The sequence below is a fragment of the Melospiza georgiana genome, chromosome 2, assembly GCF_028018845.1.
Source record: "Melospiza georgiana isolate bMelGeo1 chromosome 2, bMelGeo1.pri, whole genome shotgun sequence".
Taxonomy (NCBI): domain Eukaryota; kingdom Metazoa; phylum Chordata; class Aves; order Passeriformes; family Passerellidae; genus Melospiza; species Melospiza georgiana.
In genome coordinates this window covers 120,492,817-120,553,764 of record NC_080431.1, presented here as the reverse complement: position 1 = coordinate 120,553,764, position 60,948 = coordinate 120,492,817, and the positions used below count along the sequence as shown (strand labels likewise).

The following is a 60,948-nucleotide window of genomic DNA, read 5'->3' as shown; positions in this document are numbered from 1 at the left end:
TCAGTGCCCCCTCAGTATCCCCTCAGTGTCCCCCTCAGTGTCCCCTCAATCTCCCTTCAGTGTCCCCCTCAGTGTCCCCTCAATCTCCCCTCAGTGACCCTCCCTGAGTGTTCCCTCAATCTGCCCTCAGTGTCCCCCTCAATGTCCCCTCAGTGCCCCCTCAGTATCCCCTCAGTACCCCCTCAGTGTCCCCTCAATCTCCCCTCAGTGTCCCCTCAGTGTCCCCTCAATCTCTCCTCAGTGTCCCCCTCAGTGTCCACTTAATCTCCCCTCAGTGTCCCTCCCTCAGTGTCCCCTCAGTGTCCCCCTCAGTGTCCCCTCAATCTCCCCTCAGTGTCCCCTCAGTGTCCCCCTCAATGTTCCCCTCAGTGTCCCCTCAGTGTCTCTCCCTCAGTGTCCCCTCCAGCCCAGGTCCCTTCTGTGCTGGGATGGAGCCCAGCCAGGGCTGGGGCAGAGCAAATCCTCCAGGAAAGCTCTGCCCTCAGCGAGCCATCCTGCAGGAGCCTGTCTGTAATGAAAATCCGGCTTTTGCCCCTTTCTGGGTGGTTTTGCCGAGTTCTTGTGCTGAGGGATAACTGGGAAGCAGATTCACTAAAATTTAGCTTTTCCTCAGCCATCCTGGCCCTTAGGCCTCACCCTGTGCCTCTCACCCTGTCACCACCCTCTGGAGCAGCTCTGGACCCTCCAGCCCGTGGCACTGGGTGGCTGCAGTGCCACATCCTGGTGGGTCCCTTTGCAGGGACACAGGGACAGGGACAGACAAACAAACAGGATTGGGACAGGTGTCTTGCTATGCCCAGAGGTTCCTGGGCATTTCTGCTGCATCCAGCCTCAGCAGTGCCACCCAGGACCCACATTCCAGACCCACGAGATCTCCTATAAAATTAAAGCAATACCATGAAAAGCTCCAAGCCAATTAAAGCATGTTTATATGAGAAGTGAGGCATGTGTTGGGATTCCTGGGGTGGTCCTGTGCAGGGCCCGAAGCTGGACACAATGATCTATGCAGGTCCTTTTTCAGGAGGAATTTGCCCATGGAAAGGGAGCTCAGGCCTTGGCAGGGGCTGCCCAGGGAGCTTTGCAGTGCCCATCCCTGCAGGTGTGCCCTGGAGGTGGCACTGAGTGCTCTGGGCTGGGGACAAGGTGCCCATGGGGCACAGCTGGCACTCCATGGGATTTTCCTGGGATTCTGTCCCTTTCAGCTCAGGATATTCCATGTTTCTATGATTACATGGCATGAAGGTCAAACTGGAGCAGTCAGAGCAAGGGCTGCTCCACACCTCTTGGAGTCAGGCCTAAAAGGGTTAAATCTGGATTCTGAAATGAGAGGACTTTGTTAGGGGCAGAGAGGATATCATTTAACCTCCGCTGCATTTTCCCTAGTTGTTACAGCAGAGAAACAAACAGGAATGTCCTTGTGCTGAGAGCAGAGTCCCTTGGTGGGGATGGCACTACAGTTCCAGCCTGCTCTACAATTCCAGCCTGCCTGGGGTCCCCACACCTGTGCTGCCTCTGGTGTTTCCCAGTGTCTCTCTCCCTTCTACGGAAAAAACTGCATTTCCAGAAAGTCTTTCCCACCATGTTCAGGCAACAACCAGTCCCAGCCAGGGGAAGTTGTTCAAATTGTGCTGATTCAGATGCACTAATTCTGCATTTCCCTGCATTTATCACTGACCCCATCCTGAATGGGCTTAGGGCACCTTCTCTGCCCCTTTCCATAAAATCTGGGAGCAGCTGGCTTTGCTCCGCTTCTCTGTGCCAGGGCCTGCCCACCCTGCCAGGGAACAATTCCTCATTGCCAAGATCCCATCCAGCCCTGCCCTCTGGCACTGGCAGCCATTCCCTGGGTGCTGTCCCTGCAGGCCTTGTCCCCAGTCCCTCTGCAGTTTTCCAGGGGTTCCTGACACCCCCTGCTGCCCTGAGCTCCCTTCCTGGGTGCCTGCAGCAGAGTGTGGTGGGAAATCACCTCTGCCCTCCACGCCAGCCCAGACTGTCCACAGCCAAATGGACCAGTGGGGCCTGTGGGGCAGGAGGGGCTGGAGCTGAGGTGTAAATTTACAGAGTGGCTGCAAAAGGCCACTGCCACAACAGACAGTCCCCAGGCACAGGGACAAGACCCTAATCCGATTAAGAGGCTGATTCACCTGCTGTTATTCCTTTGCTGTTGTGCCCACCTGAAGGATTTAGAGGTTAAGGAGCTGCTGTGAGGATAAAACCGACCATTAGAGGGATCAGTACAGGACAGCAGCATGGAGTGGGCCTGTCTGAATGCAAATTACTTCTGCCTCTCTTCCTCCTATTTCCTCTGCCTTACTCCTTCCTCCTCAGCTCTTTGTGGCATCATTACCCATCCATGAAAAGTCATCTTGCTCCCACACCAGTAAAACACCAGTAAACAGTAAAAGCACCAGTAAAACCAGGCCCTGATGGGTCACAGTGTGGGTCCAGGACTGCAGGCTTCTCACCACGAGCCATGTCACTGCCTGTTTCAACAGGCTTCAGAAACCCAGCATTTGTTAACCATTTATTAATCACACTTTAAACATATTATTAATGCTGCAGTCACCACTCCCCTCCAGCCTCTGTGCTCGATGTTGTGCTGCCTGTCCCAGGCTCACCCTCCTGCTGCCCCTCCCTGAGCGTTTCCCTGCTGCTGGTTCAGATGCAGCAGAAAAGCATCATTATCTTTTCCCTTTTCAAGCTTGGCCTTGCAGAGTCGAAAATGAATCTCCTATCAGAGGGGAGTGCATTGCTAAGAACAGCCCCAGATGCAGGCTGGGTTTTAATTTCAATGCCAGGCAATTCAGGCTGCAGAGAGGTAATAAATGCAGAGGCCACTGAGGCCGTTTATTGTCATCCCCAGCTGGGCAAGCAGCTGCTGCCTCGATGGGAATGCCTGCCTGGGAATTCAGGGCTGCTCTATTCCATCACACTCCTTGTAGCTCTGCAGGGTGAATTTGTCACCTTCTGGAGCGCCCAGATGTGCTGAGAAGCAGGGGTGTGCCGTGTGTCTGCTGTGCAGGTGAGGAGCCCAGGCAGCACCAGGCCCTGCTGATACCTTTATCTGCCCCACACAGCCCCACTGCCCGGGCTATCAGAGCCTGCCTGGGGCTGCTGGAAGTGCCTCTCCCACGGCCCAGAAATGGAAAAAATTAATAATGTCTCATAGAACCCTATGGTGAGAAGTTAAATGTGCCTGCAGATGTGAATGGCCCAAGGGGATCACGGAGATGGGCTCGTGCCACTGTGTCTGCAGTGAGATCATACAATGCCAGACTGGTGCAGCTGGGGAGGGACCTCAAACCTCACCAGTGCCACCCCTGCCATGGCAGGGACACCTCCCACTGTGCCAGGCTGCTCCCTGGGCACTGCCAGGGATGCAGGGGCAGCCCCAGCTGCTCTGGGCACCCTGTGCCAGGGCCTGCCCACCCTGCCAGGGAACAATTCCTCATTGCCAATCTCCCATCTCTGCCTACAGGCAGTGGAAGCCATTCCCCCTCGTCCTGTTTCTGCCTCCCCATGTAAGAAGTCCCTCTCCAGCCTTCCCAGATCAACGGACCAGTATCAGTGTGTAACTGGAAGAATTCAGAGGTCTGGATGAGACTTGAACATCCCACAGACAGACTCAAAGCCACAGATTCAAGGAATCCAGGAATGGTTTGGGCTGGATAATCCCCCAGTTCCAGCTGCCTGCACTGGCAGGGACACATTCTCCCAGAGCAGCTGCTCCAAGCCCCATCCAGCCTGGCCTGGAACAATTCCATGTCCGGGTTGTGTCTGGATGCCTGACTGCTGCAGCATCCTGCCTGTGCCTTGCTGAGCACAGGGCACAGCCTCACTGGAGGCCTGGAGACCAGGAAAACACCTGTGCAGGTGTCAGCCAGAGTCAGCCAAAAGCCTGCAGGCAGAGCTGGACCTGGTGGAAATGGATGCTGCAGCTGGGGCTGTGGCAGGGCAGGGTCCTGCTGTCCTTGTGCAAGGCCTTTCACTCCCAGCAGGGAGAGACCCCCGAAGGGCTCACACTGGGCACAGCAGAGGAGCCTGTTCACAGTGCAGCCCAGCCTGGCATCCCACACAGCTATTGCTGGAAACCTGGAGCTGGGAGGGCTTTTCCACCCCCAGGGATCCTGGGGTTCTGTCCCTTCCAGCTCAGGATAGTCCAATGTTTCTATGATTCCATGGCATGAAGGTGAAGCTGGAGCAGTCAGAGCATGGTGACCTCTGGTTTACCAGCACCATCCCTGCAAGTGTGCAAGGCCAGACAGGGCTTGGATCATCCTGGGATAGTGGAAGGTGTTCTTGCCATGGGAAGGGGCAGAACAAGACCTTTAAATTGCTTTAAAGAGCTGTAAAGTGGTTTCTAAGGCAGAGAATTCTGTGATTCTAAAGCATCTCTCAGAGGGGTCTGTGCCTGCTCAGGGATGGGTGCAATGTCCCTGCCTGTGGTCAACAGCAGCCAGGGCTCTCAGAGAGAGATAAGCAGCTCCTGTGTCCTGGCCTGGCCTGTTAAGGGGCTCACAGGCTCTCCTCAATGACCACACCTCAGTGCAGAGTGACCACTGCACGGGACCCCGTTGGGGACCCGCGGCCGTCCCAGCCAATGGCCCCGCTGCAGGGGCCGGCCCGGGGCTGGCCCAGGCCATAAAACCGGGCCCAGGCTGGGCTCGGCTCAGCCCAGCGTGCCCCTGCAGCCACCATGGTGCACTGGTCAGCCGAGGAGAAGCAGCTCATCAGCGGCGTGTGGGCCAAGGTCAATGTGGAGGAATGCGGCGCCGAGGCCCTGGCCAGGTGGGTGCAGCCGCTCGGGGCCCTGCGCCGCGGGGCAGCCCTGGCTCCGGCGGCCTCACCTGCCCGCGTCTCTCCCCAGGCTGCTGATCGTCTACCCCTGGACCCAGAGGTTCTTCTCTGACTTTGGGAACCTGTCCAGCCCCACGGCCATCGTCGGCAACCCCAAGGTGCGTGCCCACGGCAAGAAGGTGCTCACCTCCTTCGGGGAGGCCATCAAGAACCTGGACAACCTCAAGGGCACCTACTCCAAGCTGTCCGAGCTGCACTGTGACAAGCTGCACGTGGACCCCGAGAACTTCAGGGTGAGCTGTGCTTGGAGCTTTGCTCTCTGTCCCTCCTTCCTCAGAGCCCCTCAGTGCCTGGGGGTATCCAACAGGCATCGCTCACTTGTGTTTTAGTTACCAACCAGGACCTGGCTGCCTGGAGTGGGAGCTGGGGACAGGGCAAGGCTGGGAATTCCATAGTGCAGGGTAATACTGGGCTCTGGGCTGCAAGGACAAATGTGGTGACACACACAGGGGGATTCTCTGAAAGCCTGGGGGCTTGGGCAGGCATGGCTGGAGGAATGGAGCACGATGTTGGCCTCTGCTCCAGCCCCTGTTTAAGCCTGGCTCTGGGGATGTAGAAGGTGGGCCCGGCACTGACCCTCAGCTGAAGTGGGTGTGGGGTTTCACAGCAGAAGGAGGAAAGGCAGAACAATGTCTAGTGGCTGGAGAATGTGTGAGGAGGCAGAGCTGGAGCAGGCGGGCACTCATGCCCACGGCCAGCACTGGGCTCTTGTGCTGCAGCTGGCAGAGCCTCCCTGGGCCCCGGCCCCAGCACCCACGGGGCAGCTGAGCTCCCTGGTCCCGGTGCTGTGCAGGGCCAGGGCTGCCCAGCACTCTGCTGACCTCATTTCCCTCTTGCCTTCCCCTGCAGCTGCTGGGTGACATCCTGGTCATCGTCCTGGCCGCCCACTTCACCAAGGACTTCACCCCTGCCTGCCAGGCCACGTGGCAGAAGCTGGTGGGGCTGGTGGCCCACGCCCTGGCCCGCAAGTACCACTGAGGCCTCGGGAGGCACCTGTGTCTGTAACGGGCAATAAAAACCTCATTTTCTGGAGTTCTTTGTGTCCTGTGTCTCTGTGGCTGCCCGTGGGCCCTGGGCCTCTCCTCCTGGGATACCTGCAAGCATATAAATTCATAGAGGTTCACTGATTAGGCAGGAATTTACCCCTCCACAGTTTGCTACTGATGTGTTAGGTTGATCAAAAGCATTTCTGCATCAGTGATGGTGCAGGACTGGTGCATCTTGGTCAGAGTTTGGTATCTGAAATGTGTAAGATCCCAAGAGCAGGGGATGAGGGCAGCTCTCACACAGATGGGTTAGAGCCTTTTTTTACTCATTTTGACTTAATGAAGCACATATTTTCACTGGAATAAAAAGATTCTATGTAAGCGTCTCAGTTTCAACAATGTTTTTCCAGGAACAGTGTACAAAGTAACAAGGAGAGACATCCTGGTGTTTTAGGAGGATGAAAGATGTGTTTTGCATGATTTAGGAATAAATATTCAGCCTTTCTCCTGGTAGAGAAGGGCTGTGCATTCACCCCTCTACCCTGCACAGCCAGGCAGGCAAGGTCCACCCCTGCCATGGCAGGGACAGCTCCCACTGTCCCCAGTGTCCAGCCTGGGCACTGCCAGGGATGCAGGGGCAGCCCCAGCTGCTCTGGGCACCCTGTGCCAGGGCCTGCCCACCCTGCCAGGGAACAATTCCTCATGGCCAATCTCCCATCTCTGCCTACAGGCAGTGGAAGCCATTCCCCCTCGTCCTGTTTCTGCCTCCCCATGTAAGAAGTCCCTCTCCAGCCTTCCCAGATCAATGGACCAGTATCAGTGTGTAACTGGAAGAATTCAGAGGTCTGGATGAGACTTCTTGAACATCCCACAGACAGACCGAAAGCCATGGATTCAAGGAATCCAGGAATGGTTTGGGTTGGATAATCCCCCAGTTCCAGCTGCCTGCACTGGCAGGGACACATTCTCCCAGAGCAGCTGCTCCAAGCCCCATCCAGCCTGGCCTGGAACAATCCTGGGATTTTAAAATAGGAACAAAGACACCCTCGGGACCTGCTGGATAAGACACAAGGCCCTGCACTCTCTGAAGGAGCGTGGAGGCTGGCCTGGCTCCAGAGCAGAGCCTGGGCACGGATGCTGCTGTGCTGATAAGGTCTCTGTAAAGCTTGGCAGGGACACTGCTGCAATCAGGGACCAAGGAACTCTGCTTGGGGCAGGAGGGCCCTCACTGGAGCTGCCTGTGGCCCTCGTTGGGGTGGTTTGTCTCCAAAGGGAAGGTCCTTGTCCATGGAAGGGGGCAAGTGTGTGGCCAGGACCTGGTCCAGTAGAAGGGGGTGGAATGATATCCTGAAGATCCCTTCCAACCTTAACCATTCCATGATCCTGTGATTCCAGGAGTTTAGAGATCTTCCATCCACACCAAAGGGAACAGCCCTGGAAGGATGCAGGAGGGAAGGGTCCTGAGCATAGTGAAATCATCCCCGGGCTGAGGGCAGGGGGAAGGAGATCTTGCACAGGGGGAAGGAGATCTCCTCCCTTTGACTCTGCAGACTCAAACAGAGCTACAGAAATTGCCCCTGCTCAGAACATTGAGATGAACATTTCCCCTCCCAGCCTGTGTCCCAGAGAGCTCCGTGAGCTCCCAAATCTCTCTGCCAGGCTGCTGCCCCTAAGGCAGAGAGCAGGGGATTTTCAAGCATACTGAGAATTAACTCTTTCTAATAAAATTGAACGCAGCACCAGGGCGAGCCCAAGGCTGGCACTGTCCGGGCTGTGCTTGCCTTTGGTCCTTGCCAGGTCTCTGCAGGTCTGCTGAGAGCTGGTGCAGTCCTGACCAGGCTCACCCACCCTGCCATCCCGGCAGGTCCCTGGGGCTGTGTGTGCCTCACTGGGACGGGTGATTCAGCCCCTCAGTGCCTCATGGTGCACGGTGCTGGGACCAGTGGCCATTGCTGCACACAGGCCCAGGGCCAGCCCAGCACAGCACACTTCCTTCAGATTTCTCCATGCTCCACAATCCTCAAATTAAAAAGCCCTTGGAATTCTTTCTCAGGGAGTTTAAACTCATGTTTTTAGCTGGTGAGTGCCCTGAGGCTCTGGGTGCCCGGGGAAGCTGTGGCTGCCCTGGCAGTGCCCAGGGCTGGGCTGGAGCAGCCTGGGACAGTGGAAGGTGTCCCTGCCATGGCAAGGGTGGCACTCCATGGGCTTTAAGGAGGCCCCCAGCCCAGACTGGTGTGGGATTCCATGATTCCATGTGCAAAGCACCGTGAAGAATCTCTGGGCAGAGGGGATGATGCTCCCCAGCGGGCCGGCAGCTCCCCCTGCGCTCGGGGCTGAGGTGATGCTTGTCCCCGCACAGACAAAGGGGGGACAGGGCCTCTCTCCCCCCTGGACAGCTGCCAAAGCCACTATCTCCCCTCGTGCAGCCCCGCTCCCTCCCCAGCCCCAAGCAGTGCCTCCAGGGACTGAGATTAGCCTGAGCCGTGTATAAAAATCCCCGGGGCAGCCTCGGCAGCCACGTCCTCGGCATTGTTCAGGGAAGCTCGGACAACCTTCTGCCAGCACCATGGTGAACTGGACAGCTGAGGAGAAGCAGCTCATCACCTGCCTCTGGGGCAAGGTCAACGTGGCCGAGTGCGGCGCCGAGGCCCTGGCCAGGTAAGTGCAGCTCCAGACTGCCCCTGCAGGGAAACACTCCTGGAGTCACTCCTGGAGTCACTCCTGCCCCTGCTCCTGCAGGGAATCATTCCTGTCACTGGAATATCAACGCTTCTGTGTCTGTCTGTGTCCCTCCACCTCTCCCCAGGCTGCTGATCGTCTACCCCTGGACCCAGAGGTTCTTTGCCTCCTTCGGGAACCTGTCCAGCGCCACTGCTGTCACTGGCAACCCCATGGTCCGTGCCCATGGCAAGAAGGTGCTGACCTCCTTCGGGGACGCCATCAAGAACCTGGATGGCATCAAGAAGTGCTTTGCTCCCCTGAGCAAACTGCACTGCGACAAGCTGCACGTGGACCCCGAGAACTTCAGGGTGAGCCATCTCAGCTCCAGCCTCGGCTGGACAGAGGGCTGGGCTCAGAGGGGTCTGACAGTCCCTGAGACCTCGAGAGAAACCCTGGGGCTGCCTGAGGAGGGTAGGGCAGAGGAGGGGAAAGAAGAGTCATATCTGGGGGGAGCAGAGAGGAGCTCTGGGGCTGGGGTCTGCGAGGGGAGGCAGAAATGCACAGAGCAGTGTGCCCTGCTCAGAAGAAACACCCTGGAGCAGCCACAGGGAAGGAGCTGAGGTGGGGTTCAGAGGGAAGAGCTGGGCTTGGCTGTGAGGCAGTGGGTAAACCAGAAGGGAAAAAAAGCACAGCCGCTCTGGCAGGAGGGTTCTGAGCCCCGGGGACAGCCAGGGTGGGAGGGATGGGAAAGGAAAGCGTGAAGCCAGGGAGGGAGGACCCTGCAAAGCCGGCACAGGAAGGTGCTGGGGGAGGCTCCAGCACAGTGACGGGTCCCTCTTGGCTAGAGCCTGAGCTGTGCTGAGAGCCTGGTGCGTGGATGGGGCCAGGACAATCTGCTCCTTGCTGTGCTGTGAGCTGCCCAGAGAGCAGAGGGAGCACTGGGGAGGGCTCTGGGGGCAGCAGCACTGACAGCTCTGCTCCTGCTGGGGAGGGTCTGGGGGCAGCATCAGTGATAGATCCTGCTCCTGCTGGGGAGGGTCTGGGGGCAGCACCACTGACAGCTCTGCTCCTGCTGGGGAGGGTCTGGGGGAGCACCACTGACAGCTCCTGCTGGGGAGGGTCTGGGGGCAGCACCAGTGATAGATCCTGCTCCTGCTGGGGAGGGCTCTGGGGGAGCACCACTGACAGCTCTGCTCCCTCCCTGCAGCTCCTGGGTGACATCCTCATCGTGGTGCTGGCCGGACACTTTGGCAAGGACTTCACCCCCGAGTGCCAGGCTGCCTGGCAGAAGCTGGTGCGTGTGGTGGCCCACGCCCTGGCCCACGAGTACCACTGAGGAGCCTCCCTGCCTGGAGATGCTCCTGGGGAATCTCCTCGGGTTCTGCTGGGCTCTAAGCACCCAATAAACACCAGCTGCTCCAGCCAACAGCAGATGTCTGCTTCTTTGTGGGAACGGGGAGGGAAGGACAGGGGCCGGGGGAGCCAATGCTCACAAATGGGATAACTGAGCCATGACTTCTTCATGCAAGTGTAACTTGTCTCAGAAGGAGATCCCAGGGGGGTGTTCAGGACAAAACCCAAAAAACCCAACAGAAAATACAAACAGGAACACTCTGGCACTTTTTGGAGACATCAAGTGACATTGCTTGGTTTAATGTTTGAAAACTTTCACAGAGCGAGTGGAGTAGAACTGTACAGAAATGTGCAGCGGGAGAAGTGTCAGGGAGACTGGGGCCATGGCTTGTAACTTCCTGCATGTGGGGTTTTGTTGGCTTGGGGTATTTTAAAACCCCAAGATTCTTAGATTAACAAAGGCAGAAGGTAACAGACACAACTCTCAACACTTGGTTGGATGGGACTTGGAAAAAACCTGGGAGAGTGGAAGGTGTCCCTGCCTGTGGCAGGGGATGGGACTGGATGAGATTTTGGGTCCTTTCCAGCCCAGCCCAGTGTGGGCTCTGTGATTCCATGAAACACCAGCGCTGCCTGCAGAGGGAACAGTGTCACCCCCAGCCTGGCCAGGTCCTTGGCCCAGCCCCTGCTGCCTGCAGTGAGCAGGAACAAACACAAATGCTGTGCTCCAAGGTCATGCAGAGCCCAGCAGGGCATTCCCGTGCCCCATGAGCTCCATGCCTGCCTCCTGCACCCCCTCAGCTGGGCACAGGAGCAGAAGAGCAGAGAGCCAGCTGCCTCTCCCAGCTCTCAGGGCACCACTGATCCTCGGACTGCTGAACCCCTGGGCCAGGCACTGTCAGCTCACATCTGTGCACATGCTTTTTCTTCCTGGAAAGGAAGATGTTTATCTGTGCAGATGTTTTTTCTTCATGGAAAGGGAGCTCAGGCCTTGGCAGGGGCTGTCCAGGGAGCTTTGCAGTGCCCATCCCTGCAGGTGTGCCCTGGAGGTGGCACTGAGTGCTCTGGGCTGGGCACAAGGTGGGCACAGCTGGCACTGCATGGGCTGGCAGGGCTGTGCCAGCCCCGGGGATTTGGGGGTTGTGTGGGATCCCAGTAATCCCAGTGTTCCCACCTCTCCTCATGCCCTGTGAGCCCACAGGGAGCTGGTTTGCCCTGGGTTATAACATCTCCTTCCAGCCCTGCCTGACCTTTGCCAAGAGGCTCTTGGAGACAGGAGCTCCCCTTGGCTGTGAGGCCTTGCCGTGGTTTTGCAGTGTCATCCTGAAGTCAATCAAACTCCTAAAGAGCTGAAGGGAAAGCAAAGGGAGGCCAAAGCCTGACAGGTCCTGCAGGAAGGGGAGAGGGAGAACCCGGTGCATTCAGAGGGAGAACCCAGGAGCCCCAGGTTGGCATCTGCTGCCGCAGGGGCTGGCACACCCACGGGGCACCAGGGCTGGCACCTTCCCCGGAGGGCAGCTGCAGCAGAAGGTGCCCGGGCCGTGCCGGGCTCTGTGGGAGATAACGGCCCCTGAGCAGGGCTGGGAACCAGGGGCGGCGAGGGCGGCGGGCCAGGCGGGCAGGCCGGGGCTGGGCCGGGCACCTTGCCCTGGGCCCCACCCTGCCCTGGGCGATGCGGGGCCCCCTCCCCGTGCCAGGGCCCCCGGGCGCAGCCAATGGCGGGGTGCAGGGGGCAGAGGAGGGGCCCCGCGCGCCCATAAAAGCGGGGCCGGGCAGCGGCTCCCCAGCGTGCAGTCCCCGGGAGCCCGAGCCTGAGTTCCTCCGTGCGACACGCAGCCCTCCTGCCGACACCATGGTGCAGTGGACAGCTGAGGAGAAGCAGCTCATCACCGGCCTCTGGGGCAAGGTCAACGTGGCCGAGTGCGGCGGCGAGGCCCTGGCCAGGTAGGTGCAGCTCCAGACTGCCCCTGCCCTGCAGAGGAAAACTCCAGCCGTGGGAGCGCTGATGTGACCCTGTCTGTCTGTCCGTCTCTCCCCAGGCTGCTGATCGTCTACCCCTGGACCCAGAGGTTCTTTGCCTCCTTCGGGAACCTGTCCGGTGCCACCGCCATCGTCGGCAACCCCAAGGTGCAGGCCCATGGCAAGAAGGTGCTGACCTCCTTCGGGGAGGCCGTCAAGAACCTGGATGGCATCAAGAACACCTTCTCCGCGCTGTCCGAGCTGCACTGCGACAAGCTGCACGTGGACCCCGAGAACTTCAGGGTGAGTCCTGCCCTGCCTGCCCTCCCCAGCGCAGGGGGTGCCCCCAGCCTGATCCCCACCACGAGAGGGGTTTGCCCAGCAGGGCAGTGCCAGAGGGAGAGCGGCTGGGCTGGCATGGGGTGAGGTGCAGAGGGACAGGCAGGGAAGGGAGCCAGTGCAGCCCGGGGGGAGGTGACAGGGGCTGTGGGCAGGGGGCAGGGGAAGGGAGGATGTGGTTCCACTGAGGGAATGGAGGGGGAGAACAAAGTGAGAGCAGTTGTTGAGCAGGAAGAGCCAAAGGGGAAGAGAGAAGGAGCAAGAGCAAAGTTTGGCACAGAGGAGAACAGAGAGATGAGTGAGGAGCAGGAGATGGCAGCTGGATGCCAGGAGTCAAAGAGGACCCACAGAGATCCTCTTTAGTTGGGAGTGTCTCAGTGGGGAATTAGCCCCACCATTTGTCCCTGGGCTGGGGCTGACAGAAATGCCTCTGCGTCCTTGTTTGTGCTCTGTGGGGCCAAGTGCTGTCTCCTGATGAGCTGGGAGTTCAGCCGGGTCTTCTGCTTGAGAGAAGTCAGAAAGGACAAAGAAAAATTTACTCCAAAATACTCTGGAGAGTTTTTGGCTACGGTAGCAGGATTTAGAGCAAGAGCAGAGACCAGGTTTATGGTGCAGGTTAGAAAGGACCAACTGGGGGAGGTTTTTAAGTCTGCAGATTTCCTGTAGGTTTCCCTGGGGGCAGTGTGAGTGCTTGTGTGGGGCTGTGCTAAGCCGAGGCTGCTCTCGTCCCCACAGCTCCTGGGTGACATCCTGGTCGTCGTCCTGGCCGCCCACTTCGGCAAGGACTTCACTCCCGAGTGCCAGGCTGCCTGGCAGAAGCTGGTGCGTGTGGTTGCCCACGCCCTGGCCCGCAAGTACCACTGAGGAGCCGCGGCAGCGCGCAGCACCCGCTGCCCGACCGCTTCTAACAGCCAAATAAAGCTCATCCTGTGAACTCTGCCTGCTCGTGTGTCCCTCGGGGCAGCCGGGGCTGGGGGGCACGGCTGGCTGCGCAGAGAATACCCCTGCCTTCCTTCTGGCTGGGTCTGGTGGTGCCTGTGGGATTGCCCTCTGGAAATTGTGCTTGCGGGATGTGGGGTTGGTAGAGTCTGGGGTCACACTGGGGGCTTTGCACGGAGAACTGCTCAGAATTTTACTGTAAAACCTGCATGTCTCTCCTAGAGCAGGGAAACTGAGAGGATTCATGTTTTTTGGAGGGGGAAGATATGGGGTTGATAGAGTCCTGCCACTCAGGGTCACACCAGGGGCTTTGCACAGAGAACTGCTCAGAATTTTACCGTAAAACCTGCATGTCTCTCCTAGACAAGGGAAACTGAGAGGATTCATGTTTTTCGAGGGGGAAGATAAACAAATGGAAGACTTTAATCTAGCCTGGCTCATCCCTGGCATAAAACCTACCCAAAATCAGCTGAGTCACACAGGCCCAGCAGCCAGCTGGGTGGGGGCAGGTTTTAGATAAACATTTTGCTATCAAGGCCTGAGCAGACTTTGTTTATTCACATCCCTCCCACCCTGCGCCGCCCACTCTGCAATTGGGGGGGCCCCATTCTGCCAAGAGCAGGGACTTAATTTCCTGGATGGGAGTTTTGGGTGGGTCTGGGTGTCTGCAGAGCAGGGCTCTTTGGGTAGGGTTTGTTCTTGGCATGGGAGGCACATCTGAACACAGCATGACGAGGCAGAAGCGATGCTTGGCCCAAAGGATGTGCCACTTGTAAGGAGAAATGCTGGGCAAAGCTATTCAAAGCAGGGTTTGTGGCAGCCAGGTTGCACTGTGCTCTGTCTCTGCCTCACCCACACCTCTGGGCACTCACTCTCTGGCCCTGACCCACAGGAAGGTGTGAGAAGCCCCCTGTGACCCACAAATGCCCTTTCTCAGTCACGACACCCAAAGAAAGAGGCATTTTGTTCTGCTGGCAAGGTACACACTGAGAGGGAGAGAAGATGATTCACAGCAAGTTCCAAAGTTTTTTTCTTCCTGCAGGGAGACTGGGCAGGCACAGAGTCACCAAACCCCCAAGTATTTAATGACTTTTCATAGGCTTCATGGCAGATATGAGTGGTTTCCCATGAAGATGATTGTTCATGGGCTTCAGGCAGAAAGGAGGGAGCTGTGTGGATGAGCAGGTCTCCTCCTGCAAGCAATGTGTCTGGGGGGGAAAAGGACAGCAGAGCTGCAGAGGGACTGGGGACAAGGCCTGCAGGGACAGCACCCAGGGAATGGCTGCCAGTGCCACAGGGCAGGGCTGGGTGGGATCCTGGCCATGAGGAATTGTTCCCTGGCAGGGTGGGCAGGCCCTGGCACAGGGTGCCCAGAGCAGCTGGGGCTGCCCCTGCACCCCTGGCAGTGCCCAAGGCCAGGCTGGACACTGGGACAGTGGGAGGTGTCCCTGCCATGGCAGGGGTGGCACTGGGTGGGATTTCAGGTCCCTTTATCCCAACCCATTCCATCATTCCACGATCCCACAGCCCGAGCAGACCCCAAGGCTCTGGCATTCCCTGGGGCACAGCAGCACGGGAGCAGCCCATCAGCTGCAGCCCATCAGCAGCCATAAAGCAGCCCTCAGTGCTGCTGCCCTGTGGCCTCACTGCCACCTCCCTTCCCACCTGCTCCGAGTGCCCCCAGCACACACATCCTGTGGGTGCCCTCTCCCCCTGCTGCTTTCCCTGCTCCCATTCCGTGGTGCCAGGGCGTCCCCGTGGGTGCCAGCACCCCTTGGGCGGTGCCCAGAGCAGCACTGGCAGCACCCAGCTCCTGCGGGGGCTGATAAGGGGCTGCAGGAGGGTGGGCAGTCCTGGCAGCCTTTTCCCTGCCCATCCCCTCTTCCTGCCCGTGCCAGGCTGAGCTCGGCTTCGCTTGCCATTGTGGTCCAGCCCCAGCTCTGGGGACTGGATTGTCTGGAGAAAAGGCAAATGTAAGCACATCTAATGACGATTATTCATTCCTATTCCACTCAAAAGAGTCTACAACTAGTGGAGGGTAAAGATATTGTCAGGCTGGAGAGCTCCCTTGTTATTTGCTTTATTTTAATTGCTTTTCCTGCCATATTTTCAGTGCAAAAGACACTGAGCAGGAGATGGTCCCTGGAGGAAGTGCTGACGTGCGAGAGGAGCTTGGTCAGCCCTGCAGCTCTGCTGCAGCCTGGTCATGCCCTCACCCACCGTCCCCAGTCTGCAGGACACAGCAGCTCTTCCTCAGCCCAGCCAGACCCTCTGGGAAACAACAGGAGAGCAGTGCACGGACCCTGGCACCTTGGCATCAAACCCCTGGGCTGATTTCGGCAAGAATGGTGTTACCTGGGGCTTTGTGCAGAAAACAAAGGCAGAAATCTCCCCGGGGCACTGCTCCTGGTGAGGGGGCTGCACGCCTGGCAGCTCCAGGGTGTGCCAGGGCAATCCAAACCTCTCCCCCAGGAGAGCCTGGCCTGGCTGAAAGGGGCATGGGGAACTGGGGCTCCCCCACCACCTGGACATCCCTGAGCTGAGCCTGTGCAGGTTTTAGGGCCCACAGCAGAACCTGCAGCAGCAAACCCGTGTTCCAAGGCTGTTTCAGTGCTCCTCAGGAATGTGGCTGAAGGCAGGAACGGGTGATGCTGCTAGGTCCCTGCTCCTCCCCACAGCACTGCAGGGAGCTTAGGGGCACAGCTGAGGGGACAATGTCTGGGTGGGCCTCAGGCAGCATGGCTGAGCTCATGGTCCTTCCAACCCAAACATTCTGACACTCTGTCTTAGAATATCTCCAATTGGAAAGGACCTACCACGATCATTGAAGTTCAGCTCAGAATTTGGACTCCAAAGTCCAACTATAATTCCTCCTGCTCTGAAAGGCACAAATAAATCAGAGGTCAAGTTGTGTTACAGGAGAAGGATATTGGGGTTAATGCAGATTTGGCAGCAGAGCCTGAGCATCCTCTGAGCAGCTCCAGCGGAGCTCCAGGTGGTGCAAGGACACCCAAGCCCTTGGGCAGGGCAGGACCTGCAGGGTTTGCTGGTGGCAAACCCCTCTGTGTGGGCCTGCATTTGGAGCATTCAGCATTTCACTGATGCCAGGCAGAGCCCAGTGTGCAGAGAGCTGGGACATGAGCTCGCAGGAGCCAGCCCTGAGCCCCTGCCCGTGGCCAGTGGGGATGGAGCGCTGCTGGGGCTCCTGCAGCCCCTGCTCTGCATGGCCACGCTGGAAGGGGAAGGAGCTGCCCCACAGAGATGGGATAGAGCTTCACAGGGGATAGAGCTCTGGTGCTCAGGATAACCAGAGGCACCTCTCAGAGGGGTCTGTGCCTGCTCAGGGATGGGTGCAATGTCCCTGCCTGTGGTGAACAGCAGCCAGGGCTCTCAGAGAGAGATAAGCAGCTCCTGTGTCCTGGCCTGGCCTGTTAAGGGGCTCACAGGCTCTCCTCAATGACCACACCTCAGTGCAGAGTGACCACTGCACGGGACCCCGTTGGGGACCCCCGTCCGTCCCAGCCAATGGCCCCGCTGTAGGGGCCGGCCCGGGGCTGGCCCAGGCCATAAAACCGGGCCCAGGCTGGGCTCGGCTCAGCCCAGCGTGCCCCTGCAGCCACCATGGTGCACTGGTCAGCCGAGGAGAAGCAGCTCATCAGCGGCGTGTGGGCCAAGGTCAATGTGGAGGAATGCGGCGCCGAGGCCCTGGCCAGGTGGGTGCAGCCGCTCGGGGCCCTGCGCCGCGGGGCAGCCCTGGCTCCGGCGGCCTCACCTGCCCGCGTCTCTCCCCAGGCTGCTGATCGTCTACCCCTGGACCCAGAGGTTCTTCTCTGACTTCGGGAACCTGTCCAGCCCCACGGCCATCGTCGGCAACCCCAAGGTGCGTGCCCACGGCAAGAAGGTGCTCACCTCCTTCGGGGAGGCCATCAAGAACCTGGACAACCTCAAGGGCACCTACTCCAAGCTGTCCGAGCTGCACTGTGACAAGCTGCACGTGGACCCCGAGAACTTCAGGGTGAGCTGTGCTTGCAGGCCCAGCCAGGCCTGGCTGCTCTGCCCAGGGACATTCCTGGGGCTGCTGGGGAACAATCCCTGCGGAGAGAGGTCATGGTTTGTACAAGGGTTTTACAACGCTGTCTGTGACTTTCTCCCTCAAAAGTCCCATCTTTAGTGCCAGCACAGCACAAGGGAGGGGCAGGTATGGAGGGAACACCTGGAGGAGGCTGGCTGGTGTTACCTGCAGGAGGGATGGTTACCTGAGGAGATCTGGTGGGGAACAGCCCCAGGGGAAGGTGCAGGATCACCTGGCTCAGAGCAGAGGGAAGCTCAGCGGAGCATTTCAGGAAATCCAAGTTCCACAGCAAGACAGGCAGAACCAAGCAGCAGGGTCCTGCCTTGCCCAGCACGGGGCATGGCACACTCCCTCCTCCTCCTCCAACACTTCCAATTTAAAAAGGATCATTCTTTTCTTTTATGTCTAAAGAAAAAAAGGAAAAAAATATCGTGTTTTTCAGGGTGGGTTTCAGGTCAAATCCAAATGCTTCAGGATTCCAAAAATGGGAAAGTAGTTTGAGGTTCTTTCTTTCTCTTATTTATTTTATTTTATATTTTATTTTATTTTATATTTTATTTATTTTATTTTATTTTATTTTATTTTATTTTATTTTATTTTATTTTATTTTATTTTATTTTATTTTATTTTATTCTATTTTATTTTATTTTATTTTATTTTATTTTATTTTATTGAATGAAACAAATACTGTTTTCCCAAAACCCAGAGCTGTCTGTGGGAAGACTGAGGTCTCTGCTGTGGCAGGGAGCAGGGAGTGAGCCATGCCCCTAGCCAGGGCTGGGGAGGAAGAGGAGGAGGAGTGTGCAGGGTGTGGGAGCCCTTCAGGAGGGCAATTCTGCCTCAGGGAGAAGCTGGGGGAGGAAATCTGTGGGCTGCAGGAGGGGTCTGGGGGGACAGGGACTGGGGAGGGGGAAAATCTGCACAGAAACCACCAGGGAGACACAAAGGAGGAGCTGCTGCTGCTGCTGAGGGGGCTCCAGTGCCAGCAGAGCCTTGGTGACAGCGGGCCTGGCAGGTCAGCCCCAGCCGGGACGGCCCGAGCTGCTGGCTCTGCTCTGGGGCTGGGGCCGGGGCTCTCTCTGGCTGACCAGCAGCTCCCAGCAGCACTGATCCAGCTGTCCCTCTCTCCTCAGCTCCTTGGGGACATCCTGGTCATCGTCCTGGCGTCCCACCTGGGCAGGGATTTCAGCCCTGTGTGCCAGGCTGCCTGGCAGAAGCTCGTGGGTGTGGTGGCCCACGCCCTGGCCCACAAGTACCACTGAGCAGCCTGGGGAGAGCAGGAGCCCCCGACCCCGATAAACCCTCTGGTGAACCCTCTGGTGAACCCTGCAATGAGCCCTGCCATGAACCCTCCAATAAACCTGTCTGTCAGCTCCCGTGCAGTGTCCGTGTGTCTGTGCTGGGCAGGGAGGGCTGGGCTGGGCTGGGACTGCAGGCTCACTCACCAGTGACCCCCAGGCTGGGGCTGGGACAGCCCAGGGTCCCCAAACCCTGCAGGGCTCCAGCAGAGCTGCAGAGGGACTGGGGACAAGGCCTGCAGGGACAGCACCCAGGGAATGGCTGCCAGTGCCAGAGGGCAGGGCTGGGTGGGATCTTGGCCATGAGGAATTGTTCCCTGGCAGGGTGGGCAGGCCCTGGCACAGGGTGCCCAGAGCAGCTGGGGCTGCCCCTGGATCCCTGGCAGTGCCCAAGGCCAGGCTGGACACTGGGACAGTGGGAGGTGTCCCTGCCATGGCAGGGGTGGCACTGGGTGGGATTTAGGGTCCCTCCAACCCAAACCAGTCTGGGGTTTTCATGGTGGGCTCCAGGCGGACAGGTGCCATCTCCCGCAGCTGTGATTTCTATATTTTAACACTTTCCCAGTGCATTTCCCTACCCATTTTGCCACAGAGCAACCCTCCTCTCCTGAGTTCTGCTCAGTCATTACTCTCTGCTGCTGTTGTGGACGTTCCCTTCCTTTCTGTCCCAGGCAGCAGCATGTGCAGCTCATTCATCACAGCTTTGTGATGCTGTGGGAGCACAATCCATCATCCTGCTGGCCTGAACTCCCCACCATTCCTGAGCTGCATTCAGAGGGACTCAGGAGTGTTCCACCCTTTCTAAATCACACCTGAAGCAAATCTGTGCTGACTGCAACTCCCAGCATCTTTTAGAGAATTTTTATTCAAAGGTTAGTCAGGAGCAGGTGAACCAGGGGACTATCACATGTAATTATTTTTATCTTGGCCTTATCCTCACACTTATCAAAATTGCTGGAGCAGAGAAAGTCCCCAGTTCACTCCTTAGCACAAGCCAGAAATACTCTTTAGGCAGCTCTGTGCTGCCCCTGCCGGGTTATTTTCACGTATTTATAGCAGGAATTTACACCTCTCAGGGGAATTCTGTCAGGAGTGGCAGCTCAGGGGCATTTCAGGAGATGAGCTGGTGGGGCTGGACTGCAATGCCAGCACCAGCTGCCCTGGGGTGTGTGTGCTGTGTTTGGCACTGCTGCAGGAGGGCACAGCAGCCACTGGACTGCTCTGATGGTTAAAAGATGCCTCATGGCCTTGGGAGGTAAATAAAGATGTTGTTTTCTTCAGGAACTGAGCGGAAATTCCCGACTTGCCCAGAGAATCTCTGCTCCTGCAGGGCCTGTTTCAGCTTTTGATGCTGTGTCATGCCTCGGGGATATTTGGACAGAAAATCTCCTTGCCTGTGGCACAGAGGGACCCCTGCAGCTTTGCTGGGAGGCTCTCAATGCCCTGGCCAGAGCAGCAGGTGAGGCTGCAGGGAGGGCACCTGCAGCATCCCAACCTTCCCCCCTCACTGCCACTCTCTGGTGTCATGGCAACACAGCAGAGCTGCAAACCCCTCAGAAACAGCATGGGCATGTGAAAAGGTTTCTGATCCCTCCGTGGCTTTGGAGGAAGGAGGTTGGAGGCCCCAGAGGGACCTGTCAGAGCTGATTTGCCTCATTGTTCCACCCCCGTGCCTCCTCCCCTCTGTCAGTGCCCTTCCAGCCCAAATTCTCTGCAGCAGAGACCCACACACTGCAGCAATCGCACTCCTGAGCTGCTGCTGAGCTTCTCTCTCCTGCCCCTGAGTCTCACCTGCCTTGGGGTGAGTGCAGGAGTCACTGCCTGCACAGGGACCCAGAGACCAGACCCTCCTGCTCTTTGGCTTGCTTTGCAGTGTTTGCATGGCATCTCCCTCTGACGCCTCAGGTTCAGCTTTTCTAATTTTCACATTCTGTGCTGCTTTAGTGTGTGGGTCTGGGTTCACATTCAGGGATGGTGAGCAGGGAGACAAAACAATTCCTGCTCCAGCTGGGCACCAAGGACAAATGACCCAAATCTCAGCCCAGGAGCACAAACCCCGTGGGCTGGAGAGAGAAAAACAAGCAGGGTGGGACTGCAGGGCTAAAGCTGGAATGGGACAATGAACTGCAAGGTGCAAATGGAGCAGAGCTGATCCTGGGGACAGAGCCCGTGCCCGGCCGTGCATTTTGGGGCCATTTTGGTTCATCTTGGGCTCATTTGGGGCCATTTTGGTTCATCCTGGGCTCATTTTGGGGCCATTTTGGTTCATCCTGGGTGCAGCCCTGGCTGGGCTCTGGTGCTGCCCAAGGTGCATCCATGGAGGAGATGCTGTGAATGAATCCCTGCTTTATTCTGGAGCTCTGCCCAGCCTCTGCTCTGGCTCAGCCTCACAGGGCATCCCCTGCACCTCTCTTTGCCCAGCTGAAGGCTGCTGTGCACACAGGGCACCCCTCTCCTCCTCCTCAGGCATCCCCAGCCCTCTCTGCACAAAGTTCTGCCATGGAAAACCTGACTCTGGTCAAGCTCTTGTCAAAGCCTGACTCCTGCCAAGCACGTGGAGAAGGGAGCGTGAGACTCTTGCAGTGACCCCAATCCCGGAGCCACTGAGGCTGGAAAAGCCCCCCAGGCTCACGGAGCCCCAGCTGTGACTGTGAAAAATGCCTAATTTATGACTGGCTTTTGGCAAATATTCAAATGAATATTAGATGTGTTGTGTTAGAAAGTTATGCTGTATTAATTATGGTTATAACAAAATGTTAAAATAGAAACTCTGCTATGTAAGATACTTTTTTGCTAAAAAAGGACTCACACCAGATAGCAGCCACAGGACAGCTGAATCTTTCAGAGAAAGAGAATTTATTGCTCCATTATCAGGAGAAATGAACTTCTTCCTGCCTCACTCAGCCCTGGAGACGCCGTCAGGATCCAGAGGAAGGAGCTGACACTGCCCAGACAGAATCCTGTGTTTGAATGGAATTTATGCATCATGGATGAGCTGTATGAATATGCAACAGGTTATTGTTTTTAAGGGTTAATCCTCTGTTAACGTGGGGCCTTTTTCGGGCTTGTGTTGCCTAGAAAAGTTACCCGGGCATGCACAACTCTTTGTATTTATGGTCTCATATTGTCCTAATCCAAATTGTCCAAATTATTATTACCCTAATTGTATTGCTATTTTTATAGCCATTTTATTACTATTAAAGTTTTAACATTTTAAACCAAGTGATTGGTGTTTTTCAGAGTGCCCCAGCGGCTCTGGCCTCACTGGCTCTGGCTGGGAGGGCTGGGGCTGCCCAGGGCAGGAGTGCCCAGCCCTGAGGATCAGCACAGCAGCAGCCAAGCTGGGGACTCAGCCTGTGCCTGGCACCCACTGTGGCACTGCCTGGCACCCACTGCTGCTGTGTCCCACGGGCACAGGCAGGAGGGCTGAGCAGTGCCCCTGGCTGGACCTGGCTGGGCAGCAGTGCAGCTGGGCACCCCACGAGTGGGCAGGATCTATGCCCTGGGCACACCATGGGTGGGCAGGATCTGTGCCCTGGGCACACCATGGGTGGGCAGGATCTATGCCCTGGGCACACCACGAGTGGGCAGGATCTATGCCCTGGGCACACCATGAGTGGGCAGGATCTATGCCCTGGGCACACCATGAGTGGGAAGGATCTGTGCCCTGGGCACCCCACGAGTGGGCAGGATCTATGCCCTGGGCACACCATGGGTGGGCAGGATCTGTGCCCTGGGCACACCATGGGTGGGCAGGATCTATGCCCTGGGCACACCATGAGTGGGAAGGATCTGTGCCCTGGGCACACCATGAGTGTGGGTCACAGCTGCCCTCTGTGTCTCTATAGGGCTGTTAAAGCCTCAGTTCCCCATGGAACATGGGCTCCCTTTGCTCCCTTCTGCTGCGCAGGGCAGGCTCTGGGCTGGGCACAGCTGCCCTCTGTGTTTCTGTAGGGCTGTTGAAGCCTCATTTCCACATGGAACATGGGCTTCCTTCTGCTGCACCAAGCTCAGTGCAGCCCCAACACCCCTTCTGCTGCTGTCTCTACTCTAAACCCATCCAGAAGTGCCACCATCCCAGCAGGAGATGGAGGACAAGAAGGAGGAGGACAGGACACGCCCAGATTCCTCCATCTTGCCTCTTGAATCCCCATTCTAAATCCCCAAAATTCTACATTTTCACCCTGTGATAAATTCACAAACTCTCATGGCCTGTAACTCCTCACACAAAGCTGGGAATTGTTTCCATGGGCTAAAATCAAAGGCACAGGTGTCTGTGACGCCGTGCCAAGGTCTCTGAGCCCCCTGGCAGGGTCTGGAGCCATCCAGGACAGCCAGAGGGATGTCCTGGGCTCTGACATGCTGGGAGCCCCCTGCTCCTTGCTCTGGCCTGCCAGGCCCAGAGGAGAACTCTGTGCACACACCAGGACCTGCCTTGGGGTCACCTGGAGATGTCCCTGCCCTGGAGACCTGGGTGTGGGGTCAGTGCTTTGTGCAGGTGGTTCCTGGATCTCTGCTCTGTGGGCGCTGTGAGCCCATCTTCTCTGCTGGCAGGGAGCCCCATCCTCACTTCACATCTATTCTTGTCACTATTATTATTATTATTTTTAATCATTTGCACCTCTGTTTTTCCTCCATTCTGTGAAAAAGCCCCGTGACGATCCTTTCCTTCCCCAGAAATACCCTTGGCACAGAGGCTGGGGAAGCGCCTCTGTGCCAGGCATTTGTGCCTCCCAGAGCTGGGAGCCCAGGCAGGGCAGCCGGGCTGTGCCAGGCACCCAGCAGCCTGTGGGTGCCAAAAGCAGCTCTGGGAACATCTGCCAGCCCAGGGGCGGCAGCTTTGGGCTCGGCTGCACAAACTGCAGTTTTCCAGCAGGAACGAAATCAGCAATAACCACACCACCCTCTCCTGGAGGGGAGAGCTCTGGCAGCTCCCTGTGCTCAGGCAGTGACTTCTGCATGCTGGAAGAGAAGGTTTCTGTTGGAATTCAGGAATTCAGGACACCCCTCTGTCTGTCCTGGATTGCCCAAACCCCTGCCAGGGGCTCAGAGACCCGGGCACAGAGCCCAGAATGCCCCTGTGGGTTTGATTGTGACCCGTGGAGCAAGTTACCAACCTTAGATGAGGATCTGCAAGCCATGAAAGTATAAGTAAAATAATAATTTATTACAGGGTGAAAAATAGATTTTAGGGTTTTTAGAACGGGGGTTCAAGGAGCAAGATGAAGGGATCTGGGCACATCCAGCCTTTCTCCTTCCTCTTCTTGGCCTCCATCTTCTGCTGTGATGGTGGCACTTTTGGATTGGTTTAGAGTGGAAGCTCGCTGTCTAACATAGGTGATAGGGATTGGGAAGGAATTGTAAATATGGTACACGTAGTTTTTAGTATAAAAACATGACACTGCCTCTGAGAGCTGTCAGTGTGCCTCTATCTGACCTGCTGAACTGACCCCTGCAGGTCAGGAGAAAATATTTTATAGATAAGGAACAATAAACCTTGAGAATGAGAACTGAAGAGCTCTGACTCCTTCAAGCAGCGGGCTGGGAACAGAGACTTTGTGACACACCTGGGGTCACTGTGGGCAGCAGAGACCCTGAGGGATTTTGCCCCATTTACCCACCTGGGCAGGGTGGACAATGGCAGGATTGACCTTCCTCAGGGGTGTCTGGCCCTGGTGCAGGGCCCTGCTCTGAGGGGAGCTGTCTCAGGTGGCTGTCACAGCCACTGATGGCACCATGGCACAGCTGGCACAGCTGGCACAGCCACGGGCAGTATGTGCCACCCCTGCTGTGGATAAATGGTGAGCACACCTCTCCCCAACGAGGAAAAGGGTCTGAGGGCAGCAACTCTGGGTGACAGGGCACCCTCCCTGTGGTCCCCACTGATCCCCACTGCCCCCACAGCAGCACTGCCAGAGGGAGCTCGTGTTTGTCCAGAGCTGGCAGCTGAAAGCAGCCCAGAAAAGCCCAGATCATTCTGCCTTAAATACAAATATTGAAACAGATCTTCTATATCCAAACTCAAACAGCAGCTGCCTGAGCATCTTCCCTCCAGGCTGCCAGGGAATGCCTTTGCATCCCCCTCCACAGGGTTCCCCAGGAATCCCAGGGCGATTCTGTGCTACTTCTTCCTCTTCCTCTTCTTCTTCTTCTTCTTCTTCTTCTTCTTCCTCTTCTTCTTCCTCTTCTTCTTCTTCTTCTTCTTCTTCTTCTTCTTCTTCTTCTTCTTCTTCTTCTTCTTCTTCTTCTTCTTCTTCTTCTTCCTCTTCCTCTTCTTCTTCTTCCTCTTCTTCTTCTTCTTCTTCTTCCTCTTCTTCTTCCTCTTCTTCTTCTTCTTCTTCTTCTTCTTCTTCCTCTTCTTCTTCCTCTTCTTCTTCCTCTTCTTCTTCTTCTTCTTCTTTCTCTTCTTCTTCCTCTTCTTCTTCTTCTTCTTCTTCTTCTTCCTCTTCTTCTTCTTCTTCCTCTTCTTCTTCTTCTTCTTCTTCTTCTTCTTCTTCTTCTTCTTCTTCTTCTTCTTCCTCTTCTTCTTCTTCTTCATTTTAGCAGTGAGGAGTTTGACTCCTGTGAGGGGTGAGCCCCACATTCCCAGGGGTGCAGAAGTCAGATTGTGAATGCTTTTATGCCAGCTTTCATCCCACCCTTGATGAAGCCTCCTGGGCAGTGGTGACAGAGCAGAGAATCGAGTGATTTCTGCATGGATGGATCTCTTAAACTCGGGCTAGGGAGGGAGATTCCTCCCTGAGCACTCATGGTGCCATCCCTCGTTGAGTTTACCCACAGCTGCAGGAAACTGAGCACAGATTGAGGCACAGACAGAGTCAGAAAGGTGGGAAAAGCCTTTGGAGAGATCGAGCCAGAACCCATGGGTCAGGCTGCCTTGTGCTGGGGGAGGATGAGAGCCCTGTCCCAGAGCTGCTCACACAATGGGGCTCAGAGTGGGGCAGAAGGAGGTGCAGGTGGGGCTGGAGGAAATTCCTTGCATTCCTTCCAGAAGGATTTTCTGAGGAAATCCTTTCTTCCATTCTTTTAGTATAGTTTTAATGTAATATATATAATAAAATTATAAATCAGCCTTCTGGAACATGGAGTCAGATCCTCGTCTCTTCCCTCATCCTCAGACCCCAGTGAACACGGTCTCATGGAACCTTCCAGCCCCTGATGGAGACCTGCAGGCCGCAGAGGATGGGCAGTGCCCCAGAACAGCGCCAGGGAGCTCTGCAGTGCCCATCCCTGCAGGTGTGCCCTGGAGGTGGCACTGAGTGCTCTGGGCTGGGCACAAGGTGGGCACAGCTGGCACTGCATGGGCTGGCAGGGCTGTGCCAGCCCCAGGAATTTGGGGGTTCTGGGCTCATGGACACCCCCAGGCTCTGATGCAGCCGGGCTGGGCTCTGGTGCTGCTGCATCCCCACAGGTGTCACCCCTGTCACCCTGTGACCGTCCCAGCACTGCCACCAGTCCCAGCTGGAGCTGGAGCCCTCCCAGCTGCTTTGGCTGGGGGCCACCTGCACCCTGGGGACATTCCCCATTTTTTCCATGTGCATTTAAACATTGCAGGAATTGCAAGTCCTGGCAGTTTTCTTCTTTGCTCCTCCCAGGCAGCTGCCTCTGCTCTACCTAAAGGTTCACTCCTCTGCGGGGAGCAGAGGGGGCACAGCTCCCAGGCCAGGGCAGTGTGGGGCTGCCCATGGCCCCATGGCCCTTCCTGCAGAGCGGGATCGCTGCCCCAGCCCTGAGCACTCACCCGCCCCTCCAGGGGACTCTGCTCTGCAGAGACCTGGGATGTGTTTGTGCCTGACACACCAATCCCAGCAGGGAGCTCTGCATCTCCCCGATACCTCAGGCTAATTAGAGACAGGAGCCAGGGAAGGTGGCAGTTTTTAACCCACTCAGTGCCGATAACCTTGCAAACAGGGCTGAGTTTTGCTGTTCTGTACCTGGTTTGTGCCAGTGTTTTGATTTGGAGGAGATCTAAGAGCCATCATAGAGAGATAGAAGGGCTTGTGTGTGAAGGAACCTGATGGATCATCGAGTTCCACCCCCTGCCATGGGCAGGGACACCTTCCACTAGACCAGAATCCCCAAATCCCTGGGGCTGGCACAGCCCTGCCAGCCCATGCAGTGCCAGCTGTGCCCACCTTGTGCCCAGCCCAGAGCACTCAGTGCCACCTCCAGGGCACACCTGCAGGGATGGGCACTGCAAAGCTCCCTGGGCAGCCCCTGCCAAGGCCTGAGCTCCCTTTCCATGGGCAAATTGCTGCTGCTGTCCCAGCTGAGCCTGCCCTGGCCCAGCCTGAGGCCGCTCCCTCTGCTCCTGTCCCTGTTCCCTGGCAGCAGAGCCTGATCCCCACCCGACCCTTCCCCAGCTCCATTGCCCTTCTCTGGGCAGCTCAAGCTTAAATGTGGGGTTAATTGTTGGGTTTGCAATTGAGACTGTTGCAGTATGTACTAATGATCCTTTCCAAACAACAGCAATCTACCCCTGCTCGGCTGCTTCTCATCCCCAGCTCTAACCCAGGCGTGGAGAGGGAAGTCAGGAGCACCAAACCCACGGCACAGAGGGAGGATGATGATGCAAGGAGGCAGATTTGGGAACCTGAACTGTGTTTGTCCAGTTCACTTGGGCTGGGTGTCACCAAGGAGAGGAGAGAGGAGAGGAGAGAGGAGAGAGGAGAGAGGACAGAGGACAGAGGAGAGGAATACTTGGAGATCAGAGGAGATCTTCTAGGAGAAGATAGGATGCCAGGAGATGTTCTAGGAGATCTCCCACTGCTACAGCCCCGCGTGTGTCCTTGTTGCCTCTATTGCCACCTCTCCCATCCTCCTTTTTGCTCCCTCTAACCCTTCCCTTTCCAGTGAATGAGTCCAACCCTTCCCAGCCGAGCTGGGCCATCCCCAGCTGTCTCTGGCCCTGCTCACAGAGGACATGTGGGCTGGGTGTGCCCACGGTGAGGTTGAGGTTTTCCTTCTGCTGCAGAGAGGTGCCCTGGGCCCTCAGCGCTGGCCATTCCAGGAGGAAGGTGGCTGCTGTGCTCTTTGTGAACAAGTGCCACGTTCCAGCATGTTCTGTTCCCCAGCAAAGCAATGACTGAACTGTGGAGAACAAGCTGTGGGTGAATTTTATCTGCACCCAGGAGAAATCAATCCAGCATGCCTTCCTGCTCCCAGCCTCTATTAACTCTCTGAGAAATAAATGACTAGAAAATACAATACAGCATTCTGGGGTGGTTCATTCATTTTTCTTTATTAATTTTTTTCTCAGCACAAGAGGAAATAAAGGAACATATGGGGAATGAGCAGGAGCCATTTCTCAGTGCCATGGCCACCTGAAAAGGGTTTAGACCCATAATGCCTCTGAAAAATTCATTCACATTTCCCAAATCACATTAGGAAGGTACAGATTGTTTTCATTTTTATGATTTTTTTTACCCTCCTGAGCTCTATTAAACCAGAATATGCCAAAAATGACAGGGGACAGAATTGCCTTGAAGTCCCAGATGAGAACAGTTTGCAACTCGCCTAAATGAAAGAATTTACTTTGAAATAAATTGGGGTTGGATTCAGCAGAAAAGGTTATGCCAAGACTGAAGCTCTACCAGCACAGACTACAAAAATGAGGCTTGTTTTGCTCTCAGCATTGGCTGGAACTGGGAAGAAACTGCACCAAACTGCACCAAACACTGCAGCACTGGGGCCTGGCAGAGCCTTTGGTGACATCTCCCATCTAGAGATGGACAAGGTACAAGGGCCCTGAGCTCTGGGAGCTGGCCTCTGTCCTGGAGAGCCAGACCATGGGGAATGGCTGAGGGAGCTGGGAAGGGGCTGCAGAATCCCTGAGGAGCTGGAAGGGGCTGCAGAATCCCTGAGGAGCTGGAAGGGGCTGCAGAATCCCTGAGGAGCTGGAAGGGGCTGCAGAATCCCTGAGGGAGCTGGAAGGGGCTGCAGAATCCCTGAGGGAGCTGGGAAGGGGCTGCAGAATCCCTGAGGAGCTGGAAGGGGCTGCAGAATCCCTGAGGAGCTGGAAGGGGCTGCAGAATCCCTGAGGAGCTGGAAGGGGCTGAGGCTGGAGCAAAGGAGGCTCAGGGGCCCTCGTGGCTCTGCACAAGTCCCTGCCAGGAGGGCACAGCCCGGGGGGTCGGGCTCTGCTGCCAGGGAACAGGGACAGGAGCAGAGGGAGCGGCCTCAGGCTGGGCCAGGGCAGGCTCAGCTGGGACAGCAGCAGCAATTTGCCCATGGAAAGGGAGCTCAGGCCTTGGCAGGGGCTGCCCAGGGAGCTTTGCAGTGCCCATCCCTGCAGGTGTGCCCTGGAGGTGGCACTGAGTGCTCTGGGCTGGGCACAAGGTGGGCTCAGCTGGCACTGCATGGGCTGGCAGGGCTGTGCCAGCCCCGGGGATTTGGGGATTCTGGGATGCCAATGGAGACCCTGATGGAGTGCAGGTCAGAGCGGGGCTGCTGCAGCCCCCCAGACAGGTCTGGCAGGGCCTGGTGCCCCTCCTGGGCAGCCAAACCCATGGTGACCAAAGGGGAGCTCAGCCCTGCAGCCCCTGCCTGAGGGATCTCTGTGTCTGCCCCCATGGGAACATCCCTGATTCCACCTCGAGTGTGAAACCACAGCTCCTGGTAATGAGAGCACTGAGAGGGTTCCCATCAATCCATCCACACCTCTCCCAGTGCCAGTGGATGGTGCCACGCTCTGCTCAGTGGTGCTAGTGACAGGACTTCATTTTAGGAATTCCCAGTGTGGAACACCTTTGGCTTGGCAACGAGACTTCCTTCAGCTTGGAATCATCACTGACATTTACAACTTGCTTATTTTTTTCCCTTGAGATGTTTCCATTTTATTGAATACAATTACTAATTTGAATTATTTTTTACAATTGCTACCAGTAACTCTGAGTCTGAAGTTTTTCCACAGTATCTGCTCTGAGGAGATTGAGGGGTCTTGACAGAGCACCCAGCAGGTCAGAACAAGACCACAGAGGTGGACAATCTTTCTCTGAAATGCATTTCTGCATCTGTAATGTCAGTTTGGACAGGCGTCCTGTAATTATTTTACTTAAAGAATGATGCTACATGCAAGCTTTCTGGCAATACTTCTGGTATGTGACTATACTCAATATGAAAACAAGGACTTAACTAAATCATCCCAAACCATCCAGCATTTTCTCTGCTCTGCCATGGTTAGCGGTGAGAAGGGAACCAAGAGGAGCAATGTTGGGACATCTGTGTGAGTTTGCGGAGTCACTTTTCCCTTCTTGTGGATCCTGCCAGGTCGGGCTTGGATTTAGATCATTGCAGTCATTTCTGAGTTTGCTGAGATTGGGATTGGGTTTAGATCATTGCAATCATTTCTCTGTGAGTTTGGTGAGGTTGGGATTGGGTTCAGAACACTGCAGTCATTTCTCTGTTAGTTTGGTGAGGTTTGGATTTGGTTTAGATCATTGCAGCCATTTTTCTCTGAGTTTGGTGAGATTGGGATTGGGTTTAGATCATTGCAGTCATTTCTCTCTGAGTTTGGTGAGATTGGGATTGGGTTTAGATCATTGCAGTCATTTCTCTCTGAGTTTGGTGAGATTGGGATTGGGTTTAGATCACTGCAGTCATTTCTCTGTTAGTTTGGTGAGGTTTGGATTGGGTTTAGATCATTGCAATCATTTCTCTGTGAGTTTGGTGAGAGTGGGACTGGGTTTAGATTGTTGCAGTCATTTCTCTCAGAGATTGCTGAGAGTGGGATTGGGTTTGGATCATTGCAGTGATTTCTCTCTGAGGTTGGTGAGATTGGGATTGGGTTTAGATCATTGCAGTAATTTCTCTGTGAGTTTGGTGTGATAGGGATTGGATTTAATCATTGCAGCCATTTCTCTCTGTGGTGAGAGTGGGATTTGGTTTAGATCATTGCAGTCATTTCTCTGTGAGTTTGGTGGGATTTGGATTGGATTTGGATCATTGCAGTAATTTCTCTCTGAGTTTGGTGAGATTGGGGTTGGATTTAGATCACTGCAGTCATTTCCCTCTGAGTTTGGTGAGGGCCAACACTCTTGGGAGGAGTTTACAAGCCTGGTGGCCACCCCTCAGAGCACACGGAGAGGATGGTCCGGCACCAAAGGCTCTGATGTAAAACCAGGTGAGCCAGGGTGAGGGTATGGGGCAACGGCCAGGCTCGGGTCACCGGGGAGCTCTGTCAGTGACACGGATCAAGCTCAGGATCGTCCTCTGGATCTGCTTGCTCCTCACCCCGTAGATGATGGGGTTGAGCACAGCGGGCACCAGGATGTAGACGTTGCCCATGATGATGTGGACCAGCGGCGCCAGGTCCTTGCCGAACCTGTGCACCACGGAGAGCCCGATCAGGGGCACGTAGAAGGCCAGCACCACGCAGATGTGGGCGACGCAGGTGCCGAACACCTTGAGCCGCTCCCTCCAGGCCGCCAGGCGCAGCACGGCCCTGAGGATGAGCAGGTAGGAGAGGCAGATGAGCACGGCGTCCAGCCCCATGACCAGCAGGATGGCGGTGAGCCCGTACACCACGCTGGGGGTGGTGTTGGCGCAGGCCAGGTTCATCACGTCCTGGTGCAGGCAGAAGGAGTGGGACAGGCGGCGGGGCCCGCAGAAGGGCAGCGGCAGCAGCAGCAGGGGCAGCGGCAGGAAGAAGAGCACGCCGCGCGCCAGGGCCAGCAGCCCCACCCTGGCCGTGGCGCAGCCGTCGAGCACGGCGGCGTGGCGCAGCGGGTGGCAGATGGCCACGTAGCGGTCGGCCGCCATGGCCAGCAGCACGGTGGACTCGGCGGCCGAGAGCGCGTGGATGAGGAACATCTGCGTGAGGCAGGCGCCGAAGCCGATGCGGCGGCTGCCCAGCCAGTAGAGGCAGAGGGTGCGCGGCACGGTGGCCGAGGCCAGCGCCAGGTCGATGGCGGCCAGCATGCACAGGAAGAGGTACATGGGCGCGTGCAGGCCCGGCTCGGCGCGCACGGCCAGCAGCACGGCGCCGTTGGCCAGCACGGCCAGCGCGTAGGCCGCGCACAGCACCGCGGGCAGCCAGGAGTGCGCTCCCTCCAGCCCCGGCGGGCCGGCCAGCAGGAAGGACGGGCTGAGCTCAGAGCTGTTGGAGAAGGGCATGGCCCCCAGGGACGCTCATGCCAGGCCCGGCGCCTCCTGCTGCGAGGGAAACACAAAGGGGACGGTTTACGAGCCCTTTCCCATGGCTCGCGATCCCACAGGGCCATTCCGGGGATGCTCAGAGCTGCCACGCTCATGGAGCAGCTCCTCTCCAGGCTTTTTACCCCGTTATGGCTCTGTGCAGCAACATATGCGCTGACAAAATGCTGACATTTGAGTTCAGGAATTGCCTGAATTCTCTAAAAGGCAGAACACCGTAAAATCAACCTTTTCAATTATAAACCCATCAGCTGAACTGGTTTGCTTTTCTTTTTAAAGGACAAAATTAAAAATTATAACAAAAAAACCCGCAGATTTTCAGTGCTTTCTGTAATACTTCAGTGCTGCCTGATTTTTTCCATATGTTCTGTGGTGGCCTGTCAGAAATGTGCTCAGTGAGGCTGGAGCTGGCAGTGCTGCCTCCCACGACCCAGCCCTCCCCAGAACAGCTCACAGGCACAGGAAGACAGGGATCTTTCAAATGTTTTTGCACATACAAATCGGATTTTCATCCTATGAAAAACATGTATGGAAAAACCAGAATATCTGGAGAATAAAATAATCAGATTATTTACCTTATTCTGTATTTGTAGGTTTTCCAGGAGTGCTGTGATCCAAAGATGATGGCCTGAAGATACAGAAAAAGCTTTGCTTTAGGTACCTTTCTATTTTCAGGCAGCAAGCCAGTACCTGGAATGAGCCCACCATCCCTCCTGCCCTGGATGAGCAGCACAAGGTCAAGTTCAACCTGAGCTTCCTGGTTATTCCTTTGTGCCCAATCTGTGCAAATCAACCATGCAAAGTGGCTTTATGGCAAGCCCTGCAGGTTATTAATGGAGTAATTCTATAAGTAATGTTGGGTTGTGAAACATGGGGTTTTTACTGCACATCTGTGCTGAAGAACTGAAATAGCATCAGGCTTTATTCTCCCGGTGTGGGGCTTTTCCATCTCAGATGTATAACAAGGAGCACTCACATTGTAGCTTTTTATACCCGATTTACGCTGAGTGTGGGAGGACTGCTGCTGTCACTGTGCCCAAAATCTATTCCAGGGATGGTGCTGTCAGCCAAGCACTTGGATTTAGACACAAACAGAATGAACACGGAGCCTCAGAAATCACCAGCAGGTACTGAGGCACCTCAGCTGCCAGCCCTGGTGGAATTACCTGAGTCCCACTGGAAAATCCTGCCCTCCTGATCATTTCCCTGAGGGAGTGGGGCTGTGGGACAGGCACTGAAACAACCCCCGGTGCTGCAGCTCGTCTCTAATTCTCTGGCACTGATAAATGAGTCAGGTTTTCATGAGTGGCTCAGGATTTGGGATTGCTGGTGGGCAGAGCAGGTGCTGTGAGGGCCTGGGATTCTGCAGACATGGAGGCTGCATCCATGCCTTTGAAACACCAGGAAATGCAGATTTATTTTCCTAGGGAGATCCAAGCAGCACCCCCAGCAGTAACCCACAGAATCACTGAGGCTGGAAATCCAGGGTCATTGAGTCACACCTTTGGCCAATCCCCACCTCATTGAAGAACCATGGAATGGTTTGGGTTGGGAGGAACCTTAAAATTCATCCTATTCCTCCTCCTGCCATGGCAGGGACACCTTCCATGGCTCCCAGCCCCAGTGTCCAGCCTGGCCTTGGGCACTGCCAGGGATGCAGGGGCAGCCCCAGCTGCTCTGGGCACCCTGTGCCAGGGCCTGCCCACCCTGCCAGGGAACAATTCCTCATTGCCAGGATCCCACCCAGCCCTGCCCTCTGGCACTGGCAGCCATTCCCTGGGTGCTGTCCCTGCAGGCCTTGTCCCCAGTCCCTCTGCAGCTCTGCTGGAGCCCTGCAGGCCCTGCCAGGGGCTCTGAGCTCTCCCTGCAGCTTCTCCTCTCCAGGCTGAACCACCCCAGCTCTCCCATCTTTCTTCTCCTTCTTTCTCCTTCTCTGCCTTCTCCCTCTTTCCCTTCCCTTTCCCCTCCAACCTTTCTCTCTCCCTCTTTCATTGCCCCTTCACTCTGCTCTCCAGCTGTGCTGACAGATGTGCTCATAAATGCCCCGCACTTTGCCCTCCAACTCCCCACAAACATTTCCTTACTGTGGCAGAGGCTCCTCAGGGTTTTTGTTTCAGAGCTGTTCTGGAGAACAGTGGCAGCCAGGAAACACAGACATCCAGGGATGAACTCTGGAAGTTTTCAGAATGGGAGCAGACTCAGAATCTTCTCAGAATTCTCAATTTCAGAGTCCCGTGTGAGGATGCTGCACGCCAGGCCTCTCCACAGCAAAGCTCTCCTCTCCTGGTTGTTGTTCTCTTCTGTTCATTTCCCCTGCAAGCTCCAGTTTAGGTCAGAGGTATTTGAGCAGAGCTCTCCCCTTCCCAGGGCCAGTGGGAGCTGCTCCCCAGGCTGAGCTCCTGGTTGTTGGTGTCTCACCCTGGGCAGGGACCCTGGGACACAGTGAGATAATGAGCACAGCACAGAGCAGGCAGTGGCCTGGGAATCCTCCCCTCGGGAATCCTCCCTGCCCTCTTGCTGCTGGTTTATGGAGCTGTTTCCGCATCATTTTTTTCTCTCAGTTTTTTTCTCCACAGCTACTGCACATGTGGAGCAGAACAGAGAGTCTGATCTGGGCTGGTGAAGTGCTCAGTGCCAGGCAAAACCAGGACAGTCCAGGGCTGGGATCCTGTCCTGGTGCCTTTGCAGCTTCATCCCTCCCAGGCAAACACTGACTGTTGCTTCATCTCCACCGTGCTCCAGACTGGCCAAAAGGTGGTTTGAGATAACAGAACCACAGCTCTGCCATTTGGAGAGTGAAATATTTACAGCAGGACGTGGCTCTCAGTGCTCTGGTGTGAGTGACAAGGTGGGGGATCAGTCACAGGTCTGGGAGAGCTTTTCCAACCCTGGTGGTTCTGTGATTCTGTTCTGTGACTTTGGGACACTTTATCCTGTCTGTGGGAGCCAGAAGAACCATGAGGAACCATGAAACCTTTCTGCCTGCCTGGTCAGACCCAGCCTTCTCTGTGGGAGCCAGGAGAACCATGAAGAACCATGGAGAACCATGAGACCTTTCTGCCTGCCTGGCTGACACCCAGCTCCCCTGTGGGAGCCAGGAGAACCATGAGGAACCATGAAACCTCTGCCTGCCTGGTCAGACCCAGCCTTCTCTGTGGGAGCCAGGAGAACCATGAAGAACCATGGAGAACCATGAAACCTTTCTTCCTGCCTGGCTGACACCCAGCTCGTCTGTGGGAGCCAGGAGAACCATGAGGAACCATGGAGAACCATGAAACCTTTCTGCCTGCCTGGTCAGACCCAGCTCCTCTGTGGGAGCCAGGAGAACCATGAGGAACCATGAGGAACCATGAGACCTTTCTGCCTGCCTGGCTGACACCCAGCTCCTCTGTGGGAGCCAGGAGAAGCATGGAGAACCATCAAACCTTTCTGCCTGCCTGGTCAGACCCAGCCTGCAGCAGAGCAAGGACGTGCTGGACATGCTGTCATCTCCCACCTTTGGGTGTCCCTGGGGATCCCCTCCCACCCCTGAGGGGCACAGCCAGCACCAGCAGAGCTCAGGGGGAAGGCAGCAGCACCGTGTGGGCCTGACTGTCAGGATGTTTAGCCATTCCTACCACGTTTTTGAACTCCTCTCTTTTTTTGCAGGAGAGCTTCCAGCCCCAGCAAACCCCCAAGCCCATCCAGAGGCACACCTGGCTCATCCAGTCCCACTCATCTGCAGCACACCCTGAAGATTTCAGGCAGCTCCAACCTCATCTTTCTGCATCATACAGACACAAAAAAGGCTCCCTCAAATCTTATGGCCTTTCACAAGGAATAGATGGATTTTATTGCAGATGCTGCACATACATGACACTCAATGCAGAACAATGAATGGGACATAATTAGACTTGGCATGCTGCTAAGACTCAAAGGCTTCCAAAAGAGATGCACAAGCAGCTGTTTTCTCACTGGGGATGGGCACAGCACTCTGAACACATGGGTGATGGCTGAGCATGTTTTTCAGAGGGGCTGAGAGTGCCCTGGGCCCCCAACAAGGCCTAATGAGCAATGCTCTGTGCAGGAAGGGAGGAAAGCACCATGCCAGGACACAACATGAAAGCTCACAGCTCTGGGCTGGGATACAGCACACCAGTGGATCTGCTGCTCTTTTCTCTGGCAGCAACCTGCATGGATGGAGCCCCAAGAGAGCAGACCAGCATCTCTGGGTGGGAAACCAGGCCAAGAGCTCTGAGCAAGGAACCAGCCCCAGGGGTCTGACAGAGAAACCAGTCCCAGAGAGCTGACAGACAGCCCAGTGCCAGGGATCTGACACACAGACAGACAGACAGCCCAGGGGTCTGACAGACACACAGCCCAGCCCAGGGGTCTGACACACAGCCCAGTGCCAGGGGTCTGACACACAGACAGACAGCCCAGTCCCAGAGCTCTGACACACAGCCCAGTCCATCAGCACCTCCTGGCAGAACCTCTGGAGGAGGAAGCTACCAGTGAGAGCCCCGCTTCTTGCACAGGGCCCTGAGCAGGGCCTCCCGGATGTGGGTGGATTTGATGCTGTAGATGACGGGGTTGAGGGCAGGGGGGATGATGAGGTAGGTGTAGGCCACCAAGGTGTTCACCAGGGGAGGGACGTTCTTCCCGAAGCGGTGGATCATGGACAGCCCGATCATGGGGATGAAGAACACGAGCACAGCACAGATGTGGGACACACAGGTGTTCAGGGCCTTGAGGCACTCCTCCCTGGTGGTGAGGCTGAGCACGGTTCTGATGATGAGGATGTAGGAGAGCACGATGAAGATGAAGTCCGTGCCCACGGTGGACAGGAGGATGATCATGCCGTAGAAGACGTTGACCTTGATGTCGGCGCAGGCCAGGTTCATGATGTCGGGGTGGAAGCAGAAGGAGTGGGACAGCTCGGTGCTGCCGCAGTAGGTCAGCCTCCGGAGCAGGAAGGGGATGGGCAGCAGCGAGAGCACGCCCCTGAGCACGATGGCCAGGCCTATCTTGAGCACGGTGCTCCTGGTGAGGATGGCCGCGTGCCGCAGCGGGTGCGAGATGGCCATGAAGCGGTCGAAGGCCATGGCCAGCAGCACGGAGGACTCGATGAAGGACAGGATGTGGATGAAGTACATCTGCGTGAGGCAGGCGTCGAAGCCGATGCGGCGCGCGCCGAACCAGAAGAGGCCCAGCGTGGTGGGCAGGGTGCACAGGGCCAGCCCCAGGTCCGTGAGGGCCAGCATGCACAGGAAATAGTACATGGGCTCGTGCAGGCTCGGGGTCCTCCTGATGATGAACAGGATCACGCAGTTCCCCAGCAGAGCAGAGAGGTACAGGGCACAGAAGGGGATGGAGATCCAGGGGTGAAGGGCCTCCAGGCCCGGGATGCCCATCATGAGGAAAGCTGAAGGCTGATGGAAGGAGCCATTGAATTCCCAGGGGGTGTGTGAGTCATGCTCCATCCCAGCTCAGCTCTCACATGGCCTAGACCTAAAACAAACCAACGACACAAACCCCACAGTGCTGGACTCTGTGCTGAGCAGAGGAGCTGCACATCCCTCCAGCTGCCCACCAGCATCTGCAGGGATCCCTGAGCTGGCTGGGAACGGTGCCACACACAGCTCCTGTGCACCCATGTAACCCCAAACTGAGGGAAACACACAGCTCCTGTTCACCCATGTAACCCCAAACACACAGCTACACTCCTGTTCACTCATTAAACTCCAAACTGAAGGAAACACACAGCTCCTGTTCACCCATGTAACCCCAAACACACAGCTACACTCCTGCTCACTCATTAAACCCCAAACACACAGCTACACTCCTGTCCACCCATGTAACCTCAAACTGAAAGAAAAGGATGCACAGCTTTTGTTGATAAAGAGGGGGGAAAAAATAAATACTTGAAATGCTTTAAAATGAAAAGGAAACCACTCCACTGTTTCAGAGTCACCCGCAAATTCCAGGGTTTGAGATGCTCTGTGCAGTGAGCAAACGCCTTTTCCATGCTCATCCCAAGCACGACCAAGCTGCTGAGCCAAGGCTGCTTTTTTATGCCAAGTGGATATCAAAAGGTGTGAAAATTGTGAAAGATTAACCCTGACACTTCTTATTTAGGAAATCAACACTGGAAACAAATGCAAAATTTGTTGGCACTGGCCCTGGGTGCCCAGAGCAGCTGTGGCTGCCCCATCCCTGCAAGTGTTCAGTGCCAGCTTGGAGCAGCCTGGGCCTGTGGCAGGGTGGAACAGGATGGTCTGCAATGGCCCTCCCTGCCTGACCCAGCCTGGGATTCCACAATTTCCAGCAGCACAGAGAACCAGCCACTCAGACCCTCCTGCTCTTAGCTCAGGAGATGGTTCCCAGGGCAAGGTGGATTTTCAGGCGTACTCACAGCCAAGCCCTGCTCTTTCCACAGCCTTCCTGCCAGGGGGAGGCGAATAAATGAGCAAAACCCTGCACGCCTGTCAGAACTCAGTGCATCCCTCCGGGTCTCCAGAGTTGCTGGGACCCCTGCCAGGGGGCTCAGAGACCCTGGCACACAGCCCAGAACACCTGTGGGCTTGGTAATGACCCGTGCAGCCAATTACCAGCTTTGTATGAAGACCTGAAAGCCACAGAAGTTTAAGTAGTGTAATAATAAAACTATCACTGGGTGAAAAAGTAGATTTTGGGGTTTTTAGAATAGGGGTTTTGGGGACAAGATGGAGGGACTTGGGCATGTCCAGTCTTTCTTTCTTTCTTCTTTTCTTCTTCTTCTTCTTCTTCTCCTTCTTCTTCTTCTTCCTCCTTCTTCTTCTTCTTCTTCTTCTTCTTCTTCTTCTTCTTCTTCTTCTTCTTCTTCTTCTCCTCTACCTCCATCTTCTGCTGTGATGTTGGCACTTACAGATTGGTTTAGAGTAGAAACTCACTGTTTAATACAGGTGATAGGTATTGGAAAGTAATTGTAAACATGTTACACGTAGTTTTTAGTATGAAAAGATAACACCACCGTGGGGGCAGTCAAGAGTGCCTCTGTCTGTCCTGCTGAGCGAACCTCGGCTGAAGAGGAGAAAAATTTTTATAGATAAGGAACAATAAACAACTCTGAGACCGAGAACTGAAAAGCTCCGACTCATTCTTCAAACGTGTGGGCCCAAACAGAGACTTTGCACGTGTCTCAGGGCTGTGATAAACTGCAACCTTCCGAGACACATCCACAGGCTCTGTGTGGGGCCTGGGACGCCTGTTGGCAACAGGCAAGCCCAAGGCAAAGCCCAAGGCAAAGCACAAGGCAAAGCACAAGGCAAAGCCCAAGATGTTCCAAGTTCAGAGCCCTGGGAGGATCCTGGAAGAGTCTCTGGGGATGAACTGGAGGGGAGGAATGTGGGGGTGTTTCACACAGGGTCCAGAGCAGAGGGGAGGAGGCCTTGGCAGAGATATGGCAGTGCCTGCTCCAGCTCAGCAGTGACACAGGTGGGGTGGAGAACACCCTGGAATGATCCAGGAAAGAGGCGAGTTCAGCCCTGAGAAGGGAAGATTTGTTTGAAGGATCTTCCTCCAAGGAGGCATCAAGGAGCCGGACTGGGATCTTCAGGGATGGGAGGCAGCAGGGGGGAGCTGAAACGAGGGAGATTTAGACTGAATGAAATGAGAAATGTTCCCCCTTCAGGCACTGGAGCAGGCTGCCCAGAGGCTGCACATCTCCATGCACAGGAGTTTCCAGGACCCAGCTGGACACAGCCATGAGATGTCGCAGCCATGAGGCAGATGTTGGGCCAGAGATGCTCAGAATGCTCTCCAACATGAATGATCCCATGAACCTCTGAGCCTTGGCACATCCTGCATGTCCTGTGACAGTGCTGCAGAAGCTGCAGGGTCCCTGAGACCCTCAGTGACACAGTGACCTGCTGGCTGGGTGGGGGAAAGCAGCAAAGGTGCAAGAGGAGCTAATTAATGCCAAAAAATGAGCTAATTAAAGAAAAAAAAATATTTCTGACTTCAGTGCTCCTGCACCTTCCTCAGGATACAACAGTGTGCCTGGATTGTGAGCCAGAGGGTTTGCTGAAACACAGCTCATCGTTGATTACAGACAGTTCTTCCATGACGTATTTATTAGGGTCCTAATACGATTTTCTTCATTAGATTCTCAGCTTGAGAGTCTAATGTGACAATAAATCCTGCAGCTTAGCAAGGACAGACATCTTCCTGCTCCAGGGAAAGGGCAGCACATTACTGATGGGAGCTGGGGAAAATCCCAAACCATCTGGTTTTCTGCAGGCAGGGCAGAGGCACGTGTTGGCATCAGAACCACCCTGCCCTGCAGTGCCAGGTGCTGAAGGGGCAATCTGAGCCCTTCCTCAGCAGAGCCTGGGCAGCACAGGGGGCTTGGGGCAGCTGCTGCATCCATCCCCTGGTGCTCCACAGAGCCTGGAGGTACCGCAGCAAACTGCCCACGGTACCTCTGCTCCTCACTGCTGGCTCAGAGCCCCCCAAAGGCAAGAGCTGCCCCTTTCTGCCAATGCAGCAGCATCTGGAGGGTGGGCAGCCCTGGCACAGGGTGCCCAGAGCAGCTGGGGCTGCCCCTGCATCCCTGGCAGTGCCCAAGGCCAGGTTAGACCCTGGGGCTGGGAGGAACCTGGTCTGGTGGAAGATCTCCTTGTCTCTGCCATGGCAAGGGTGGCATTGGATGGGCTGTGAGGTCTCTTTCTACCCAGAGCATTCCACAGTCCTGTGATCTGAGCACTGAAATAACTCTGCTGACTCCTGCAACTGGGGCCTGGGTTAAAAACCTAAAAAATCTGAGTGTGTGCAGGCCTGTGACCCCGAGCACAGCTTCTGGCAGGCACCCAGAACTCTCAAAGACACTGAGATTCAACAGCTCCTCAGGAAAATGGACATGGAAAAAGAGATTCTTGGAGCACCAAGGAGAGAGGGGACTGCTGAGAGCTCCCTGGGTCTGTAGGAGATGCTTCACTTATAAGAAAACTTTCCCTCAAACCTGACTTTGTCCAACTCCCACCACAGTGCAGAGGTCACTCAGAACTTCAGGATTTATTCACTCTGCTCCCCCCGAGCTACTCTTGTTTGTATTGTGCCCCAACACGCTACAGATTCCACTCACAGATGGTTTTACCCCTCCGTGTCCCATGTGTGTGTCTGTAAGGGATTTGTATAAATACACACACATATATAATGTGTGAAATACATAAACAACCAGGCAGGCTTGTTCCTGTTTCTGTGTATTTCTGAGTGTGCAGGTAACTCACAGCTCAGCTCACAGCAGGCACGTGTCTGTCACAGAATCACAGAGCCACAGAACCAGATTGGAAAAGATGTCCTGGCTGGCAGTGAGGGATGGCCACTGCCCCTTTGCCGTGCAGCCGAGCTCAGGGGAGCAGCCAGCCTCCCATTCCTGGAGGATGCTGAGTTCAGGGTTGGTGCCAGCCCTGGGAGGGGGCTGCTGAGCCATCCACAATCCATCCGCATCCATCTCCTGCCCGATGCTGAGGGGCTCCTGCTCCCCTGGAGCAGCCCAGCCTGCCTGGGAGGAGAGGCCAGGCTCCAGGGCAGAACCCTGATGGAGGACACGGTGTCCCTTCTCATGCCTCTAAAGCCACCTCCTGATTTTTGCCTGTCTCTGACCTTAATGCTCAGCAGTAACACAAATGCTGGTGTTTATGTCAGTGAGGGCAGGAGCAGGGCCCTGGAAGCTGGGGCTGGGGCAGGCTCAGAGCTCTGCTTCTCCCCACAGAGGAGACCTTGCTGTTATCTCAGCAGCATCCCTGCCTGCCCAGGCGCCAGGTGAGGGCTCCGCCAAGGGAGCAGGATCAGGGCTGGAGCTTTGGAAAACCAACAGATCAGCAGGGGGACCCTGGGGACGCAGCTCCCAGAGAGCCCCATTGCCTGGTGACACTGGGGACAGGACAGGGACCATGGCCAGGGACATTGCCACGGCTGAGCTGGCCCCAGGAGTGGGAGAGCAGCTGGATGGCACACCTGGCCGCAGCCCATGGACACCACCATGGCTCCACAGGAGATGGCAGCAGATGGCAACAGCCCCTCCCTCCACGCAACCACCCACTTTGGTGACCACCCGACTGGCACTGGGGACACGGGGACCACCCGACTGGCACTGGGGACATGGGGACCACCAGAGTGGCACTGGGGACATGGGGACCACCCGACTGGCACTGGGGACATGGGGACCAGCAAGTGGCACTGGGGACATGGGGACCACCCAACTGGCACTGGGGACACGGGCACCATCAGAGTGGCACTGGGGACATGGGGACCACCCAACTGGCACTGGGGACATGGGGACCACCCGACTGGCACTGGGGACATGGGCACCACCACAGTGGCACTGGGGACATGGGGACCACTGGTGTCACTGTGCCACCCAAGGGGCTCAGGGAGCAGCCCTGGAGCACAGCTCCCACCCGTGTCACTGTGCCACCCATGTCACTGTCCCACCAAAGGGCTCAGGGGCACAGCTCCCACCCGTGTCACTGTGCCATCAGAGGGGCTCAGGGGCACAGATCCCACCGGTGTCACTGTCCCACCAAAGGGCTCAGGGAGGTGCCAGCCATGGGGCACAGCTCCCACCCATGTCATTGTCCCACCAAAGGGCTCAGGGAGATGTCTGCACTTACCAGAGGTGCTGGGGTCTCTCGGGCTCAGCTGTGTCAAGGAGCAGAGGGAGATCCCATGTCTGTGTCTGTGTCCGTGTCCGTGTCCGTGTCCCTGTCCCTGTCCCTGCTCCTGCCCCTGTCCCTGCTCCTGCCTCTGTCCCTGTCCCTGCTCCTGCCTCTGTCCCTGTCCCTGTCCCTGCTCCTGCCCCTGTCCCTGTCCGTGTCCCTGCTCCTGCCCCTGTCCCTGTCCCTGTCCCTGTCCCTGCTCCTGCCCCTGTCCCTGTCCCTGTCCCTGCTCCTGCCTCTGTCCCTGTCCCTGTCCCTGCTCCTGCCTCTGTCCCTGTCCCTGCCCCTGCTCCTGCCCCTGTCCCTGTCCGTGTCCCTGTCCCTGTCCCTGCTCCTGCCCCTGTCCCTGTCCCTGTCCCTGCTCCTGCCCCTGTCCCTGTCCGTGTCCCTGTCCCCAGGGCAGCCCTTTTAACGCCGCCCCTGCCCACTCAGCAGAGCCCCAGCCGCGCTCCCGTGCGCAAGCAGCGGGAGGAGTGTGTGCAGCAAATGAGCATTTCCATTTATGCTGCTCTCCCAGCAGGCAGGATTTTCTCCTGATAGTTTGCTGGTGACATGTTTATGGCTCCTGGTGATTTATGGCTGCCACTGCTGCAGCCACAGCGCTGGCAATGCACATAATTTTCATTGGGAGGGTAAATCTGTGGTGGAAGTCATAAATTTTGCAAGAGGAGTGCTTGCAGCATCGCTCCCAGGGAATGACAGAGGGGAAGTTCTGGCTGTCTCCCCTTGACCGGTGAGACACCAAATGCTTAATTAAAATCAGAATATATTGCACAATAAAAACAAACTGGATGTCACGAAGGCAAACACAGCCCCAGGTGTCCCCTGGGGTGGCCCAGGAGCCATTTGTGTCAAGATGTCTGGTGGCAATAAGTTTATCTTTGCCCTCTCAGCTGCGGGGTGGAAACTGAATTTAACCACAGTTTCTGTGCCTGAACCAGCCAGGGAGAGCAAATGGGTTTATCTCATGTGAGGTGTCGGTAGAAAATGCAGCCTCTGGCCCTAAATGCCACCTCTGTGCTGGGGCACTGCCCTCCATGGACACCAGGAAATTCACAGAATCCTGGGATCACTGAGACTGGAGAAGTGTCCAAGAGCACTGAGTCCAACCTGTGCCCAAACCCCACCTTGTTCCCAGCCCAGGGCACCGAGTGCCAGGGCCAGGCCTCCCTTGGGCACCTCCAGGGATGGGGTCTTGTAAAGGTTTTCACATGGGAGGGACAGGAGCAGAGGGAGCGGCCTCAGGCTGGGCCAGGGCAGGCTCAGCTGGGACAGCAGCAGCAATTTGCCCATGGAAAGGGAGCTCAGGCCTTGCCAGGGGCTGCCCGGGGAGCTTTGCAGTGCCCATCCCTGCAGGTGTGCCCTGGAGGTGGCACTGAGTGCTCTGGGCTGGGCACAAGGTGGGCACAGCTGGCACTGCATGGGCTGGCAGGGCTGTGCCAGCCCCGGGGATTTGGGATTCTGTGGGATTCCATGACCAAGCCTCCAGCCCTTTTCCCTCCCTCCTCACATCCCTTCCCACACTCCTCCCAGCCCTGACCCCCTGAACTCTGCCCTGCAGGCTCAGTTTATGGGCACTGGCCCAGCCTTAAAGCACAAACACTTCCAGCACCTGCTGTGGTGCCAAGGGAGCTGTGCCCATCCCAGCTGGCTCCTGGGAAAGCTCCTGTTGCTTTCCTAAAGATGGGAAAACAGCCGGAAGCTGCTCACACCCTCCCCACCCTCAGCAGCACCCCTGGGAAAGGGAGCTCAGCAGAAAACCACCAGAGAGGCTGGGTGGGAGCACAGCAGGGAGATATCCCCGTGGGGAGCTCGGTGTGGGCGATGCCTGAGCACAGAGCAGAGGCACTGCAGGATTTGGAGCACATGGGGTAAGATCAAACAGTCTCACACCGTGCAATAGGGTGCTTAAAGCAAGCTGTGCCCCATCCCTGGGAGGGTTCCAGGCCAGGCTGGAGCACCCTGCCCCAGTGAAAGGTGCTCCTGCCCATGGAGGGGCTGAAATGGATGGGCTTGGAGGTTCCTGTGCAGCCAAACCACCCTGGAGTTCAATTCCACTGAGTAAACCAAAGAACCCTCCATCCTGCCATGCTGCCACCAAGAGTGGCTGTTAATGGCCATTTGGGAAGGTCATTTTCAGATTATCATTCCCTTGGCAGGTGTCCCAGCATCTGGCAATCAATTCAGAGGTTTCCTGAGCAGAGCAGCACCTCAGCCACTGCGGTTCATAGGAAACAAAAAATCTCTCACCTGTCTGATCCTTTTGCACATCCTTTGGGATCCCACCACATCCAGCAGTGATGGGTTCCATAATTCCACTCTCAGCTCATGTTAAAACCTGCTCTTTTACTCGATCAAAATCACAGAAAGGTTTGTGCTAGCAGTGACCTCACATACCAATTTATTAATATTCTTTAATACATCTTTCTATATATTAAAGAAATTTTAATAAATAAATATGGTTTAATATTTTTTAATATATAAAGATATATTTAATTTATAATTATTAATAATTTAAATGGTGACTTTAACTGGGATCAGTACAAACCCCAGGTAAAGCAGCCCCAGGAGGGAAATGGTGACTTTAACTGGGATCAGCACAAGCCCCAGGTAAAGCCAAGGGGAATCGGCCAGTTCTGTGCTGCCGTGAGTGACACACGGGATCCCATGGCCTCAGAGCCCTCCTGGCCAGTGAACGAGCTCTTCTTTCAGGGGCAAACATTGACACAGCTAATGGCTGGCTGGGTCCATCAGGGAGATAACCAGCGGGGGCTCAGGGGGGCACAGGGAGTGGGGCTGCACAGGAGCAGACTCCATTCTCCGTGCACGGGATGGAAAATCAAACAGCCCAGAGACATCTCTGCAAACAGCAGCTTCTGCTTGCCCACAGTGAGCAGGGAGGGCAGAGAGGTTCAGGGGCACAGCTCGGGTATCCCTGGCTGGAAACGGAGCCCGAAGCCCTGCCAGGCTGAGAGCGGCACCTCAAAGGGCCCAGAGCAGGGACACGGGGCTGGGGCAGGGTCAGCAGGGCCCCGAGGTGCCCTGGGCAGCCCAGGCTGGAGCAGCCTGAGCTCAGAGCTCCCCGGGGCTGCAGCTCCTCCCGAGGGGCAGCGCAGGGACAGCTCCGAGCTCTGCTCTGGGACAGGGACAGCGCCAGGGAGCGCCTGGGGCCGGGCCGGGCCAGCTCAGGCTGCACAGCAGGGAAAGGCTCTTGCCCAGAGGGTGCTGGCACTGCCCAGGCTGCCCAGGGAATGGGCACGGCCCCGAGGCTGCCACAGCTCCAGGAGCCTTTGGGATGCCCAGGCTGGGCTTGGTGGGCTCTGGATCAATAATCCCTGTGGGTCCCTTTCCACTCAGGATATTCTGGGTTTCTCTGGTTCTAAATAACACCTGGGATGCAATAAATTCACCCTGGTGGGGAAAGGATGCCAGGCACAGCTGTGACACCCCTGCTGCTTGGTGGTTCCAGGGACAGCAGTGCCCAGACCCAGCTCCACACCAGGGACTCCTGCACAAACAAGGGTCATTCATTCCTGGTCATTCCTCCCAGTCCTCCTCCAGCTCCCATCCCCAGCACAGCTCCACCAGCATGGCTGGCAGGGCAGAGGGCACAGCGTTGCCTGTGGAGACACCACTGCTCTGCCAAAGCAACAATAAAGGGTAACTGAAAAGCCCACTTTGATTTCTGGAGCATTCCCAGGTGACCAAAACGGGCCAGGTGGATCCAGGGGCTTACAGGGACAGCTGTGCTCTGCTCTGCAGGAGGATTTCCTTCCTAGGAAGAATTCATTTCAGGGTTTCCAGGTTGCCTGGCCACATCCAGATCAAGGAGGCAGGGTTGAGGTGCTTGAGTGCCGTGTGAATTCCACATTTTTCTTCACTCTGTTTCACAAAGTTTAAAGGCACCAAAATTCCAGAATACAGAATCATAGAATCCCAGGCCAGTTTGGGTTTGGAAGGACCTTAAAGCCCACCCTGTTCCACCACCTTCCGCCAGACCAGGTTGCTCCAAAGCCTCTCCAGCCTGGCCTGGAACACTTCCAGGGATATAATTCTGAAAAGGTTTAGAAGACCTCGTGTTTTGATCTCCTCAACAGATCTTATGTTCTGCAGATTGAAGTAGTTTCATTCTCATAAGGCCGAGCGTGTCCATTCTCCTTTATCACTTTGTTTTAATGGGATTTTTGGAAAATATTGCAGCAAGCATCTCACTAACAACGCGAGGAAATGAGGGCAGAGCTGTGAGGAGAGGCAGTAACAACATTATGCTGCAATTCCGCAGTGATTTCTCCAAAACAAATCACTGGGATGTCATCAAACTGGTCAAAATCCAATCTGGCAAACCATTATCAGATGATTCTGCTTCCAGAAGGGACGGGAGAAAGATGCAGGGGAATTTATAGCAGTACATGGGCACTGTGATGCTGAGTGATCTCAGAGCCTGTGCTGCTCATGGAGAGCTGCTTTGGGGCTGGTGTCACAGATCAGCTCAGGGGGGCCCTCGTGGCTCTGCACAGGTCTGGGACACCAGCGTGGAAATTTGCCCATGGAAAGGATTGTCCAGCCCTGGGACAGCTGCCCTGGGAAATCTGAGGGTTTGTCTCTGCATGGCCTGGAAAGCTGTAAACACTTCCCATGGTGCCACCCCGCAGGGAACAAAGTGTTTGGGATCTGGGATGGGGGTTTGGGGCTGGGGTTTGGTTTGAGGTTTCCCCGTTTGAACTGCCAGAGCATCTCAGCTCACCTCAGAGCAGCTGAGCTCCACACCAGGCCATCCCCCCTGCCCTGGCACCTTGGTCTTCACAGGCAGCCCCAGACCTGCGACACCCAGTGCAGGTCTGGGGAGACTCAGAAGCTGCATTTTGGGAGGTGTTGGACCTTAGCACATTTTTTGGGGTGTTTAGAGTTGCTGGGTCCCTTGCTGAGCGGTTTGGAGACTCTCGCACACAGCTTAGAACACTTGAGGGTTTGATTATGCCTTGTGGAGCAAATTACCAGCTTTGTATGAGGATTTGAAAGTCACAGAAGTTTAAATAGTATAATAGTAAAATTATCACAGGGTGAAAATGTAGATTTTAGGATTTTTGCAATAGGGGTTTTGGAGACAAGATGGAGAAACTTGGGAACTTGTCTAGCTTTTTTTTTCTTTTTTTTTTGGTAGTATAAAAAGACAACACTGCCCTGAGGGTGGTCAGAGTGCTGCTGGCTGCCCTGCTGAGCAGATCTCAGCTGGGCAGAAAGAAAAATTTATAGATAAGAATTAATAAACAACCTCAAGACCAAAAACTGAAGAGCTCTGCCTCGTTCTTCGGACATGCGGGCCGAAACAGAGACATCCTGCACATCTCGGGGCTGCAATAAACAGCTAAACTCCGAGAGGGAGGTTTCTCTCATCATGTGCAAAGCCCTGTACCCCTTTGTGTGTCCCATGTCAAACATGCAGGCCATGTGGCCCCACTGATGCTCTGCTGCGTTCTCAGGCTGGGGTTAATGTGTGGAACGTGCTCACCCAGAGCCAGGGCTGCTCTGGCTGCTGGTGCCTGATGCAAACAGAGGATTCTGTGTGCTCACACAGCTCAGAGCATCAGCCCATGCCCGGTTCCCGGGTACAGCACACTCTCCCAATGAAGGTGTGACCACCCTCAGGCTCACACTGTTCGTGTTGGGTTACAAGGAGGTGCCCTGGGCCTTCACAGGATGGTGAAATCCCAAAGTAGAGAAGCAGAGGAGTTCAGAGGCTGATCCTAAAACAACAAAGAGGACAAATATCTCAGTGGAATGCATCAGAGTATCCCAGATCAGACTCTGGGTCAGAGCTGGTTTCCTTAACTCCTTTAACTCCTTAGGACCCATTTTTTTTCTTTTGCAGAGCAGATGAGGTATGAAAGTTTTGATTTTACTGATAAGAAAGTTGTGCTGCAGAGACACTTCGTCCTTCCTGTGAATGAAATCTCTTTCAAATCCATCACCACAAGCCCAGCTGAATCTCTGGTGGGGCAGTGTGGGGTCAGCTGATACCAAAGGAATGTCAGACACGGGGCTAAAATGTGAGATTGGTACAGAACACAAATGTTGGTCAGAATAAGAATGAAGTGAGGCAGTGTCATTTATTCATCATCTTCAAGAGCTTTGGGTAGGGAGGGACCCCAAATCCCACCCAGTGCCACCCTGCCATGGCAGGGACACCTCCCCCTGTCCCCAGTGTCCAGCCTGGCCTTGGGCACTGCCAGGGATGCAGGGGCAGCCCCAGCTGCTCTGGGCACCCTGTACCAGGGCCTGCCCACCCTGCCAGGGAACAATTCCTCATGGCCAGGATCCCACCCAGCCCTGCCCTCTGGCACTGGCAGCCATTCCCTGGGTGCTGTCCCTGCAGGCCTTGTCCCCAGTCCCTCTGCAGCTCTGCTGGAGCCCCTGCAGGCCCTGCCAGGGGCTCGGAGCTCTCCCTGCAGCTTCTCCTCTCCAGGCTGGCTCAGAGCAGAAGTTTCCCATCCCTGAGAGCATCCTGAGCTCCTGCCTGCCCTAATGCCTGTGCTGGTGCTGCTGTGAAGGGGATGTTGACACTCAGACTGTTTGCTGGCCAAATGGAATTCTGGCGTGGCAAATACAGTGTGCAGGCCCAGGGCTGGGGAAATGCAGGTGGGGAAAGGCAGCGACAGCTGGGAGGCACTTGCAGAAAAATTGTCCTGTCCATTATTGCTGTGGGTGCTGCTGTGGAAAGTCAAACAGAGCAGAGCAAACAGGCCCTGCTGGGAAGGCTGGAGGTGCTGTCAATGATTAAAGGGAGGCAGAGAATGGCTGTCAGTGGGAACAGCTGGGGAGCAGCAGGGTTTGGGAGCGAGGGGAGCCCCGAGGGGGCACAGGCCATGGCTCAGGCCTGCGCCATCCCACAGCAAGGGCAGCAGAACCAGAGACCCCAGCTCGAGAGAGCCCAGCCCTGGGACCCTGAAACAGGGACATGGGGCTACTGGAACCAGGCCAGAGGAGCTATGGAGATGCTCCAAGAGCTGCTCTGGAGCCAGGCTGGGAGAGCTGGGGGTGCTCACCTGGAGAGGAGAAGCTGCAGGGAGAGCTCAGAGCCCCTGGCAGGGCCTGCAGGGGCTCCAGCAGAGCTGCAGAGGGACTGGGGACAAGGCCTGCAGGGACAGCACCCAGGGAATGGCTGCCAGTGCCAGAGGGCAGGGCTGGGTGGGATCCTGGCCATGAGGAATTGTTCCCTGGCAGGGTGGGCAGGCCCTGGCACAGGGTGCCCAGAGCAGCTGGGGCTGCCCCTGCACCCCTGGCAGTGCCCAAGGCCAGGCTGGGCACTGGGGACAGTGGGAGGTGTCCCTGCCATGGCAGGGGTGGCACTGGGTGGGATTTGGGGTCCCTCCCTACCCAAACCAGTGTGTCATTCTGTGGTTTCCCTTTCTCTTTCTCCTCCTTGCCCACTCAGCTCCTGGGATAAGGAGCAGGCTGGGCTGAGATGTCCCAGAGGATGAGCCCAGCCCCACCAGGAAAGGGCCTTGCAGGAGCCTGCAGGCAGCACAAAGCCAGCAGGAATCTCCTTGCAGGGAGGATTATTTTACACCATTCCAGGCTGGTTAATCAGGAGGAATTGCTCTGGGATGGGCTGAGCTCCTCAGTGAGCCCTGGATGCTCTGAGAGGGGCAGCCCAGCAGCCCAGGTATGAAACATGTCACTTGTCACAGACACATTTTATGAAAAATCCTTTCCTTAGGGTTTTTCCTCCTGAGAAGCTGGGAGGCCTCAGGAACAAAATGCAAACAATGATTATCTGCTGCTGTGGAATGCAACAGGTGCATCTGTGATTGGTCTCATGTGGTTGTTTCTAATTAATGGCCAATCACAGTCAGCTGGCTTGGACTCTCTGTCCAAGACACAAACCTTTGTTATTCATTCTTTCTTTTTCTACTCTTAGCTAGCCTTCTGATGAAATCCTTTCTTCTATTCTTTTAGTATAGTTTTAATATAATATATATATAATAAAATAATAAATCAGCCTTCTGAAACATGGAGTCAGATCCCTGTCTCTTCCCTCATCCTGGGACCCCTGTGAACACTAGCAAAGTCACTTATGCACCTCGGTGTGCCTGAGGACTGGCCATGCCCTGCAGCCCCACACATCCCAGGCCGATTGGGGCGGCCCTGCACACCCAGGGCTCCCTGGAGCTCCCTCCAGAGCAGCCTGTCCTCACTGGGAGCAGAGCCTGGGCACTGGGACAGATTTTCCTGGTGTTCCCAAAAGGTTTACGGGCTGAGCAGATGGTGTCATGGGACAGGAAATCCCACACACTCCCCTGCAGACCCTCCAAGGACACGGCAGTCACATTGCTGGGTTTGTGCCCACCAGTTCTTGTCTCCATCACTGCAGAGATGTGACTCACTCTGGCTGTGCAGTGAAAGCTGAGGAGCCCAGAGGGTCACACAGCTCTGGGAACTGACACTTTCACAGCCTGCACTGAACGGGGACGTTGCAAACAAAAACACAGCTCTGGGAACACTGTGTATTTCTGCAGAGACCAAATCCCCTCTCGGCAGTGAATTCCAGTGAAATCCTGCTCCCAGCAGCCCTGTTTCTGCTGTGCCTGCAGGGAGGGCAGCTCTGCCACAGGGCCCTGCAGAGAGTGGGCATCCCAACATGGGAGAGGGGTAATGTGGATTGTCACAACCCATCCCTCGGTGGAGGGGAGCTGTGCCATGGAGAGGTGACAGGGATGGGGGGGAACACAGGGAATTTCTGCCAGGAGGGGATATTGCCCATGAGCAGCCAGGCTGGAGAGGACAGCAGGAGGTTGTGAAAAATGGGTATTTTATTATTGGCTTTTCGCAAATATTGAAATGAATATTAGATGTGTTATGTTAGATAGTTATGCTGTATTAATTTTTTTAAGTAGTGTCTTAAATATAGTTTAGGTTATAACATAATGTTAAAATGGAAACCATGTGTGTGAGATGTCTTTTTAAGAAAGGAATGAGGTGCTTGTACCAGATAGCAGCAACAGGACACCTGAATCTTTCAGAGAAAGAGAATTTATTGCCCCATTATCAGAAGAAATGAACTTCGTCCTGCCTCGAAGGTGCTGTTAGGATTCAGAGGAAGAAGCTGACCCTGCCCAGACAGAATCCTGTGTTTGAATGGAATTTATGCATCATGGATGAGGTGTATGAATATGCAACAGGTTATTGTTTTTAAGTGTTAATCCTTGTTAACATGGGTCCTTTTTTGGGCTTATTTTGCCCAGAAAAGGTACCCAGACTGTCCATAACTTTTTGTTTCTGTTATCTCATATTGTCCTAATCCAAACTGTCCAAATTATTATTACTCTAATTGTATTACTAATTTTATAACCATTTTATTATCATTAAACTTTTAAAATTTTAAAACCAAGCGATTGGCGTTTTTCACAAGGTGACTGGCATGAGGGAATGGGCACCCTGGGCTCCAGGCTGGAGGGGATGGAAGGAGGATTCTGGCTTTGGGCACCATGCTGGCCCTGCATCTGGGTCCCTCGGGTGGATCACTGGGGCTGTTTTCCAGCTCTGCACCAGGGGGTTCAGGGCAGGGACCACCGGGAGACGGGCGCTGTAATATATGTTATAGAGTAATTCATGCTTAAGGAGAAAATGTATATTATAAAAATTGTAAAATCCAACGAGTCTCTGACCACAAGCAGCCCAAGGACAGAGAACTCCTTTGGAGATGGCATTTGTGAGCAGAGGGAGATCTGATGCAGTAGAGGTTGGATCCAGGTTCACCCAGCACCAATCCCGGGCTGGACGCTGCCTCTTTGGCTGTAGCTTTTTGAGGACCGTATTCCGCGAAAATAAAATATTTCGCATTTATTAATTTGGATTTTTCTGGGTGATCATTTATAACAGTGTGGGTCTCTGATCAGCTGGGAGTTAGCACTTGTTGCATAACTTTTCACATAATCATAGATTGATTTAAATTTGTCTCAGGCTCCTCATAGAATCCCAGACTGGTTTGGGTGGGGAGGGACGTCAGAGCCCACCCAGTGCCCCCCCAGCCATGGCAGGGACACCTTCACTGTCCCAGGCTGCTCCAGCCCCAGTGTCCACCCTGGCCCTGGAAACTTCCAGGTATCCAGGGGCAGCCAACACTTGAGAGAATGAGGGGAATTTATAATTATTATTTGTAATTATTGCCCCAGCTGGACTTTCAGGGTCCCTTTTCATCAGCACAGAATCAACATGGAAAGGTTTGAAGTACTAGGAAAATTAATCCACAAACATCAGAGGTTTATGTCCAAAAAGGAGACAGAGGAGTCCTTTTACTTTATTCCAATAAAGGGAGAGGCCATGGGGCATTCCCCTGGGATCTCTCCAGTTTTTGGAGGACTCAGCCTCCTTTTTATCCCAATTTTCCAGCCGCATTTCCCTTTCTCTTTCCCCATTTCTGAGGTACTTGAGTGGTTCAGACTTCCCAAAACACCTGATACCAGAGATTCCCCTCTAATGTATAACCCTCCCTTTAAATTCTTAATTCTTATGGAATTTAGGGGGGTTTTCCCCATTTCTGAGGTACTTGAGAGGTTCAGACTTCCCAAAATGCCTGATACCAGAGCTTTCCCTCTAATGTATAACCCTCCCTTTTCACTTTTAATTCTTATGGAATTTAAGGTTTTTTCTTCCCCACTGTTTCTTTCATCCTTCAATGTCTAATTTCATTTATCAGCAAACCTAAAGTCTATTTGTAAAAGCAAATATCTTTTTTCCATTCATCACTCAGTGGAATCCTTCCCATTGTTTGTTTTCTCTTTTTTTGCATTTGGGAAAGTGGAGTGATCCAGCCCTGGTGCCTTCCTCCCCTGGCTGCCCGATTTATGGCAAGGGAGATTTTATAGATTTTATATCTGTGTATTTTATAGATTTTATATCTGTGCATTTTATAGATTTTATATCTGTGTAGTTGCACGTGGGTCTGTAGCATATTTAGAGAGAGATACAGACAGAGAGAGGGACTTCACACCGGGAAACAAAGATGGGAGCAAAATCCACAAAAGGTTTCTAAAAAAAGAGCAGAGACCAAGAAAGCAGCCACGGGATTGACAGAACCATCACAGAATCAAAGAATGGGTTGAAAGGACCTTAAAGCTCATTTCCTTCCTTCCCACCCACCATGGTTCACACCTACTGATTCATAATCAGAAATGGTATTTGGAGAGGTTTTTGATAATGTGATGAGTTTCACACACAGGTGGTGAGTGATGGGTGCAGAGCTGGACCATGGTGTGGTGCTGCCATTGTCTGGGGGGTGCCCCCAGCTCCTACCCCACACCTTTGGCAGGGCACAGCCAGGGCTGGGGGTGTGCCAGGGCCTGCAGGGGCTCCAGCAGAGCTGCAGAGGGACTGGGGACAAGGCCTGCAGGGACAGCACCCAGGGAATGGCTGCCAGTGCCAGAGGGCAGGGCTGGGTGGGATCTTGGCCATGAGGAATTGTTCCCTGGCAGGGTGGGCAGGCCCTGGCACAGGGTGCCCAGAGCAGCTGGGGCTGCCCTTGCATCCCTGGCAGTGCCCAAGGCCAGGCTGGACACTGGGGACAGTGGGAGGTGTCCCTGCCATGGCAGGGTGGGCTGGCAGGGCTTTGAGGTTCCAAACCATTTTGTGATCCTATGATAAAACCAGGACAAAAGCAGACAGCCTCAGGCTGGGCCAGGGCAGGCTCAGCTGGGACAGCAGCAGCAATTTGCCCATGGAAAGGGAGCTCAGGCCTTGGCAGGGGCTGCCCAGGGAGCTTTGCAGTGCCCATCCCTGCAGGTGTGCCCTGGAGGTGGCACTGAGTGCTCTGGGCTGGGCACAAGGTGGGCACAGCTGGCACTGCATGGGCTGTTCCAGCTTTGGTTCCAGAACCTGGCATTCTGCACAGGTTTGGGAAGGTCCTGGCTCCCCTTGCCCACCTCCCCATGGGCACCATCTCCATCCTGGTGCCCCCTGTGCCCACCCCCACCCTCTGTGGGTGAGCACCAAGCAGACACACAGAAGGTTCCTTACTCCAATTTCAATTTTCAAGGCAGAAGCTCCCGTTGGGACCCCACGGGAAGGTTTGGGGTGGGAAGGGGTGTAGGAGCATTGGGGGTAGGATGGTAGGGATGGATGGAGACGAGAGATCTCTGCAGCCAGGTCAGGAACTTGGGGTTCATTGCACGGGGCCTGGGTGCAGGGCCCTGCTGGGATTTGGGGTTCATTGCACAGGGCCTGGGCGCAGGGCCCTGCTGGGATTTGGGGTTTATTGCAGAGGGCCCTGCTGGGATTTGGGGTTCATTGCACAGGGCCCTGCTGGGATTTGGGGTTCATTGCACAGGGCCTGGGCGCAGGGCCCTGCTGGGAGCTGCCAAACACAGCTCAGAGCAGGACTGAGAGAAGAGAGGGGGAGAGAGGATGAGAGGGTAATTGAGTAAAAGCATAAGAGAGTAAAAGGGGTAAGAGCATAAAAGGCAAGAACTAAGAGACAAGAGGTAAGAGTAAGAGCTAGGAGCTAAGAGCGTGCGGTTCCCATTACAATACAATAAATCATCTTCTGTGTTGAATATTCTAATTCTCACTTAACCAATCCAGTACAATATACAAATCCTATAGCATTTCCATACAGCCTATAAGAATCACTACATTACCATACTGTGTAACATTTTAAACCCTAAAAACTCCTCTTTGGGCCCTTCTGCCAAGCTGTAGGGTCTGCTCTGACCCTGGGCCCGCCTGCAAGCAGAGGGTGTTGTTTCATCCAAAGGGGATCACCTTCAGCCAGCCACACCATTGTTTTCCAGTTGTTCAGTAACTGAGGGATCTCAGAGCTTGCTTTCATTTCAATCTCACTGATAGTTTCCATTTTCTCAAAATCTTCTGCCAGGCAATCATATTGATAAGGCTTTCCTGTTTCATGTTCCCCAGCCAAGGGACTCCTCAGCAGTGCCAGGCTGGCTCCCAGCACACAGAACTGTGGTTTATGCTGCTCCTCCTGCAGCACAGCCATGCATGGGGCTACAGTGAGGGCTGAGCAGGTTTATGGGGCTCTCAGAGCCTGCCAGCAGCTGCCCTTGGCTGGGGCTGCTCCTTCCCTTGCAGCACAGCCCTCAGTGACACCCAGGCAGACAGCGCACAGCATCATCCACAATTAACCATGGTGTCATCTCCCTCTGGCATTCAACCACTGCCCATAATTTGGAAATTTATTTTTGGAAGAAGAAAATCAATAACACTTTGTGGAAGCAGAAAGTTCTAGCACAAACCCAATTAAGATCTTCATTTCCTGAATTAGGCATGAATTAACTCATTATCCACACAGCAAAATCATATTTGCAAACAGCAGCTCCAGATGTGTTTTGGGGTGGGTTTTGAGGTGGGTTTTGGCAATGGGGGGGTGCAGGGTGCCCAGAAAGGAGCTCTGGGCTGTCCTGTGCCAGGCACAGGTGGTTCCACATGGATCAGGAACTGACCCATCACAAAATCCTGGAACCACGGAATTCCAGAGGGATTTGGCATGGGAGGGACCCTAAATCCCACCCAGTGCCACCCTTGGCATGGCAGGGACACCTCCCACTGTCCCAGCTGCTCCAATGCCCAGCCTGGCCTTGGGCACTGCCAGGGGTGGGGAATTGTGGTGCCTTTGTGTTATATATTATATAGTATATAGTATATAGTATATAGTATATAGTATATAGTATATAGTATATAGTATATAGTATATGTTCATATTATGTATTTATTATAAAGGGCATAAAACATCAAGAAGAGCAGGTACAGCCCTGAGGGGTCTGCAGGGCCCCACCTGAGCAGGTACACCCCAAAGGAATGAGCCCACACTGGATTTGATTGTGCAGTTTATCACACTGGATTTGATTGTGCAGTTTATCACTTCATCTCTCAGCATCCCAAATTCCCCCATGATCCCCCATATCCAGTGCTCTGGGTAGAGGGAGGTTCCTAAACAGCTTCAAAACAACCCAATTCCATCCTTTCCTCTATGTGCAAAGCTCAGTTCCTGCACAACTAAATTGAGAACCTCCCACAGGTGTGAAAAGGGACTATTTATATACTTTATTTATGTATTATATATATATATTTAAATATGATATTTGTATTTTTTCCCTTCTCCTTGGCCGGGGGCTCTGTGCTGGAGGAAGAGCTGCTGAGGACACCTTGGGGGAAGCAAACACAGATCCCACAAACGCTGTGACCCTCAGGGCAGCAGGGCCCACCTGGGTGAGGGGATTTCTTACCCGCTGGGCTGCCACGGCAGGAGCTGGATCAGGGATTGAGCAGGGAAATAGGCCAGGTTTGCTCTTGTGCCTCGTGAGGAACCTCCTTTTGTATCAGCACAGATTTATAAATATTCCAGCTCTGCAGCTCCGTATTCTAAGACTTGGGGGAAATAAAGGAGGTAGGTATATTAAATCAGTGGAAATATTATGGATTTCATTATCTTCAGCACGTCTCAGAGCTGCTGATTTGTGTTTGATCTGTGAATCAGCTCTGCAGCAGCCCCACACATCAATAACTAATTCAGGCAACAGAAATTAGTCGGAGTCAAAGGAGGACAAACACACTGAAAAGACAGATTAAAATAACCAGTGTTCTTCTCATGTTTGTGTTCTTGCCCATGAGCTGGAGCTGCTCTCCCTCAGGATCCCCAAATCCCTGAGGCTGGCACAGCCCATGCAGTGCCAGCTGTGCCCACCTTGTGCCCAGCCCAGAGCACTCAGTGCCACCTCCAGGGCACACCTGCAGGGATGGGCACTGCAAAGCTCCCTGGGCAGCCCCTGCCAGGGCCTGAGCTCCCTTTCCATGGGCAAATTGCTGCTGCTGTCCCAGCTGAGCCTGCCCTGGGCCAGCCTGAGGCCGCTCCCTCTGCTCCTGTCCCTGTTCCCTGGCAGCAGAGCCCGACCCCCCCGGCTGTGCCCTCCTGGCAGGGACTTGTGCAGAGCCACGAGGGCCCCTGAGCCTCCTTTGCTCCAGCCTCAGCCCCTTCCAGCCCCTCAGGGATTCTGCAGCCCCTTCCAGCTCCTCAGGGATTCTGCAGCCCCTTCCAGCTCCTCAGGGATTCTGCAGCCCCTTCCAGCTCCCTCAGGGATTCTGCAGCCCCTTCCAGCTCCCTCAGGGATTCTGCAGCCCCTTCCAGCTCCGTTCCCTGCCCTGGACACGCTCCAGCCCCTCCAGGGCTCTCCTACAGGACCAGAACTGGGCACACGGTGTCGAGGTGTCACACAGTGCCCAGCACAGGGGACAATCCCCGCCCTGGCACAGCCCAGGTGCCATCAGCCCCTTGCCCACCTGGGCACACCTGGGCTCGTGTGCAGCCCCTGTGCCCAGCACCCCCAGCTCTCCCAGCCTGGCTGCAGCCCTGGAGCAGCCCCCTGGCTCCTCTGGGCTGGCTCCAGCACTTCCACCAGGGTTAAAATGTTCCCCTTGTGTGACCCAGGGTGTGTTTGGCACCTTGGTGCTGGCACAGACATCACCCCGCAGTGGGAGCAGTGCATTTGTTTATCATTTCTCCTCCTGGCTATTCCCAGGCTGCAGCTTCTCCCCCGGGATGATTCAGCCCCTCGAGTCCCAGCAGGGATTAGGGACATCGGCTTCCCCAAGACCCTGCAATATTTCCATGCAGGTGTTTTTGCTGTGGGAGGAACCAGCACCTGCAGAGGTTGCAGGCACAGGCAGGAGCAGGTCTCACTTCATCCTGGGTATATATTTTTTCCCTTTAACCTGGTGTTGGGGCAGTGGTTTTAAATGCAGTGCCATGCTCTGAGCCAAGCTCAAACTTTAGCCAGGTCAAGGTGGAATAGGAAAGAATCCAGCCAGAAAATCCAGAGGATCCACCCAAAGAATCCACCCACTGCCAGTATATCTGAGTGGGCTTTGGCTCTGATGGAGGTCATGAGCTGCTGCATCACCTCCAGACACCCCAGATTTAGTGAATTTGGTGGTCAAAACTTACTAAATGTGAATTTATGTGCCTGTCACACGCCTGCAACCACCACTGGCTGCCTCACTGAGGTTAATTACAGCAGTGCTAATTACCTGGCTCTTCCTCGGCCAAACCCACCTCAAACAAGCTGCAGGCATGCAGGGGTGACATCTGCCAGCCCTGGCACCTGGGCTGAGCTGCAATTCCCTGCCCCAGCTGCAGCCTGTGCCTGGTGCTTGCACGCACCTGGGAACAGCAAACACCGCTGGGAGCAGGATGGAGCTGGGGAAAACCCCGAGCTCTGGGACACACAGGCTCGGAGCAAGGAAAGAACACCGGGATGGGTGATCTGGGGGCAGTTACAGCAGGGGGCAGCCCAAACCCAGCTGGCTGCACCCTCCTGCAGGGAGCTGCGGGGAGCCAGAAGGGCCCCCTGAGCCTGAAGGAGCAGCTGCTCCAGGTGGGATGCTGGGAGCTGGCACTGGACACCTCTGGGTGTGTGTGGCCCTGAGGAGATGGGATTAGATGGGATATTGGGAATTGGGAATTGGGAGAGGGCTGAGGGTGCCCCTGCATCCCTGGCAGTGCCCAAGGCCAGGCTGGAGCAGCCTGGCACAGTGGGAGGTGTCCCTGCCATGGCAGGGGTGGCACTGGGTGGCGTTTAAGGTCCCTCCAGCCCAAACCAGTCTGGGATTCTGCAATAAGGAAATAAGGCTGGAGCAGCACTGTGAACCAGAAGGAGCCAGTAAAGCTGAGCCTGGCTGAGCAGCACTATTTAATAACCTGGAGGGCTTTGTTACACAGGATGGAGTGCAGAAACTGCTGTCCTGAGGATCAAGCACCTCAGAGAGGGAGGAGGGAGGGAGGAGCTGGTTTTTCCCCGGCTCAAGATTACAGGATTCAGACTTGTTTGCCCTTTCCAAACAAACAATTCCAGCATGAGACGTGGTTCCTGCTGGAGTGGTCTGTGCCAGCTGCCACTGGGTCACAGCTGCCAGGCTGGAAACAGAGTCCCCAGAGCAATAAACCAGCATCAAACCATCATCTGGGCAGGGATGGCACAATACTGGCTTTGCAGGGCTCGGCCTCACATGGCCAGTGACTGTGGCTGAGCCAGGCTGGAAATCTCTTGGTTTGTGTGCCTGACTGGGGTCAGCCTAAAAATCCTCTTGGTTTGTGTGCCTGACTGGAATCAGCCTAAAAATCCTCTTGGTTTGTGTTCCTGACTGGAATCAGCCTGAAAAACCTCTTGGTTTGTGTTCCTGACTGGGGTCAGCCTAAAAAACCTCTTGGTTTGTGTTCCTGACTGGGGTCAGCCTAAAAAAACTCTTGGTTTGTGTGCCTGACTGGAATCTGCCTAAAAAACCTCTTGGTTTGTGTTCCTGACTGCAGCCAGGCAGAAAAACCTCTTGGTTTGTGTCGTGGGGAGGATTCCAAGTGGCTTAGAGGAGAAATTAAGCCGTTTTGGGGTCAAGGAAGTCAAATGCCTGGAAAGCCAAGGGGGTGAGGTCTGGCCCTTTGGAATTTTCCCTAAAGCAGAGGATACAAGTGCCTGAGAAAACTGCATCCCATTCCCAAACTGCCAGCAGCCCGGTTTAACCCTTCCATGTCTGCGTTCCCTGCAAAACAGGACCAGTCACGGCGTTTCCTGTCGTGCCAAGGCTGGAGGGGCTGGAGGGGACACAGCACTGGTTTTCCTCTCACACAGGGACCCCGTGGGTGGGATGCCACCCAGAGAGGGGCTCCAGCAGCTCCAGCCCTGTCGGAGCTCAGTGCATCCCTCTGTCTGTCCTGAACAGCCAGGACCCCATTGGGGGGCTCACAGACCCTGGCACACAGCCCAGAGCACCTGGGGATTTGATTATGACCCCTGGAGGAAGTTGCCAGCTTTGTATGAGGACCTGAAAGTCACACAGGTTTGAATGGTGTAATAACAAAATGATCACAGGGTGGAAATGTAGGTTTTAGGATTTTTGGTATGGGGGTTATGGGGACAAGATGGAGGAATCTGGGCGTGTCCAGCCTTTCTCCTTCTTGTTCTCCATTTTCTGCAGTGATGTTGGCACTTTGGGATTGGGTTAGAGCAGAAGTGCACTGTCTAACATGGGTGATGGGTATTGGGAATTAAGTGTAAATATGTTATACGTAGTTTGTAGTGTAAAAGGACAGCACAGAGTGCCTGTGGCTGCCCTGCTGAGCAGAAAGAAAATTTTATAGACAAGAATTAATAAACAACCTCAAGACCAAAAGTGAAGAGTCCAGACTCGTTCTTCAGTTGTGTGAGCCGAAGCAGAGACACCCTGCACATCTGGGGCTGCAATTAACAACCAAAAACCCAAGACAGCCCCACAGGTGACAGAGCTGTTCCACCCAGGGCTGCAGGCCAGGGAAAGCCTCAGCCCCTGTGCAGGAGCTCCAGCTCTCCCAGAAGAATCCTCTGGGCAGCACAGGCAGAGGTGCAGAGGCACAGCCCATTGCCCAGGGTGGGGTCAGAGGGGACACCCAGCCCAGGACACCCAGCCCAGGACACGGTGTGGCTCCCACCTGCACAGGTGTGGGGGTGAGCAGAGTCCTGCTGAGCCCATCCTCCAGGTGCTCTGGGTCTCCCTCTCCCTCCTTGGGTTCTTCCCCTGATGGAAAAGAAATATGCTCAACCCTGAGTGTGTAATGGGATGGGATGGGATGGGATGGGATGGGATGGGATGGGATGGGATGGGATGGGATGGGATGG

At 55.2% G+C, this 60,948-nt stretch overlaps 6 protein-coding genes across 6 annotated transcripts; 4 read left to right on the top strand and 2 right to left on the bottom strand.

Moving 5' to 3' along the window:
- Window positions 1-4,687: 4,687 nt before the first annotated feature.
- LOC131096579 (hemoglobin subunit rho) lies at window positions 4,688-5,835 on the top strand. The gene is made up of 3 exons (XM_058044956.1): window positions 4,688-4,788; window positions 4,868-5,090; window positions 5,707-5,835. Exons 1-3 carry the CDS (start codon window positions 4,697-4,699, stop codon window positions 5,833-5,835), a joined length of 444 nt encoding a protein of 147 aa, XP_057900939.1. The 5' UTR covers window positions 4,688-4,696.
- Window positions 5,836-8,366: 2,531 nt separating this feature from the next.
- On the top strand, window positions 8,367-9,930 carry LOC131096577 (hemoglobin subunit beta-like). Its single transcript, XM_058044955.1, has 3 exons — window positions 8,367-8,501; window positions 8,650-8,872; window positions 9,712-9,930. The coding sequence occupies exons 1-3, from the start codon at window positions 8,410-8,412 to the stop codon at window positions 9,838-9,840; spliced, it is 444 nt and encodes a 147-aa protein (XP_057900938.1). The 5' UTR covers window positions 8,367-8,409; the 3' UTR covers window positions 9,841-9,930.
- Window positions 9,931-11,629: 1,699 nt separating this feature from the next.
- On the top strand, window positions 11,630-13,089 carry LOC131096576 (hemoglobin subunit beta). The gene is made up of 3 exons (XM_058044954.1): window positions 11,630-11,801; window positions 11,897-12,119; window positions 12,891-13,089. The coding sequence occupies exons 1-3, from the start codon at window positions 11,710-11,712 to the stop codon at window positions 13,017-13,019; spliced, it is 444 nt and encodes a 147-aa protein (XP_057900937.1). The 5' UTR covers window positions 11,630-11,709; the 3' UTR covers window positions 13,020-13,089.
- Window positions 13,090-16,706: 3,617 nt separating this feature from the next.
- LOC131080154 (hemoglobin subunit epsilon-like) lies at window positions 16,707-18,428 on the top strand. The gene is made up of 3 exons (XM_058018271.1): window positions 16,707-16,807; window positions 16,887-17,109; window positions 18,300-18,428. The coding sequence occupies exons 1-3, from the start codon at window positions 16,716-16,718 to the stop codon at window positions 18,426-18,428; spliced, it is 444 nt and encodes a 147-aa protein (XP_057874254.1). The 5' UTR covers window positions 16,707-16,715.
- A 12,198-nt stretch (window positions 18,429-30,626) lies between these two features.
- LOC131080297 (olfactory receptor 51E2-like) lies at window positions 30,627-31,577 on the bottom strand. Its single transcript, XM_058018489.1, has one exon. The coding sequence runs from the start codon at window positions 31,575-31,577 to the stop codon at window positions 30,627-30,629; it is 951 nt and encodes a 316-aa protein (XP_057874472.1).
- A 4,526-nt stretch (window positions 31,578-36,103) lies between these two features.
- Window positions 36,104-42,335, bottom strand: LOC131080230 (olfactory receptor 51G2-like). The gene is made up of 2 exons (XM_058018378.1): window positions 42,251-42,335; window positions 36,104-37,106 (listed from the first exon to the last, which is right to left on the bottom strand). The coding sequence occupies exon 2, from the start codon at window positions 37,076-37,078 to the stop codon at window positions 36,104-36,106; it is 975 nt and encodes a 324-aa protein (XP_057874361.1). The 5' UTR covers window positions 37,079-37,106; window positions 42,251-42,335.
- Between the last annotated feature and the right edge of the window lie 18,613 nt (window positions 42,336-60,948).

Excerpts from the sequence above, each read along its gene's own strand:
- LOC131096579 (XM_058044956.1), top strand. The coding sequence starts at position 4,697 with ATGGTGCACTGGTCAGCCGAGGAGAAGCAGCTCATCAGCGGCGTGTGG. Across the intron at positions 4,789-4,867 it reads GGCGCCGAGGCCCTGGCCAG|GCTGCTGATCGTCTACCCCT; the intron begins GTGGGTGCAGCC and ends GTCTCTCCCCAG. Across the intron at positions 5,091-5,706 it reads TGGACCCCGAGAACTTCAGG|CTGCTGGGTGACATCCTGGT; the intron begins GTGAGCTGTGCT and ends CTTCCCCTGCAG.
- LOC131096576 (XM_058044954.1), top strand. The coding sequence starts at position 11,710 with ATGGTGCAGTGGACAGCTGAGGAGAAGCAGCTCATCACCGGCCTCTGG. Across the intron at positions 11,802-11,896 it reads GGCGGCGAGGCCCTGGCCAG|GCTGCTGATCGTCTACCCCT; the intron begins GTAGGTGCAGCT and ends GTCTCTCCCCAG. Across the intron at positions 12,120-12,890 it reads TGGACCCCGAGAACTTCAGG|CTCCTGGGTGACATCCTGGT; the intron begins GTGAGTCCTGCC and ends TCGTCCCCACAG.
- LOC131080297 (XM_058018489.1), bottom strand. The coding sequence starts at position 31,577 with ATGCCCTTCTCCAACAGCTCTGAGCTCAGCCCGTCCTTCCTGCTGGCC.
- LOC131080154 (XM_058018271.1), top strand. The coding sequence starts at position 16,716 with ATGGTGCACTGGTCAGCCGAGGAGAAGCAGCTCATCAGCGGCGTGTGG. Across the intron at positions 16,808-16,886 it reads GGCGCCGAGGCCCTGGCCAG|GCTGCTGATCGTCTACCCCT; the intron begins GTGGGTGCAGCC and ends GTCTCTCCCCAG. Across the intron at positions 17,110-18,299 it reads TGGACCCCGAGAACTTCAGG|CTCCTTGGGGACATCCTGGT; the intron begins GTGAGCTGTGCT and ends CTCTCTCCTCAG.
- LOC131096577 (XM_058044955.1), top strand. The coding sequence starts at position 8,410 with ATGGTGAACTGGACAGCTGAGGAGAAGCAGCTCATCACCTGCCTCTGG. Across the intron at positions 8,502-8,649 it reads GGCGCCGAGGCCCTGGCCAG|GCTGCTGATCGTCTACCCCT; the intron begins GTAAGTGCAGCT and ends ACCTCTCCCCAG. Across the intron at positions 8,873-9,711 it reads TGGACCCCGAGAACTTCAGG|CTCCTGGGTGACATCCTCAT; the intron begins GTGAGCCATCTC and ends CCCTCCCTGCAG.
- LOC131080230 (XM_058018378.1), bottom strand. The coding sequence starts at position 37,078 with ATGGAGCATGACTCACACACCCCCTGGGAATTCAATGGCTCCTTCCAT.